The 70,486-nt window shown below is 49.6% G+C and overlaps 3 protein-coding genes across 3 annotated transcripts in view; all 3 read right to left on the minus strand.

Moving 5' to 3' along the window:
• Positions 1-1,356: 1,356 nt before the first annotated feature.
• Positions 1,357-9,658, minus strand: TCF15 (transcription factor 15). The gene is made up of 2 exons (XM_027558917.1): positions 9,038-9,658; positions 1,357-4,105 (listed from the first exon to the last, which is right to left on the minus strand). The coding sequence occupies exons 1-2, from the start codon at positions 9,554-9,556 to the stop codon at positions 4,031-4,033; spliced, it is 594 nt and encodes a 197-aa protein (XP_027414718.1). The 5' UTR covers positions 9,557-9,658; the 3' UTR covers positions 1,357-4,030.
• Positions 9,659-50,579: 40,921 nt separating this feature from the next.
• SRXN1 (sulfiredoxin 1) lies at positions 50,580-57,730 on the minus strand. Its single transcript, XM_027558919.1, has 2 exons — positions 57,261-57,730; positions 50,580-52,916 (listed from the first exon to the last, which is right to left on the minus strand). Exons 1-2 carry the CDS (start codon positions 57,471-57,473, stop codon positions 52,713-52,715), a joined length of 417 nt encoding a protein of 138 aa, XP_027414720.1. The 5' UTR covers positions 57,474-57,730; the 3' UTR covers positions 50,580-52,712.
• Positions 57,731-68,536: 10,806 nt separating this feature from the next.
• SCRT2 (scratch family transcriptional repressor 2) overlaps positions 68,537-70,486 on the minus strand; it is a 14,388-nt gene continuing 12,438 nt past the window's right edge. The window contains exon 2 of the mRNA XM_027558918.1: positions 68,537-70,486. This exon is cut by the window's right edge and continues 730 nt beyond it. Within this exon, the coding sequence (XP_027414719.1) occupies positions 70,432-70,486 (55 nt within the window). The 3' untranslated portion in view covers positions 68,537-70,431.

Genomic DNA, 70,486 nt, shown 5'->3' on the forward strand with positions numbered 1-70,486 from the left:
TCCTTCTCAAGGGGATCTCCCCAACCCAGGTGTTGAACCTGAGTCTCCTGTGTCTCCTACACTGGCAAGCAGATTCTTTACCACTGAGCCACCTGGGAAGCCCCAAGTGTGACACTGATAGGATACCTTAATCTGTTGTTCTTACTCCAGTTTTGTCAACTGCCCAGTAACATCCTCTATAGCATCAACCCCCGGTAGGACAGGACTCAGGCCAGGGGCACATGGCATCTTGCTGTCCCTGTCTAGACTTTAGATATAAAGCCCACAGGATGTAAAATATACAATAGCAAGAGATGCAGACGGGTTGAACAAAGATGGTCAACCTTACATGTGTGTCCTATAGACTGATGATTTTGTAAATCTTCTAAGTTCTCATGATAATTCATCATTCTTGTGATTGTATATGGTTGCTTAATAAGTTAACTTGCTGAATATGCTAGTTTGGGGGATTCCATTCTGTAGTGTGTTTATTTTTTTAAATCTAATGGGAGCATCATAAAATGGAAGTGGTCTGGGCCACTGAGGGGAACTAAAAGTGGTGGAGGAGCCCTGAGCTAGACAGAGGGAGTTTGCATTCTCAGCTCCAGAAGCTGTGCAGCTCTGGCCCTTTGCTGTCCCTCTCTGTTTCTCCATTGCCGTGGGTGGCCTCTGAGGCTTTCCAACTTGCAACTGAGGAATTAGAGAAGAGCGTCCTGAACGGCAGGCAGGAAGACTTGGGCTCCTAGTGGCTCAGCAGAGCCAGGGACTAGCTAGGGGACCTCGGGCAGTTTGCTTCATCTGTATGGGCTCAACTTCTCCTGATGAAACGATGCACTCTGAGATCCTTTTTGTGCTGATGCTCCTTGTGGCTAAGAAGGTTTGGGTGGAGGGTGCGAACTGATATTTAGGTGTCCCCTTCAGGGTCCCAGGTGGCCTGGATGAAGTTGCTCATCCCACCTGCCTCAGCCCTGGGTTTCTCCTCCCTGAACTCCTTTAACTCCTCTAGCCCTGAGTAAGCCCTCACTCAGGCAACATGGAATGGCTGGGCTGTCCCATCCTAAAGGCAGAAAGCGTGTGTGTTGGGGGCAGGGACGTTTGGCAAGCGGCTCCCAGAGATACTGGTCCACAGCCGTGCCTCTCCCAAGTCAGGTGTGTTGTGCTGGCCTTGTAGCTTACATGGGCCCCAAGATGTTAACCGTCCACTACCCAGGAATGAGGCCCAGGGAAGACAACAGCAACAAAATGTGCAGAATGGAGCACTATGCAGCTGCAGAAAAGCATGAGGCAGCAAAAAAGCATGAAGCAGCTCTTTCAACACTGAAGCGTGTCCAAGATGTATTGTTTAGGGAAAAAAAAAAACACGCAAGTGCATATCAGTGTGTGAAATGTCACTTCTCATGTGGAAAAACAAGATACATGTGATATGCCTGTATCTACAAAGACTATTTCTATAAGAATCCCTAAGCTCTGGTTAACAGAATTGCCTCTGAGAACCGGAAGCGAGTGGCTGGGAGAGGAGACTCGTCGGTTTATTCTGTGTCTTCTGAAGTGTGAGCTCTGTAAGTGCATTGTCTATTTCAAGGGGAATACAATGGAAGCAACCCAGTATGAGGAGGTGTGCGTGAGGGGCTCCTAGGATGATGCTAATCGCATTTCTTGCTCTGCATGCTGGGTGCGCAGGTATGCTCAGCCTGTGAAAGTATACTTAATGGCACATGGACCGTCCTGCACTTATGTTACACTTTGATAAAAGTTTTAACTTAGTATGTTGTAAATGATTATTTAAGCGTATGTGTTTTACAAAAACTCTGCAGGATTATTATAGTGTTAACAGTGGTTGTCTTTGGGATGGGTGATATTTCTAAGATCCTGCAGTATTTGAGTATGTGTATATATATATATATATATACACACACACACACAATGAATACATAAGCAGAGACATCTATAAATACTTTTTCAGAACCAGTAATCAGTAAAGAGCATTTCTGGAAGGACACACAGGAAACTGCTAATAGCAGTTGCCTTTGCGGAGGAGCCTGAGGGAGGTACATACTTTTCACTGCATCTACTGGATACAACTGGCTTTGTTTACCCAATGCATAAATGGCATAATAAAAACTATTTAACAAGGCAAAACAAATAATTATTATTCTGTCTCAGCTGTTCTTGCTGGTTAGGGATTAGGCTAGGGAGACTGGGAGGGGTCACGCACCTTCTCTGGGGTCGCCCAGCAAATCTGGTGGCAGAAGTGGGCCGCTAGCCCGGAGCATCCAACTATCTGCTCTGTCCTCACTCCCAGGTTTCCTGCCATTGACAAGGTCACAGTCCTTTTCCCGTGGCTTTGCGAGGGGCTGCCTGGACCTGAGTAGGTGTGGGATGTACAATGTGCTTTCCTAATTAGCTCCCAAAGGGGGACTGTTTGCTGATCTGCAAAATGGGCAGCCCCATTTCAGGCTCTGACTGAGGGCCAAATACAGGGTGTGACAGAGTGGGTACGGCATGGAATCTGGAACCAGGCTTCAGCTGGTAAAAAGTGTCTGTTAAAAAAAAATAAATTTAAAAATAGGCATACGAAAGTACCTGGAGGAAAGGGTGGCTGCCTGGCTCTGCCGTCTCTCCTGGCCCTTCTCCTTGTTCCCTGCCTCCAGCTTCCCCAGCTTCTCTGATCCTGGACCCACAGGGACAGAGCCCCACAGAGAGAGCCAAGAATGGCTGCACTGACCAGCCGTTCCCATCACCCTCTCGGCTGGACCTGTGAGATGGGGAAACACCATATCCCAGGGCTGCTGGGAGGATAACAAGGGTCACAGGGGCTGGCACCCCGACTGGGGCATCTCCAGGGCAGGGGAAGGAGCTCACTTTGGGCTTTACAGGTGGACAGACCTCACATCATTAACCTGCCATGCTCCAGCCATGCGCCTTTGGGTGTCATTATTTCTTCAAATCATCTCAGTTACAACATGGGTAAGAGTACCCTCTGTTAGCACACACTCATTTGCACATGTGGAAAACCACATGCCTTCCCAACCCTGTTTGTAAAGACATGGATAAGGGATGGATTAAAGTATGGTTCGTTCATAAGATGGAACAAACAGCTACTACAGAAAGGAAGAGAACCCTTTACCTTTATGTACTGACTTGGGATAAGAGCCAAACTAGATTAAGAGGAAAAAAAAAAAAATGCACGGAGAAGAAAGAAGGTAACAAGGGGCTACTGTCTGTGTAAAGGGTGGAAGAAAGCATACGTGAGTATTCCTGTATTTGCTTGGTTATTCACACACAATAGAGAAGTCACACAAAGCCAGTGGCTGAGCCTGTCTGCGGCGGGAGAGCTGTGGCCGGAGGACAGGAGGGAGGGAGGCTTTTTTTTACCACATACCCCTCTGTACCTTTTGAATCGTGAACCACATGGATGAATACATGCCTCATTCAAAAATAAATAAAATTAAGATTTTTCTTTTACCAGCCACACCAGATACCCAACAGTTGTTCAAGAAGACAGCGATGAAAGACTGGTTCTCTCGATTTCTGGAGAGGGAGACCCCTATCTTCCTTCAGCCCCACCCCCTCCAGGGCACAGGGCGGCCCCTGTGACACCTGTGTCTCTTCCAAGGTCCAGGAGAAGCGCCACCTCTGACCTCTGATGTCCCTAGGCCCCTCCCTTCTGCAGCTGGGAACATCTTTTACTTAAAAATACCTTTTATTTTAAACCCATCAATTCTCTCTCTCACACATACACCCACACTCATCCATAGACACGCACACATCCTGTCACCAACAGTCTATGTTTTTCCAAAAGATCTGCCTTGTCTCTGACCAGCCAGGGCTGGGGCCGGCTGGACGGGTCCTCACGGCTCTCCAGGGTGGGGCGGAGATGTCCCGGGGGCCTGCTCTGAGGGACGTGGGCCCAGGTCATTGTCCTCTGGTCCCTACACAAAGAAGGGACCCAGGTTTGGCTCCTGGGGTCTTCTCCCCTTTTCACCCAGTGGCTGGCCTCTGGCCTTCTTCTCAGGGTCCTGCTTGGAGCAAATGAAACAGGGATCCGGGCTCATCTCCGTGGCACTCGGAGTGGGGCTACCCCCCTCACCTTCAAGCAGCTGCCCCCCAGGTCACGACGGCTTCCCTGTGGGAAGGGAAAAAAGAGGTATTAGGGGGTTCAACTGGCTCTCCTTGAACACTGGAACTAATCTCTGTGCCCAGCAATAGGGGACTTGATAAACACATCACTTAGCCACACAATCAAGTTCATGAAGCAGAACGCAGAAGACACTATATGGACTAACAGGGGATGATGCTGCAATAACATCATTTAAAGACAAGATCAAGGACTCAGTGCGTGCTCCTGTGTGCTGAGATGTCCAGAGAGAAGGGTACATGGGAAACTGCTAATGGTTTCCTCAGAGAAGAAGAGTGTGATAAGGAGACAGGATGGGAGGGAGGCTTTTTAAAAAACTCTGTATACTTTTTTACCTTTTTCATTTCTTTCCCATGTAATCTGTTGCTTAAAAAAATCCAATATAGGTCAAGTCATACAATTTTACACTCAAAGGCATAACACATTCCACAGTGGTTCTCCTACTGCCCGGGCTGGGGACTCAGTGGCCTCCTCATCAGCCTCAAAAGTAGATTCTGGAATTCTGGCCTCCCTGCCTTCATTCAAGGTGTTCCCAGGAATATGCACTCTGGTCCTGTCCTGGGAAGATTTCTCTGTTCCTGCAATTGCCTGGCAGTCCTTGCCTTTCTGGGGCCAGGATAAAACCCAGAAGGGGAATATGGGATCTCTCTGTTCTCCCATCAGGCTGGGAACTCAGTGGGGTGGCTGGGGAAAGTCCTTCACTCTGTAGCCCCAGTTCCAGCCTGGGAACTGGCATGGAGCAGTTACCAACCAATGCTGCTTGGATCAGGGGTGTCCACTGGAAGATGAGCTAATGGTGGCAGGCCTGGAGGCCACCTGTTTCCCTCACGCGGCAGGGACAGTCTCTCCCCGCTATTCTGAAGTCTGACTCCAGGGTTTCAGCCTCACTGTAAACCAGCGAAGTCACAGACATCAGAGCACCCCCTCTTTTGCGTCCTCCAGCATTGCATGAATGGCTCAGAGGCACCCAGCCAGTTGGTAAAAAGGGCTGGGCTAGAAAATCCATGTTGTCCACAGTCTGTCTGGTTTCCAGGACATGGTGGGGTCTGAAATCCCACTGTAAACGCTCATTCCTGAGCCTGACTAGGGGATGACGGGACCAGCCTTTTTCTCAGCCATCTAGAGAAATAGCTGACCATCTGGGAGCTCTGCCCCTGCCCCCCTCCACTCCTGGGCCCAGGTTGGGGCAGATCCATCCAGATGCGAGCCCAGCCTCCCTTGAGGCTCTCTGGGCCCAGGGACAGCGTGTTCATTCACAGGCAAGGCTATTTTGAGGGCTGAGGCCACAGTCCCAGCAGAGCCTGGGGCTTGGGCTTCTCAGACAAACTCTGGCAGCCGTGGCTGAGAAGGGCGGATGGAGGTGGGGGTGGGGGTCGGGTTGAGGTTGGAGCATAGAAAACCAGCTTCCCACCTTTTCAGGGTCAGGAGAGCTGCCTCTACCCCACATCTGGCAGTCATCGTGAGACTGGCATTCCCCTGAGAATGCTGAGACTGTTCACCTCCCTGAACCTCAATCTCTCCATCTATGAAATGGGGACAAAATGATTCTACTTGCCCCCACAGGGGTGCAATCAAACGCAAGTGCAGCTGCGAAAGAGGCTTATAAACTGCCAAACACATTTAGAAGAGGCCTTGACTAGGCCCCAGATTCTTTGTCCCTTTGCCCCTGAGTGCCAAGGGCTCTGGGAAGCACTGTAGTTAGTAGGTGGTTAGAGCAAAGCAGACCTGGGCTTCAACCCCAGCTCTATCTTGGACTACCTGTCAGACCTTGGGCAAGTGACTTCAGCTAATGAAGCCTTGGTTTCCCCACGTGTAGTTACCATGAGGATTATACACATTAACACAGGTAAAGCCCTTAGCAGAGTCAGGAACATAGCAAGTGTTCAACGAACATTCACAAGTATTAGCATCAGCATCACCTGATGATGGCATCTCCTTGCTCCACGACTCCTGGGCTGGTACCCCAAGTGGGGAAGGCTTTACAAGATGATCTTATGTGACCCCTACCTTCAGGTGACAAAAGGGAAAACAGGGCAGAGAAAAGAACCCCCTACCTCCCCTTGCTATTTCTACCACAGAGGGCCACACCTAACCCTCCTTAAACAAGATGCGGCAGGGAGCTATCTCCATGGTGACCCCAACCCCTGACCAGCCAGCTTGGGGCAAGGCGGTAGCTCGGAGTGAAGGGATAGGGTCCAGGGCTTTAGAGCTCTCCAGAAGGCTCCCATGGTCTCCCCAAGACAGCCAGTTTTCTTCCAGTTGAGTCCTCAAGTCTTTGAGGAGCCAGAGCCGGCCAGGATCGCCCCTTCTGCCTACTCCCAGAGGAGTCTGTGGACTTGAGAGCATGGCTTCTATAGCCAAATTTGGCTGGGTTCTAGGTGCTGTAGACAGATCCCAGGGAAGGAGCCAGATCCAGGCGAGGCCGTGAGACCAGCAGAGAAGCCCCCAGGTTACCTGCTGTTACCAGGCCTTCCCACACTAACCTTTCCTATTTCCCAATCGAGCAGGCCTGAGTTTGAATCCTGGCTTCTTCATGGGCAGTGTCTCTGAACTAGTGATGCTATTTCTAAACAGGTAGGGATAACCAGAGCACCTTCTTCCCCAGCTATTGAGGGTTTTTATCTTTTTTTTTTTCTTTTCTGCACCATGCAACATGTGGGATCTTAGTTCCCCGACCAGGGATGGAACCTGTGTTTCCTGCATTGGAAACTCAGAATCTTAACCACTGGACCTCCAGGGAAGTCCCTGCTGGGGGATTTTAATGGTAACACACGGAGGGCGGTTAGCACGAGAGATCAGTGCTCATCAAGACTGCCGACACTGCTGTCACTGGCCTGTCTTCGCCTCCTCTTTGTGTGGTGCCACTTTCAAGGTCTTCCCTTCTTTAGGTCATGGTTTCTGACGCCAGCTCTAGCTGTGTCTTGCTCCTAGAACACCTTCCCCTACCCTTCAACCTGCCCGCCTCCATCCTCCAACATCATCAGGGACTTAGCCCCTGGGCCAGGGGCTTCCTCTGGCCCTGACAGTCCCTCTGTGCACCCCCATCAGACCATAGCATCCCTCTTTTCACCTCCAGCCCTGCCCTGACACCACACTGGGAGTTTCTGACTGCAGTACATCGGCACCTACAACCTGCTTCTCTGGGAATGTTCTCAGAGCCAACGGAAAGCAGCTGTCAGGTAGCTGAGGTTTGCTGAACTGAGTGAATGGGTGAAAGGCAGTCAGGGAATATCGCTGAGGGCCCAGTCAGCCCTTCACAGCCTGGGCTGGATTGCCCGCAGGCCCACCCTAGCTTCTCAGTCCAGCCTGGAGCACAGACAAGGGCCCACAGCTGGGAGTAACAGGGACCCTGGAGAGAGTTCAAGTCTGAGCCTACCAAGACTGACTTAGGGAAACAGAGGCAGCCATCAGGGTGAGAGGCCAGGGCGGGAGTCTGATGAGCTGGAAGGGGGTGGTCTGAGGCTAGGACACAGGGGCTTTCCTCAAACAGAGTGAAGAGAGGAGCTGGGGCAGCTTTGAGAACCAAAGACTGGGGGACCCAGAGGCCTGGCTCCAATCCCCCATGCTTTTTAAAAAAATTTTTATTTTATATTAGAGTTAATCAACAACATTGTGTTAGCTTCAGGTGTACAGCAAAGTGATTCAGTTATACATATACATGTATCTATCCTTTTTTAGGAGAAGGGGACGACAGAGGACGAGATGGTCAGTTGGCATCAACAACTCAACGGACATGAACTTGAGCAAACTCTGGGAGCTGGTGAAGGACAAGGAAGCCTGGCGCACTGCAGTCCGTTGGGTAGAAAAGAGTCGGACACAACTGAGCGACTGAAGAACAACGATCATTTTTCAAATTCTTTTCCCATTTAAGTTATTACAGAATTCTGAGCAGAGTTCCCTGTGCCCCCAATGCCCTGTCACTTTCCAAAAGGCCATGGGCCGGTCAGGGACTCTCTCAGCCTCAGTTTCTGCAGCTGCAAATGGAAGCTGCTGGGATGCAAAGCTGTCACACAGACAACACTCCTTACACTAAGAAAAGCCCAGGCCAGAAAGGGAAAGGCTAGGGGTAAAGCAGGCTCCCTGGGACTGGTGCAGAGATGGACCAGCTTTCCGCCACAAGTGCCCCTCAGCGACCTCTGCAGCTGCTCACCCTTACCCAGTCCCTACCAGCCTGGTACCCATCCTTACCTAGGGCAGACCACAGAAGCCTACCTCAAGCTCTGCCCCAATGACTCAACAGTGCTTTTCCTGGACACTGCATCTCTTTAAGGGGTGGGTATCCTCAGGGGACCCCCTCATTCATGCTTACTGCTCATGAGCTGGGTACCTCGGGCTCTTGACTGGGGGTGTGCGTCCCCTTTTCTTCTAGCCCCCTGTCCCTGGGTCAGTCTCAGGATGCAGGAAAAATCTTTAACAAAAAGGGCAGTTCAGGTCACACACACCCAGCAGACCCGGAGCCTGCATTCTGGCTTCCGAGCTGGGTGATGAGGGCACCCCTGAGCCTCAGATCCTCATCAGTGATGAAACCAGCAAAGCTACCTGCCTGATGGGGTCCTGCGAAGGTAAAAAGAAAGACCACGAAGGCGCCCCTACGTAGGTAGAGCCCAATAAACGATGCCTTTGTTATGATCTCCCCAAGCGCTCTTCCCAGCAGACCTCTAGTTGGAGGGAGTGTCCCTGGAGGAGCAATCTCCATCCTCTAAAGCACGCCTGAGCGCCGGGCTTCTCTGCACCCCGCGTTTGGGGGACACTGTGAACTGCTGTGCTCCACACCAAACCCTGGGCTTGGAGGGCCGCACCCCCGACGACTCGGTGTTGCTTCCCCTCTCTCTTCACTGGGGTCTCTGCCTCTCTCTTGCTACCTAAGGGGCCAGTTCCCTGACCCCACGGGCGCAGTGCTGGAGCGCGGCGCGCACTCACCCCCTTTCGCTGGTTGCTGAGGCAGAAGGTGCAGATGGAGCGTGGCTGGCGGCCGCCTTCGGGGGCGGCGGAGACCGCGCTCTTGGCACTGCCCGCAGCTCGGAAGCACGGCTGCCCGTCGTCGGCCGCGTCGCCCAGCAGCAGCACGTTGGCCAGATGTGCGATGTAGCTGGACGCCAGGCGCAGCGTCTCGATCTTGGACAGCTTGCGGTCCACCGGCTCGGTGGGGATGAGCGTGCGCAGCGCCGTGAAGGCCGTGTTCACGCTCTGCGTGCGGTCCCGCTCCCGCGCGTTGGCCGCCTGGCGCTGTCGCACCACCACCACCGGGCCCGCGCTGCCCGCCGCCCGCCGCCCGCCCCCGGGGCCCGGGCCGCGCCGTGCCGCCTCCAGGCCCTCGCAGCAGCCGAACGACTGATCGGAGGCGTCGCTCTCGCTCCGGTTCTCCTCGTCCTCGCTCAACAGCCGCACGTCCGGGTACAGCACGTGCGCGCCGACGGGGCGCAGCAGTGCGAACGCCATGGGCACCCGGCCTCGTCCCTGGATGAGCAGCGTTCCCCCTGGATGAGCAGCGTCCTGGCGTCTGCCGCGCCCCGCCGTGCGCTCCCGCGCGCTCCCACGGCCCCTCCGGCCGCAGCCTTATAGCCGAGGGAGGGGCCAGTCCGGAGGCCGCCCCGGCCGGGGCGGGGGGGCACCGCCCCGGCCAATGGGGAGGCTCCCGCCGCCGCCCGGCCAATGGCTAGGCGCCCACCGCCCCCGTCCCCCAGGTTGAAAGCGGCCCGCGAGCTGGTGGCCCGCCCTGAAGGCTCCAGGTCCCCGCTGGCGAGCTGGGTAAACGTGGGGGTCGGCGAGGGTGGGATGGACTGTACCTAGATCCAGGCTCATCTTCAGCCTAGACCGCCCGGAGACTGCGAGCAGATCCCTTCTCTCTTGGCTTCAATTCCTTGTTTGGAAAGAGGGTTGCAGGGAAACCAACTCGGGTTTTTCTGCCCTCAAATTCCGCTGTTTTGATGCTGCAACTCACGTGTTGTCAAATAAGGGAGGGGGGATCTTTTAACTTGATAAATGCCCAGATTCCTCCCAATCTGATTCAGCAGACCCAGGAATCTGCATTCTCTACAGGATGGTGGTGTCCACGGAGAACAATCGGAGAAACACTAATAATCTTTCCAAATAAGGACTCAGTGGTGTCACGTCCCTGACAACAAACTTAGAAGGGAGAGGCGGTGAGAGAGAGAGAGAAAACGAAAACGAAACACACAAACGCCAGTAGCTTTATTCATTATTCATTCAACAAATACTTTCTGGGTCCCGGCTGTGCCAGGCATGGTTTTAGGTGAGAAGAGAAATGTGAACAAAACGAATTCTTGGCTTTCACAGAGTTGGCGTTTTGGTTGAGGTTCTACCACCAAAATGGTTGTGCCAGACACAAGGCTGCGTGCTCTACTGATGGTTACTGTTCTCTGCTGAAGTTGTGGGGGAGTGCCCCTGATTGACAGAAGAGAGCTCTGTCCTTCAGAGTGAGTGAGAGCACTGGCCCTAGCCTGCTTGTCTTCATGATCACCCCTGTTCTGTCTCCACCCCCAATACAAGGAGAACTTCTCTCCCTCACTCTCCACAGTCCCATCCTGTATGGCTGCTGCAGCCCCCCTGGCTCCCAATCCACACCCTCCCCTTTCCTTCTGCTTGAAGTGCCAACACCACCCCCTCAAAACACAGGCGCTTACAGAGAGAGTGGGTGGGAGGAACTATCTTCCCTTGTTGCCTTCCTTCCTTCTGGAAACCTTAGATTGTTCAGCCAGATTTCTGACACGTCCTTTTCCTCAGAGGCTCTGGGAAGAATTACTGAAATGATGATGGTTGCTGGGGTCCCCAGGTTGCTCACGTCCCTTTCCCAGCTCCCTTCTGTGGGGCTGGCCTAACCTGGATTCACTTGGCCTTGACAATAACTTTCTCTTTGGCCCACATGGCAGCCCGTGAAGCAGAGAGAGCCCAGGGAGTGAAGTCAGAGGAGCTCTAGGTACGTTTAGGCTCCATCTTCCTTCTGGGCATCAGTTCTCTGGACGATACCTCTCAGCTCTGCCATGCTGTGCTTTCCTGGCTCTCCAGACCCAGGCCAGAATGGGGGAGAGGCAGGGAGCTGGAGGGTTTTCCTTGGCCGCTGGGAGAGCAGTCCCTGAAGTCTTCAGGCCCTAGGGTCTTCGGGAAGGTCTGTTCCCACACCTGGCTTTCCCCCACCTCATTTGACCATGACCCCAGCCAGGCTGGGCTTTGGAGAGGAGGAGAAGGAGTCTGCTCGGCCCCCTCCCTGCAGGGCCAGCCCCACACACAGCCCCAGGCCAGGCTGCTGCTTCCTGAGCCGATGAATTATTACCGGGAGATTTCCTTCCCTGTCTGCGCCTCCTCACAGGGGCTCCCGCTCCCTTCACTTTCGCTTCCCCCCCCACCTTCTCCCCCTCTCTTCTGCTCTGGACCCTCAGGCAGCTTGAGATTCCTCTGTCCAGCCCCCTCCCCTTCCAGCACGACCCGGAGGAGCCAAATAGGGCGTGAACTGGGCCCGGAAGGCGGGGAGGGGGGCTTCCTTGGAAGGCGTATTCATTCATTCGCTCCTCAGGCAGGTTTTGACACAGGGGACCCTGGGAGTAAAATAAAACCATGAATGAGACTCAAGGCCTTCTGCAGCCCAGAGGGGAAGGCAAGCTGTAAACAAAGAATTCCAGGACAATGTGGACGGTGCAAGCCAGGGCCTGGCATCAGAGAGACCCAGTTCCGGCCCAAGGTTAGCTGCCTCTTGGAGTCTCAGCTTCCTGCTTTGAAAACGGAGGAGTAATAATAGTACTTATTCCTAGGGCTTCCCTGATGGCTCAGTCGGTAAAGAATCTGCATGCACTGCAGAAGATCTGGGTTCGATCCCCGGGTCAGGAAGATCCCCTGGAGAAGGAAACGGCTACCCACTCCAGTACTCTCACCTGGAGGATTCCATGGACAGAGTCTGGCGTGCTACAGTCCACGGGGTGGCAAGAGTTGGACAGGACTGAGCAAGTAAACTACCACCTCCACATTCCTAGAGCTTTTGGTGGTTGTTCCCCGAGTTGATGCCAGTAAAGCTGGGGCCTGGCACACGGAATGCACAGCACCTGAGAGCAGTGGTTGGTGCTAGCCGTTAGCCGTGTCAGGGGCTGGGCCCTGCCAAGGAGCATTCTCCCTAGGAAGTCACTGAGCAGCTTGGACTCTCTTAGGCCTTTTTCCTAGGAGGGGGAGGGGGCTCCTGCCACATTCTCAGCCCACCCACACTAGGCTTTCAGCCCCTCCCCTCTTCTGTTCCTCAACCTGCTCCAGCCACACGGGGCTTCTTGCTATCCCTGGAGCACACTTCCGCCAGGCGCCAACTGTCCCCAAATATTCCCAATGCTAGTTCCGTTCCTTCCTCCCCATCTTCCCTCAAATCTCATCTCCTCAGGTAGGCCTTCCCTACCCGCCAGCACCTCTCTGGCTCTCCCTCTCCCCTTCCCCTGTTTTATTTTTTTCCAGAGTATTTATCATTTCTTTCACTCATTCATTTATTCATTCATCCACAAACATTAATTGAGTACCTACTCTGTGTCAGGCGTGATTCTGGGTACTGGGAATACAGCAGCAAACACACCACATATTTACTTGTCTGCCAGCTGTCTGTCTTCATCAGGAAGATAAGTCCCCTGCTTATGAATGAGTTCCAGCCCTAGAGGGTGTTCAAAAGTCCAATTTGTTCATAAGTCCAACAAAGTTAGCTGAGGTACCTGACTAACACAATTGGCTATATAGTACTGTACTTTAATAGGTTTATAATAATTTTCACACAAATCATACTTTAAAAAATAAATAAAATATTTTTAATCTTACAGTACAGTACCTTGAAAAGTACAGTAGTACGGTACAGCAGCTGGCATACAGAGGCTGGTGTCGAGTGAATGGCAAGAAGAGTTACAGGAGGGAGAGGAGGTGGGAGACGGTAGAGCTGAAGGATTGTCAGCAATAGGAGACGGAAGGCAAGCTGCAGTTTCATTCACACCTGATGTTGATGGAATGCACGTTTGCATCTTTGGAAGTTTGCAGCTTGAAGGTTTGTATATAGGAGACTTACTGAAAGCTTCTTACAGCAGGGACTTTATATTTTGTACTTTGCCCATCACAACCTTCTGAGGTAGGTATTGTTATTCCTACATTACAGGTGAAGAAACTGAAGTTCCAAGAGGGAAAACGGGTCTTGCCAAGGTGGCAGAGTGGTAAAGAATCCACCTGCCAAGCAGGAGACTCTGGTTTTATCTCTGGGTCAAGAAGATCCTCTGGAGAAGGAAATGGTAACCCACTCCACTATTCTTGCCTGGAAAATCTCCTGGACAGAGGAGCCTGGCGGGTAGAGTCCATGGAGTCACAAAGAGTAGGACGCAACTGAGCGACTAAACAACAACGTCTTACAGGGGCCAGCAGGGGAGCTCAGCTCAGTCTTCCTCAACCACACAGCTTAGGCATCCCAGGGGCGTGTGAGGGCTGAGGCCTGCCAGGTTAGAGGAGGAGGGTCTTCCAGGCTGAGAGGACCACAGATGGCCCCTGCCTTCCCAACCACGGCACCCTAACTTTAGTCATCTGAAACACTTGCAGCTCCTCTGCAGCCCCAGCTTTACCCGTCTGACCACCTCTTTTGGAGTGCCCACTCCTTTGGGTCTGACCAGGCAGCTCTCCTGCTCTATCAAAGTTCAGTGGAGCTTCTCAGTGGAGCCCCCTTTGTGGCTCCTTCTCCACCTTGATGCAAAGTCCTGTGTTGATATACCGTGTTTTGACTTCTCTCCCTGATTCCCCACTCCCTTTCCCTCTCCCTACATGGCTCAGTTGTATCCAACTCTTTGCAATCCCATGGACTATACAGTCCATGGAATTCTCCAGGCCAGAATAGTGGAGTGGGTAGCTATTCCTTTCTCCAGGGGATCTTCCCAACTCAGGGATCTAACTCAGGTCTCCCGCATTGCAGATGGATTCTTTACCAGCTGAACCACAAGGGAAGCCCAAGAACACTAGAATGGGTAGCCTAGCCCTTCTCTAGCAGATCTTCCCGACCCAGGAATTGAACTGGGGTCTCCTGCATCGCAGGAAGATTCTTTACCAACTGAGCTATCAGGGAATCCCCCTACATGGCAACCACCCTATTTAAAAATTCTTTTCTTTTAATACATTTATTTATTTTTGGCTGCACTGGGTCTTCATTGCTGCACTCAGGCTTTCTCCAGTGGTGGTGAGCCGGGACTTCTCTTGTTGCAGAGCACAGGTTCTAGGGTGTGTGGGTTTCAGTAGTTGTGGCACACTGGCTTAGTTGCTCCAAGACATGTGGAATCTTCTGGACCAGGGATTGAACCCATGTCTCCTGCATTGACAGGCGGATTCTTAACAACTAGACCAGACAGTAAAGAAGCTGCCTGCAATGCAGGAGACCCAGGTTCGATCCCTGGGTCTGGAAGGTCTCCTGGAGAAGAGAATGGCTACCCACTCCAGTATTCTTGCCTAGAGAATCCCATGGATAGAGGAGCCTGGTGGCTGCAAGAGGAGGCTGGGTCTCAAAGAGTTGGATACAACTGAACGACTAAGCACACACACCAGGAAAGTCCCCACTCTATGTTTTTAAAGACAATTTTTTAAGGGCAATTTTAGGTTTAAACAAACTTGAGAAATTCAGAGATTTCCCATAGACTCCTTGTCCCCACAAGTAAATAGCCTCCCTGTCATCAACACTTCCAGGAGAGTGGTACATCTGTTATAGTTGTTAAACCTCCATTGACATATCATGGTCACCCAGAATCCATAGTTTACCTTAGTTTCCCTCTTGGTGTTGTACATTCTATGGCTTTGGATAAACGTATGCTGACCCATATCCATGATTATAGTAGCATACAGAGTATTTTTACTACCCTAACATTCCTCTGTGTTCTGTTTGTTCATCTACCCACAATGCCTGCAACCACTGATCTTGTTATTGTCTCCATAGTTTTAAACTTTACCAGAATGTCATGTAGTTGGAATTAGATAGTATGTAGCCTTTTCAGATGGAGAAGGCAATGGCACCCCACTCCAGTACTCTTGCCTGGAAAATCCCATGGACAGAGGAGCCTGGTAGGCTGCAGACCATGGGGTCGCTAAGAGTCGGAAACGACTGAGCGACTTCACTTTCATTTTTCACTTTCATGCATTGGAGAAGGAAATGGCAACCCACTCCAGTGTTCTTGCCTGGAGAATCCCAGGGACGGGGGAGCCTGGTGGGCTGCCGTCTATCGGGTCGCACAGAGTCGGACACGACTGAAGCAACTTAGCAGCAGCAGCAGCCTTTTCAGATCTACTTCTTTCACTTAACAGAATGTACTTAATGTTCCTCCATATCATTTCATGGCTTGATAGCTCATTATTTGAAGCACTGAATAATATTCCATTGTCTAGATGGACCATAATTTATTTATCCAGTTACCTACTGAAGGATATCTTGGTTGCTGCCAGGTTTTTGCAATTAACAATCAGGTTGCTATAAACATCTGTGTGCAGGTTTTGGGTGGATATAAATGTTCAGTTCCTTTGGGGAAATACCAAGGAGAACAACTGCTGGATCAGATGATAAGAGTATGTTTAATTTTATGAGAAACCGCCAAATTGTCTTCCAAAGTGGTTGTAGTATTTTGCATTCCCACCAGAAATAGATGAGAGTTCCTATTGCTCCACATTCTCATCAGCATTTGGTGTAGACAGTGTTCCAGGTTTTTGCCACTCTCATAGGTGTGTAGCGATGTCATTTTAATTTACATTCCCTTATGATGTATGATGAAGAGCACCTTTTCATATGCTTATTTGCCATCTGTACATCTTCTTTAGTGAGGTGTTTGCTAAGGTCTTTGGCTCATTTTTTAATAGGGTTGCTTTCTCATTGTTGAGTTTTGAGTTCTTTGTATTATTTTGGGTAACAGTCCTTTATCAGATGTGTCTTTTGCAAAATATTTTCTCCCAGTCTGTTGTTTGTCTTATTCTCATGGCATTGTCTTTTGCATAGCAGAAGTTTATAATCTTTTTTTCCCCCAAAGTTTATAATCTTAGTGACGACTAGCTTCTCAATTATTTCTTACATGGATTGTGTCATATCTAAAAAGTCATTACCATACCTGATGTCATCTAAGTTTTCTCCTCCATTATATTCCAGAAGTTTTATAGTTTTGTGTTTGACTTTTCAGCCTAGGGTCTATTCTGAGTTAATTTTTGCAAGGGGTGAAAGGTCTGTGTCTAGATTCATCTTTCTGCATGTTGATGTCTATTGTTCCAGCACCATTGGTTGAAGAGAATATCTGTGCTCCACACGGTCTTGATTACTGTAGCTTTATTGTAAATCTCCAAGTCGGGTGGTGTCAGTCCTCCAACATCCTTCTCTAATATTGTGTTGGATATTCTGTATTTACTCATGTTTTTGATGCATGTCTTTGAACATGTGGGTGTCCTTATACAAATATATGGTGCTGATTTGTGTGAGTGGGTTATTGCATGTATGCTAAGTGCTTCAGTCTTGTCCCACTCTTTGTGACCCGATGGACTGTAGCCCACCAGGGTCTTCTGACCATGGGTTTATCCAGGCAAGAATCCTGGGGTGGGTTGCCATGCCCTCCTGTTAGTAAACTTACACAGATGTGAAGTTTTCATAGGTCTGTTTCTAGGTTGTTTTGTTTACTTGACCCCAAGCTCCACGTGAAATCTAACTGGAGTCATTGCTTCTTCCTTCTGCTTAGTATTTGTGGCGTGCATGTGTCCACCATGCCTCCTTTCTCCACTCTCTGACTAATGGGCACTGTGGCTAACTCCACTTCCCAACTCCCTGAACAAAGCTATGACAAACTTTGGTGCATGGCTCTCCTGGACTCGGTGCATGTTTCTCTGGCCTGTACACCCAGGGGGAGGATTCCGGAAGTGGAGAGTTTACACATAGCCTAAGTGCTGTCTGACTGCAGTCTAGGATGACTGCTGCCGTCCACATGCCCAACAGGGGCAAAGGGACCACTTTCCCCCATGTCATCCCTGGCACTTGGAATTATCCTACTTGCTGTCTTAATCTGAGTTTCTCTGATGACAGAGAAGTGGGTTGTTTTCTGCCTCACTGTGCTTGCCTCTCCCACTAGACTATGAGTTCTCCAGGCAGGGAAATTACCCCAGAATCTTAGGCCAGAACCCGGACATTGTGGGTAATAGTGAATGCTTATCGTATGAATGAATGAACGAGTTAAAAGGCCAATACACAGCCTCCTAAACCTACTTTATACCAAACCTTGACCTTGATGGTGGTGGTACAAGTGTTTGTGTGCAAACAAGGGGACACACAAACAAGGACAAAGTCCTACAACTCAGTCTACTTGGAAAAAAGATTAATGGTAGTTAGCATTTAATGTGGAGAAGGAAATGGCAGCCCACTCCAGTATTCATGCCTGGAAAATTCCATGGACCCAGAGCCTGGTAGGCTACCGTCCATGGGGTCGCAAAGAGTCAGACACGACTGAGCGACTTCACTTCACATAGTGACTTGGAGAAGGCAATGGCAACCCACTCCAGTACTCTTGCCTGGAAAATCCCATGGATGGAGGAGCCTGGTGGGCTGAGGTCCATGGGGTTTCGAGGAGCCAGACACTACTGAGTGACTTCACTTTCACTTTTCACTTTCATGCATTGGAGAAGGAAGTGGCAACCCACTCCAGTATTCTTGCCTGGAGAATCCCAGGGACAGAGGAGCCTGGTGGGCTGCCTTCTATGGGGTCACACAGAGTCAGACACGACTGAGGTGACTTAGCAGCAGCATTTAATGAGAGCCTGAAAATTGAAAGTGAAACTGTTAGTTGCTCAGTTGTGTCTAACTTTCTGTTACCTCATGGACTGTAGCCCACCAGCCTCCTCTGACCATGGAATTCTCCAGGCAAGAATACTGGAGTGGATAGCCATTCCCTTCTCTGTCCCAACCCAGGGATCAAACCCAGGTCTCCTGCACTGCAGGCGAATTCTTTACCATCTGCGCCACCAGGGAAGCCCAATGAGGACCTACTGTGTGCCAAGAACTCATAGATATATTAATCACAATCTTAATTTCAGTTAGGCAAAATAGAAGTGTATTTCTCTTTGGCATTCAAGGTGTTTGCAGGTAGGGCTGGTCTGACATTCCATAGTGTACATAGCTTCCAGTGATCCTTGTTCCCTGTCACCCCCTTGTGTAGACACCTCCCCCCATTGAATCAGATCTGACTTTGATGGTAGAATCGAGGTGATAAAGATATAGGCAGACCTGGAAATACCGAGGATTCCATTGCAGACCACATCAATAAAATGAGCATTGCAAAAAAAGGTGAATCACACAGATTTTGTGACTTCCCAATGCAGATTAAAGTCATGTTTATACTATATTGTAGTCTATTAAGTGTGCAATAGCAGTATGTCTAGAACATACCTTAGTTTAGAAATAAGGCTTATAGGAAAATGGCTCCAATAGACTTGCTTGAGGAAGGGTTGCCATAAACCTTCAATTCATGAAAAATACATTATCTATGAAGTGCAATAAAATCAGGTGCAATAAAGCAAGGTCTGCCTGTACTTAGTTTCTGCCTTGTTCTCTTGAATCACTAACTGTGGGGATGGCAACCACCAATCAGGAGACATTCAAGTTGTCCTGTGGAGAGATACATATAGAGAGGAACTGAGGCCCCCAGCCTACAGCCAGCACCAACTTGGAGCCATGTGACTGAACCTCCCTTGATGTGGATCCTGGATTCCCAACCTGCAAGAACTGTGAAAAATAACAAAGAAATATAAAGATAATAAATAATGAGTGATGTCGTAAGCCCCTAAGTTTAGAGTATTTTGCTATGTAACATTAATTCACTAAAGCAGATGGTATCAAGGACCCAGGCTCTGCTCGTCTTTTTGCTCCACCATCTATGACTTCCACTCCCTAGGTCGTCTCATAGACCAGCATGGCTGCTGGAGCCATTCTGTCTGTGAAGGAGGCAAAAGCAGAATGAATCAGAAGAAGGAAGGGAACACTTCATCTGTTGAGGACGCTTGTCTGGGAGTTACAACTTCACTTCTGCTCACGTCCCATTGGCCAGACCTTGCCCTTTGAAGGTACTTTCCTGAAAAGGAGACTAAGGAATGTAGTCTTCATTGCTGGGTTTCTTTTCCTATAGAAGAAAGGAAGACTAGATACTGGAACTCCCTAGTGATGCCTGCCATAGAGGTTACCTCTGGAGATGATGCAGTGTCACATGGTTAAATTTGAGATTTGGGAGCCTGCCTGTATTTAGCTCTGCCACTTACCATCCCTGTGATCTTGAAAAATTTACCCAATTTCTCTGTGCCTCAGTTTCCTTGGCTGTAAATCATGGGCTCTAAGAGAGCATGCCTGTATAGGGTTATTGTAAGGATTAAATGACTCAAAATTTGTAGCATTTGTAACAATCCTGGCACTTGGCATAAGTGTTAGCTGTTACCATTATATAATCCTTGAAAGAGGTTTTCTCAAGGTCACACAACTAGTAAGTTGTGGAAGCAGAATTTGGCCTGATAGCAATTTTTCCCACTTGCATCATCCCATTGAAATTCTTAGAGAGCAAGATCAAGACCTAGAGCAGTACCCTGCACATAATATGTATCCAGAAATGTCTGTCGAATAAACACTTAAATTGTCCTTCCATAAAGATGCCAGGTTTTATTTTGTTTTGTTGCTCTATTAATAAGAAGGCATCATTGACCCCATGTGGTTCCTCCGGTGAGGAGCTGGTATCTTTGATTCCATCACAAGAGCTCAGTCCCTCTGAGGTCCCTCCAGGCCATTATTTTTAAGAATGAATTCCTGGGAACTCTTGTTCTGGAAGATGCCCAGAGTTTCATGATAAGAAAAAGTCTGGGTAGCTGTATTTTGCATCTTCTCTCTAGAGAGTGGTAGATATTAGCCTATTAAAATCCCTGAGAAATCCTGCACAAATAACGTCCATAGGCTTTTTTTCAGTCTTCATTTTCTAGGCTTATTTGATCACATACTCTCCCCCCGCAAACCCCCTCACCCCTCCCCACACAGACACTCAGTAAAGACTGCAGAGGACGTTTCTCCAGCTGTTGTCCATGACAGTTATCTTGGTATGAGTGGGTATCCCATTCTTCTTGAAAGTACATTAGATAAGAGTGAGGGGGAGTGAGCAGCTGGCTGCTGGTTACCGGGCAGAGTTGGGTTAAGAAAGGGATTCTGGGCATTTTCCCAGAGCCCCACTCTCTACGGGACACCAAAACATCATTAGAAGTATAGAATGTTAGGGGGTGGGGTGGGGGGGGAAATGTGTTTCCTGGCACTTTCATCAGGGAAAGAGCAATGAAAATAGGAAGAATACTATTTGAGAGATTACTCTTTGCCAGGCACTCTTATAAACATTTGTAGGCATCTTCTCAATTAATCCTCAGAACAGCCCCATGAGCTAAGTACTACTAATATTCCCATTTAACAGATGAGTAGAGTAAGGAGCAGAGAGATTTAAGTAACTTGCCTAAGGTCATACAGCTAGGGAGTGACAGGAATTCTTTGATAAATTGTTTGTGACCGGGATGAGGAGGGAAGAGACCCACTTTAGGGTATTTCAAACTCAGATGCTCACAAAACTCCACCCCAGAGAGAAAAGGCCTTTTAACTGCAGTGTTCTGATTTTGTGGGGTTGGGGATGCAAATTTGAGGCCAAGGTGAAATTGCTCACTAATAGAGAGGAGGTTGCTCCTGCTATGGCTGTTTGCCTTCAGTTCCATCCCTCCAAAGGAGTATCAGTCTCATGCTTAGAGGCCATCAAGCTGTATGATGGCCTCTAGAAAGTACTAAGTAATTTAGCCTGCCCAGATACCCACCTGGCTCAGGCTGGCACTCATACCAGTGCCAGGTGACACAGTCACTAAGATGATACAGAAGTTCAAAACTTGTTAAATGAAACCACCATTGAAGGAGTCCTTTGAAAAGTCAGAGTCCTATTAAAAATACTCAAGGCTGAGTGTCAGGGGCAGACACCTCTTTCCCAGCTCAGCTGCTGACTGTGCCTGTGGACAGCTCTACTCCGCTTTGTACTCTGCATGGTGGAGGGGGTGCAAGTCGGGGAGTGGGCCCCTGAGAACTCTGGCATAGACAGATCATCTATCCCCAGCTCCAGGTTTGGTAGCCCAGACCAGACAACAGGATTTCAGAGAAGAGTGACACCAGATACCTTGTGCAGACTGGAAAGGCTTTCTGAGGGAGGTGGTCTGGATCCAGATTACAGCGTCTCAGTTACCTTAAATAAGGGAGTCCCATGATGAAGTTGTGGGCTTCCCTTGTGGCCCAGCTGGTAAAGAATCCACCAGCAATGTGGGAGACCTGGGTTCTATCCCTGCGTTGGGAAGATCTCCTGGAGAAGGGAAAGGATACCCACTCCAGTATTCTGCCCTGGAGAATTCCATGGACTGCATAGTCTATGGGGTCATAAGGAGTTGGACATGACTGAGGGACTTTCACTCACTCGCTCATGATTAAGTTGTATTTCCGTCTAACCTCAGTTGTCAGTGGTGATGCTGGCACAACAGGTACATTTGTGAGTCGTCCTCCTGGATTGGCATGTAGACTTCTCTATCTGCTTACACAATATCTACGCCTTCCCTAGCAACAGAACCTCAGTTTGTCTAGGGTGGCAATGGCTCCCTGTTAATAATCCCCTTCTCAGGTTTCACTGCAGCTAGGGGTGGCCATGTGCCTCATTCTGGCCCATGAGATGAAGACAGAAGTTCCTAGGGAGGGCCTACTTCTGTAAGTGAAATGACAGAGTCTCCTAAGGAGTTTTTGTCCCTTCCCCTTCAACTTCTTCCTGCTTGGAATGGAGATGCAGTTCCTGGAGGTGTAGCAGCTAACTTGCTGCCGTGAGGACAAAGGTCACATGCTGAGGTCGGCAGAGTGGAAAGCCACAATAGCTGGGTCCTGGATAATTTCCTTGAGCAGCCACAGTAGTTCCTAATCTCTTGGGGGGAGAAAAAAAAAAAGACAAAACAAAACTCCTATTTGGTGAAGCTACTCTATGGGATTTTTCTTCCATGCAGTCAAATACAAGCCGTTATCAGTCCATCCAGGTCTCATACGAATAACGTTCATACTGTCACCATCTGTGCTGCACTGCGTGTCAGGCACTGAGTAACAGTCTCGTATCCACTGTCTCATTTCATCCTCACCATCCTAGAAGTGGGGGCCTGTAATTACCATCATGTAACAGAAAGGGAAATGAGGGGTTAAGAGGGGGTTAAGGAACTTGCCCACAATTGCCCAACTAGGAGAAGGGAAGAGTCAAAGATTTGGACCTGGGTCTCTAATTTTATTAAGTTGGTGTTAATGGCTGTGGTGGTTTGAAAACATACCCTTCCCCCAACTCTTTCTATTAATAACGAGGGGCTATGTCCCCTGTCCTTGAGTCTGGACAGGTTGGTGGCTGCTTGATTAGTTGAATTTTAAAAATTATTTATTTATTTTTGGCTGTGTTGGGTCTTCGTTGCTGCATGCAGGCTTTCTCTGTGCTGCTGCTAAGTCGCTTTAGTCGTGTCCGACTCTGTGAGACCCCGTAGACGGCAGCCCACCAGGCTCCTCTGTCCCTGGGATTCTCCAGGCAAGAACACTGGAGTGGGTTGCCATTTCCTTCTCCAATGCATTAAAGTGAAAAGTGAAAGTGAAGTCGCTCAGTTGTGTCCGACTCTTCGTGACCACTTGGACTGCAGCCTACCAGGCTCCTCCGTCCATGGGATTTTCCAGGCAAGAGTAAGGGAGTGGGGTGCCATTGCCTTCTCTGGGGCTTTCTTTAGTTGCATTAATTGGTGGCGGGGGTGGGGGGAGTGGTGGGAGAGGTGGGGCGGTGGCTGTTCTTTGTTGTGATGCTCAAGCTTCTCATTAAGGTGGTTTCTCTTGCCGTGGAGCACAGGCTCTAGGCGAGAGGACTCAGTAGTTTGTCACACAGCCTTAGTTGCCCTGCAGCTTGTGGGATCTTCCCGGACCAGGGATCAAATCAGTGTCCCCTGCATTGGCAGGTGGATTCTTAACAACTGGACCACCAGGGAAGGTCCTGACCAGTTGAATTTGACAGAAGTGACCCTCTGTGACTTCTGAAGCAGGGTCTTAGAGGTGACGCATCTTCTGCCTTGTTCACTGGAACCCTCTTTACTTAGAGCTCAGAGTTGCCATGTAACAGGTTCAAATTCCCCAAGACTGCTGTTCTGTGAGGAAGCCCAGGCCACATGATGGTGCTTCTAATCGATTATACTATCTTTCCCATCCTCCCAGCCCAGGGGACAGATGGGTGAATGAAAATGCCTTTGTATGATTCCATCCCTAGCTGTTGAAACATCTTCACTTTTTTTTTAATTGGAGGATAATTGCTTTAAACGTTGTGCTGGTTTCTGCAGTATAACAATGCAGAGCAGTTATAGCTATGTGTATATCCCTTCCCTCTTGAGCCTCCCTCTTCCCTCACCCCTACTTTTGGGTCTTCCCAGTTGAAGCCTCAGATATCAGGGAGCAGCGGCAAGCATTTCCCTGCTGTGTCGATTATTATGAATCCTGAACCATAGACTCTGTGAACATAAGAAAATGGGTATTTTAAGACACTAACTTGTAGGGTAATTTGTCCCATAGCAATGCTAATTGTCACTGCAGCTCACTGCAATGCCTCCTAAGTATTATCTTCACACCTGAAAGTACCAAACCCCTGAAAATTTAATTGATTTTTTTATTATTTGCTGTAATTATAGTCTGTAAAGTTACCACCAACACTGAATTAGCAAATACAGAACACATCACTCCTAGGGAAAAATATAGAGGTAGTCTACTGTGAGACTCTAGTCACATTTTCATCAACTGATCAATAAATAGCCTTGTTTTAGGTGTGCTTTAGATTAGATAACGGAGAAGGAAGGCAATGGCACCCCACTCCAGTACTCCTGCCTGGAAAATCCCATGGATGGAGGAGGCTGGTAGGCTGCAGTCCATAGGGTTGCTGAGGGTCGGACACAACTTGAGCAACTTTACTTTCACTTTTCACTTTAATGCATTGGAGAAGGAAATGGCAACCCACTCCAGTGTTCTTGCCTGGAGAATCCCAGGGACGGGGGAGCCTAGTGGGCTGCCGTCTATGGGGTCACACAGAGTCGGGCACGACTGAAGTGACTTAGCAGCAGCAGCAGCAGCAGCAGATTAGATAAGGATGCCTTATCTATTATATATGATGCTTCCCCTTGATGGCTCAAGTGGTAAAGCATCTGCCTGCAATGCAGGAGACACAGGAGACTCAGGTTTGATCCCTGCATTGGGAAGATCCCCTGGAGAAGAAAATGGCAGCCCACTCCAGTATTCTTGCTTGGAGAATCCCACGGACAGAGGAGCCTGGTGGGCTCTAGTCCATGGGGTCACAAAGAATAGAACATGACTGAGCATGTACACATGCACTAGCTAATGTATCCTGTTGATTCATTCACATTAAAATTATGGACGACAGCATTATAACTCACACTTGAACAAAGCTCATCTAACACACATTGTTTTCTCTGTAAGACACCTCACAGCCCTCTTGAGTTTGGTGACATCAGACAGCACTTTAGTACTATGCTTGAGATCATTTTAAACAGAGAAATCACCAACAAAAAGCATGAAAATGTGCAAAGAGTGGTGCTAAATAGACCACAAGCAAGACACTTGTTTACAGCATAAGATGGAGAGAGAAGGCAGAGTTAGTATGATCCATTTCAGCTGGAAAAGTGGGTGGGTGTTGGTGACTCAAATTTTTCTTCACTCTGCACACATCCGTGAATGACCATAAAGCCACTAGAAAGTATTCATTTTGGTGTTACAAATAAATTTTAGGGAGCAGGCCAATTCACGAATACGGAATCTCCAAATAATAAGGATTGACTGTATTATTTGACAAGCTCAGGGTTTGCAGTCCTGATTGATAATTGTAGAAAGTAAGGCATTGAGCAAGTGAAGACGAGTCCCAAGAGCCTTGATTTTGTCATGTAGTCAAGTGTGGGTGATGATACCTACCCTGTCGGGCTTGTGGAGGGGAGGAGGTAGTCATAATAACAACTATCATTTATTGAAGGCTACATGCTAAACACTTTACATATCTGATCTCACTGATTCCTCACAACACTCCTATGAGACAGATCCTATCATGAAGCCCATTTTACAGATGAGGAAACTCTGACCTAGCAAGGTGAAGGGACTTAGTCCAAGATCTTGCAAACTGGAACAGGCAAAGCTTGATCTCAAACCCATTTCTGTTCACATCCAATGCCCATGTACTCAACCACCTCACTCCAGACTTCTCATGAGCCTGTGTTTACAACATGCTGGCATGTGGCATGCTCATGGCAAGTGGTTGCTTTGCGGATGATCCTAAAGGGGCTTTGGGGTCTTTGAGGCTGTTCTGCAAAGGGAGGAGGGGAAGCTGAGCCCCAGGGCAGGGTGGGGGCCAGAGTAAGAGCCGCTGAGGAAGGAAGGGAGCCAATGGGGTGGGCAGGCAGGGCAGTCAGCTAGGAAGATCGTGAATCAGACCCTGTGGTCCCCTCCCACAGAGGGTTAAAGCAGCCCAAGCTCCTTCCAGCAGAGCGGAAATCACATTTTGAGAGCTGAGCAGAGCTCCAGAGGGAAGTTTTCTTCTCCATTTGTCTGTTGCGGCTGGCCCATAAAATCTGCCGGAACTCTGTGCTGGACTGAGGAATTCCTGCTGAATGGAGATGCAGAGAAAGGAGCAGAGGGGAGCCCTTACCAGGCCAGCAGTCACGCCCCCTCTTCAAGGCCTCACCTCTAGATCAGGTGATCCCCTTTGGAGGCCTCACAAGATTTCTTGGATGGGGCACATACAGGGAAGAAGTGACACCCTCTGTCTCAAGTGAACTTGTGGGGTCGGGGGGATGTGAGGAGTAAGAGCAGACAGGGAGGGGTCATAGGTCAGGCTGTGGTAAGTCAGTGGGGGTGTGGTCCATGTCCTCCTCTTGGACGCTGGGTGGCACTGGGCAAATCTCTGCCCATTTCCTCTTCTGATCCCCAGACAGCCTAAGCCGCTCACCTTTACCTGTGGCTTCCCAGTCAGAGCTGACAGTTTGAGGGTTGTTGTTGTTGTTTTCCATCTAGAAGGCTCCTTGCTGCATTTTCTCCCTTGAAGATAGCACAATTATTATCACACCTATTTTACAATAAACGGAGGCTCAGAGAGGCAAGGTGTTCTGCCCAATGTCACCGACTAGGAACGGCAACCGGGAACTCAAACCCAGACTCCATCTCTCAAACATTCACGCTCCTGCCTCTCAATGTGAGCATCCCTAATTCTCCCTGTCCTGGGATGCCCGATGTCATTTCTCTTGGTTGATCCTCTCACTTTTTAAGACTCAGCTCATCCATTGCATCCTCCAGGAAGCCTGCCCTGATTTGCCAAGCTGGACTGGAGCTCCTCTGGCTGCCTCTACCCCGAGAGGTAACTGTTTTGGTCACAGGGCTATGAACCCTGGGTGAGGAAAACCACTTCTGATATGGCTGTCCTCTGTGCCTTCTGCATCAGCCAACAAAAGAAACTTTCAATTTGCATGCAGATGCTAAGTGTTCATGGTGGTTTTAACACATGGCCCCATTGAGAGGTCGGGTCCACGTCCTTTCTTCTTGAGTCTGGGTGGGTTTGTGACTGCTTTAAACAATAGATCATGGCAGAAGTGACTCTATGTGACTGTGGAGGCTAGGTCATGAAAGGCAAGGCAGCTTCAGCTTGTTTACTGGAACACCCTGAGCTGTTGAGTAAGAAGTCCAAATGCTCTGAGACCTCCATACTGTGAGGAAGCCCAGGCCACATGGGGAGGTCACATGTAGGTATTCCTGCTGGCAGTCCTGGTCTTCAAGTCATTCCAGTCCAGGGACCTCCAGATGATTCCAGCCCTCAGTTGTTAATTCCTATTGATCTCTGAGTCTACCCAGTTGAGGCTCAAGATACCACTTCACAGAGACAAGCTATCCCCACCACACCAGCTCTGAATTCATAAGTATCACCAAATAGTAGTTGCTTTAAGCAGTTTGGGGGGAGTTTGTTCTGTAGCGGTGGTAACTGGAATAGTGCTTTCATTTCTTGCCAGGATTACTGCAACAGTCTCACGAGCAGCCTGGTTCCTTCCTCTCCCCTCTGCCATGTGCCCTCACATAACAGCCAGACAAGTCCTATAAAGCACAGATGAGACCCTTCTCACCCCACCCCTCACCCCTGCTCAAAACCCTTGCTTGGCTCCCAGCTCGCTCAGAGCAAAAGCTGAACGCATACAATGACCCACCGGCCCCAGGTGATCTGTTCCCTCTCCTACCCTCTCACCCCTCTGTCCTAACTCCTACCCTCTTCCTTCACTGACTCCTCTGCAGCCACACTGGCCTCTTGCCTTATACACAAGACACTCCACCTCAGGGCCCTTGCACATGCTGTGGACAGTGCTCCACTGCCTGGAACACCTGGAACACTTCCTCCAGGTGTTGCCTGGTTCAGGTCTCTGTTCAGATGTCACCTTCTTGGCGCTGCTGAGCTGCTAAGTCACTTCAGTCGTGTCCGACTCTGTGCGACCCCATAGATGGCAGTCCACCAGGCTCTGCCGTCCCTGGGATTCTCCAGGCAAGAACACTGGAGTAGGTTGCCATTTCCTTCTCCAGTGCATGAAAGTGAAAAGTAAAAGTGAAGTCAGTCAATCGTGTCTGACTCTTCGCGACCCCATGGACTGCAGCCTACCAGGCTCCTCCGTCCATGGGATTTTCCAGGTGAGAGTACTGGAGTGGGGTGCCATTGCCTTCTCCAACCTTCTTGGTGAGGCCTGCCTTATTTAACACCATGACCCTCCCTCCCCACTCCCAAACCACTTGCCTTGCTCTCTTTTTTATTTTGCCATGATCCTTATAATTACCAAACATGTTACATCTATAATATTCTTTAATTTAATTTAATTAATTAATTTTTTTAACACCAAAACATTTGTATTGGGGTATAGCTGATTAACAATGTTAAGATAGTTTCGGGTGAAAAGCAAAGGGACTCAGCCATACATAAACACATATCCATTCTCCTCCAACACCACTGACCCCCCCACGCCATCCAGGCTGGCACATAACATTGAGCAGAGTTCCATGTGCTATAAAATAGGTTTCTGTTGGTTATCCTCTCTAAATATAGCAAACATGCTATATATTTTACTTAGTGTGTTTTGTATTTACCATATTTTCTCCACCCCAGAATATTAACACTACAGAGCAGGGATCACTGTTTATTCATGAATGTATCTATCCCCCTTGCATAAAATAGTAGTTGCCACTTAAGAGTGGTTTGCTGAGTGAATGAATGCGCTGCCAAAGCCCAGATAGGGGGCTGTCTGGGTGGGGAGGCAGACGGGTCTCAGGAAAGCACAGGGGTGGAGAGGCCAGCCTGAGTCAGTGCGGTCAGGCAGGGGATGTACCATGGAAGTGACAGCTTGCTGCTCCTCTGGGGAGTCCTGAGGATGGGCAAGGCTTTGAAGATGCACACATGGGCCGTCTCCTGGGCCTCCCTCCTTCCTGGTCTGGTGTGTCTCCGGTCCTGCCAGTAAACAGGATTTCTGGGCAACTGCCTGAGAACCCTGCCCCACACCCCAGAGGCCTTGAGTTGCTCCTTCCTGCGCTATAAATCGGGTCCCTTCCAGCTGTGACATCCTGGATGCTGCTGGGGGAGGTGAGGCAGGCAGATTGGTTGGAAAGAGCTGTGCGTGGCCTTGAGCAAGGGCACTGCCCCTCAACATTCTTATCAGCAAAATGGGAACGAGAGGAGGAGGATGGACTTCAGGGCACGACTGTGATGTCCAATGAGATGAAGGCGTGAAAGTCCCTGCTAAACTGAGGTGCTCCAAGGACTCATGGTGGGCAGTGGCACAGGGGCCAAATCCCAGCTCCGCTGCTGAGCTCAGTCTCTTCACCCGTAAAATGGGGTTAAGTGAGTCATTAACTTCTAGGGTTGTTGAGAGATTCAAAATGCAGAGGAAATTCTTAGCACTTAGGAGACGTGTAATAGTTGTTAGCTGTTATTGATGGTAATTATTCTAATAATGATAGAGATTGGACAGTTATTGAAAAGCCATCTGGGAGTCCAGAAGCCTTGTTTCACACCCCAGAGAGGACCATGGACTTGACACAGCATAACTTCAGTCATGCAACCTTGTGTCCATCCTGGGTATAGGGTGTGGGGGGTTCATATCCAAGCCTCACTACTCCCCAGCTATGGACGTATAGACATGTTATTTAATTGCTTTAGGCCTCAGTTTCCTCATCTGAGAAAGGAGAATAATTATAGTACGTGCCTCTTATAGTGACCATGAGGATCAAGTGAGTTAAAATGTGCCCAGTATCTGGCCCTGCACGGGGCAAGCAGCAAGCAGACCATATGCAACAGTGCTGTTCTGTTCACTCCACCGATGGGTAAACTGAGGCTCAGCCAGGAGAGCACACTTGGTCCAAGACGTCAGTTGTGATGTTCACTGGGGCTGAGATGGGACCAGCTTCAGTAGAGCGTTAGAAACCACAACCAGTGAACTCATTGTTTGTGAGCTGTCCCCTTTTATCTCAAGGATTTTTCTGGCTAAGTGGGAGTCTATGCCAATAATGTTAGAAGAATGGATAAGGGAAAAACTCAACACCGAGAAAAATCTCATCCATGCACTTCTTTCCAGAGAGCTGGGGAAACACTTAGGACTGGTATTAAAAGGTCTTGGGTTCCAGTCTGAGATGTGCCAAGCAAGGTAATGGGCGGTCCTTGAAGGTTCTTGAGCAAGGGAGGATTTAATTGAAAGACTATGTATCTGGGGGGCTTTCCAGGTGACTCAGTGGTAAATAATCCTCCTGCCAATGCAGGAAACACAGGTTCCATCCCTGGGTTGGGAATATCCCCTGGAGAATGAAATAGCAACCCACTCCAGTACTCTTGCCTGGGAGATCTCATGGACAGAGGAAAGTGGTGGGCTACAGTCCATAGGGTCACAAAAGATTCAGACATGACTTAGCGACTAAACACCAACAATGTGTATCTGGGAATACATTTGGGTTGATTCCAGTTCCTGAGGTCTGTACATTGCTGGTGGTGAGTGAATTGGCACAAATCTCTGTGGAGGATGGTTGAACTCCACAAATATCCCAGATATGTTTGTAGAGCTCTTCCTCAATGCCAGGTACTGAGCAGAGCTGATGATCTGCCACTGCCCCGTGCTTGTGATCTGGAGAGGAGACAGACAATAAAGGAACATACAACTCCCCATACTACATGTTGAAGGAAGAACTGCTATGAAGAAACCAACACAGGATAAAGAGAAGAGCTTGACTGGGAGGGGTGGTGTTCGAGGCACAGATTGAGTAGGGAGGAGCCATGGAGACCTGCAGGGAGAGAGCATTTTGGGTAGAGGGAACATTGACTGCAAAGGCCCTAGGATGGGAGCATGCCTGGGAAGTTCAAACTCCTGCCAGGAGCCAGGGGTGCGAACATGCCAGGTGGGTTAAAAACCCGGTGGGGCAGAGAAGGAGAACATGGAAGGCACCAGGTGAGAGAGATCACCGGGGCGGACACACAGCATGTCAGAGTCATCGAGAGAATGTATTACTCTGAGTAATATGCGAGATCAGCAGAGGCTTCTGAGCAGAGGAGGGGCAGGATCTGACTCAGGTTTTAAGGGAATGCGTCTGGCTGCCTGTGGAGAATGCACTGTGGGGGCTGGAATGGAAGCTGGAGCCCAGGGTCACCAGGAGGGTGACTGGTACCCGGGTGGTGAGGGCAGAGGTGGTGAGAAGTGCCCTGGATTTGTTATGAAGAAATGGAGCTCAGAGTTGATTGAAGGATTGGCAATATCTGTCAAAATTGCAAATGCACATATCCTTTGACTAGCACGTCTGCCTCTGGGACTTTTTCCTAGATTCACACTTGCTTATGGGGAAATGACCCATATGCAAGAATGTTAGCTGCATGTAAAGGAAGAACTGAACAGGCTGGATTCAGCCAAGTGTGGGTGGGGATGTGGAGATAGTGCTGGGGAAGTGGGGGCTGGAGCTGCCATCTGGAGAACAATCTGTTGTGTTAAATATATATATCAGAATGTGTAAAAGATGGCCACCACTTCTCTGACACTGTTCCCATAGAGAGGTGAGGTCTATGCACCTGCTCTCTGAATCTGGGCTGGCGCACGGCTGTCTCGACCAACAACTATGGCAGAAGGGATGCTGTGTCAGTTTCTAGGCCCAGATCTTAAAAGACTAGCAGCTTCCAATCATTCTTGGAATGATTGCTTGGGGAGAAATCAGCTGCCAAGAAAGAAATCCAACCACTGTGAGACTGCCATGCTGCAAGGAAGTTCAGGTAGCTATGGAGAAGTGTCCTTTAGGGTGAGATGCCAAGGGTGGGGAAGCAGAGAAAAAGAAAGACAGAGAGAGCGCAGCCAGGCACATCAAGGCTGCAGACACGAGTGAAGATGCCATCTTGGAAGGGAACCTTCAGCCCCAGCTGTCTCAGCTGACACTACATGGTTCAGAGCTGAGCTCCCTAGCCAAGCCCTTTGTGAATTCTTGACCTGCAAAATCACAGACAAAACAGTCTTGTTTTACGCCTCTCAGTTGAGGGCAAATTTTTGTCGTACAAAAGATAACCAGAATACATATAACCAATGAACCAGTAATTATACACCTATTTGTCCACACAAAATTCTCATGCCAGCCCATCCAAGGACATAGCAGTGCTGTTATGGTGGTAGACTTAGAGACTACCCAGTGCTCATCACTGGAAAAGTAAGAGAGAAGAATGAGTGTGGTGGATGCAAACCAAGGAGTCTTGGTCAGCAATTAGAAGTCACAGGTCAAGTCACAAACTATACCAGTATTAAACAGGGAATCAGTACTGGAGCACAAATAAATTAACAATGCAGAAAACACAGTAACACAGAAAGCAACATCACACATACAAGCACACTGTGTTCATTATGTTCTACAAGGAGACTTACACCCCAAAGAACACACATGGAACCCAACAGAAAGGGTCTATGGAGGTCCCAAAAGTGGGAAGGGGAGGTAGGATAAAAAGGAATAGAGGGAGAGAAATAAAACACAGGAGGGTCATGCAGGGGCCAACACTGACCATCAGCCATGAACTGAGGAGTGGTTTTCTTTGTTGTTTGTTTAACTTAGGTCTCTACATTTGAAGCTTAAAATGTAGTAATAAAGGTAAACAAACTAAATGTCTATAAATAGGAGTTGGTTGAATAAGTTACAGCACCTTCACGTGACAACAAAATCATGAAAAAGAATGGAGAAGCTTGCTATGTATTAGTTAAATTTGTAAGAATCGCCAACATACCCTGGCAAGGGGAAAAAGTGATGTAGAAGGGTGTGTATAATACACCTCCATTGGCGGGGGCAGGGGCGGGGGGGAGGAATAAAAATGTATGTATTTGTGTTTATGTTTACAAACAAATGGGGTCTCTGTGTAAGAATGTCACAAAAACTAATACTAGTGGATGCTTCTGGGGAAAAGAGCCAGGTGTCAGGGGACAAAAGTGAATGGGAGACTTCAGAAGAGCTGGTACCCAGGAGGTGTGTTCAGAGAAAGAATCATTGCCTGCACTGGAGTCATCTTCTCCAGGCAGGCTTGCCTGGTGCAGGGGCTCAGAGGGAAAGCAGACCCCATCCTGACCTGCTCAGGGTTCTGACTCTGCCGCATCCATGACAGGACCTTGGCCAACAAGACTCTGCATGGTTGGGGGCACTGCTCACCGGTTGCCGGCCTTGCCTTCCTTACCACTCACCCATCACAGCTCCCCTTCTCTACTCCCCATCTCCTGCTGTGTTTTTAAACACTTAAATAAATACAAAGGCTGATATAACAAAGCTCCACGTTCTTATCACCCAGTTGAAGGAAGAAAATATCCAACATAATTGAAGAGTATAGTGGTTTTTTGTTTTTTGGGTTTTTTGCACGTGGTGTGTAGAACCTATAATTCCCTGAGCAGGGTTCAAACCCATGCCCCCAGCAGTGAAAGCGCTGTGTCTTAACCACTGAACCACCAAAGGAAGCCCTAAGAGAGTGTAGTGGTTTTAAAATACATCCACAAATCCTTTGAAACAGCTTCCTTCAAAGGGGGGCCCTAGTTTCCCTTACCTTTGAGTATTGGGTGGGACTTAGTGACTCCCTTCTGATGAAGAGAATGGGGTGGAAGTAATATTTAAGGCCAGGTCCTAAAAAGGATATGGCTTCAACCCAGATGTCTATCAGTGCTCACTTTTGGAGTCCAGTCCCCATGCTGTGATGGGGTTCAGGTCACATGGAGAGGAACTGAGTCCCTCTGCTCTCCCTTCCCTGCATGCCCAGCAAACAAGCAGCACCAACCTGCCAGCCATGTGCACGAGCCACTTTGTCAGCAGCTTCTCCAGCCCCAGTCAGGTCTTCAGATGACTGCGGCTCCGCTTGACACCCGAATGCCAACTCTTGAGGACCAAAACCACCAGCTAAACCACCCCTGACCTGCAAAAGCTGTAAGAAATAATGATAAATGAAATAATAGATGACTATTGTAGCTTTAAAACATCATGTTGTGGGGTTATTTGTTACGCAGAATAGATTGCTAGTACAGAAGGCCCCTGATATCCTTTCCCAACAACAGTCTCCCTCTCCAACCAAAAGAAACTCCTCTGTTGGTATTTATTATTCTCAGGAATGTTTTAACTTTTACTGTGTCGATATAAATCATTATACAATGTATAGGACTGTATTTCATTCTCAAAAGTGTATAGACGTGCCCATGATGTAAAACATACATTTGTACTTATGATATGTATCCTGTCTCACTTGCCTTCTTCTCTTCCATGGCATGTTTTGGGGCTTCCCAGGAGGTGCAGTGGTAAAGAATCTGCCTGCCAATGCAGGAGACACAGAAGACGCAAGTTTGATCCATGGGTCAGGAAGATCTCCTGGAGTAGGAAACGGCAACTCATGCCAGTATTCTTGCTAGATTTTTCCCATGGACAGAGGAGCCTGGCAGGTGGAGTCCATGGGGTTGAAAAGAGTCAGACGTGACTAAGCACCCCAGGCACGCTTTCGGGATGCATCTGTGTTGAGGCAGGCAGCTGCAGGTCCTTGTGGCTGCTGTACAGCGTCCCAGTGTATTAATAAACCACAGTGTATTATCCAGAACTCCTTGTTGGTGGACATTCAGGTCATTTCTGGGTTTTGCTATTACAAACAACATTCTCGGTAACATCTAGTTACCCTCTACTCTTCTTCATGTGGGAACTTCTTGTTTGAAATCTCAGCTGTGATGTCACCTTGCTGATCACCCCTCCTAGCTGTTGGGTTCTTTAGGGCTCCCCAAAGCTGGTCTCTATTAGTGCTCCCTTGACTTTTCCTTCCAGTATCTAGTGTGCTTGGTCAGCTGTCAGGCCTTTGGTCTTTTCCCTGAACTGGATAGTAGCTCCATGAGGAGGGCTTTCCTCCCAGTTTCCCCTCTTTCTGCCCACCCCCACCACACACCCAGCATAGGGCCTGAAGCACAGTAGATCATCAACAAAAATGTGCTATAGTAGAAATGGCTGAGAATAGCTTCCTCACTTCGGGCCTCAATTTCTCCGTCTGCATGGTAAAAACGTTAGATCAATTTTGGGGCGACTTTCATTCAGCTTTTGAGAGGGGCCTCTGTGGCCACCGCAAGGTAGAGAGGAGAGAGCTTCAGCTTTCGCAGAGCCCCCATTCTTTCCTCATGTCCTAGCTTGGTCTCCACGGGAGATTTGGTTTGCAAGGGAATAGCTACCATTTACTGAGCCCCTGCTATTTATCTGTGACAGGCATGTTCTAAGCCGGCACAGGATTTTTCTCATTTCAGCTACTCATTAGCCGTTGGAAGTAGACACTATTACTCTCCCCTTGCTACAGAGGAAAACTGAGGCAAAGAGAGGCTAACTAACTTGTCATGGGATTAGCAAATGAGGGATTGAGATTTGGGCCAGAAGAGACTAGCTCCAGAGCCGATTGTCTAACCACTAACCCACCCTGCCAGCTTTAGAGAAGGGTAGGGACAGAAGAGGAAGAAGGAGAAGGGCAGGGCGGAGAGGAAGGTAAACAGAAGGCTGACAGTCACCCTTTTGAAGCCTCCGCCACCGAGAGCATCCTGGTGTCCCCAGTCATTTCCCCAGCCCCCTGTCTCTCAGCCCTGATGGCTTTAAAACATCCTGCCTCCCCCCATTTGGCTCCCTGGCCCAGATCCAAGCCTCAGCAGGGTCCTGCTGTGCTTCAGCAGCTCATAGCTCTTCCCCCGCATCTCCTTCCAGGTGTCTGGACACTAAACCCCAGAAGTTGGGGTCTGGAGTCACAGCCCAGCTCCAGCAACAGGACAGGGGGGTCTTTCCATATCAGTTCCTATTCAGTTGGTCAGTCGTTTCCAACTCTGCGACCCCATGGACTGCAACATGCCAGGCTTCCTTGTCCTTCACCATTTCCCAGAGCTTGCTCAAATTCATGTCCATTGAGTCCATGATGCCATCCAACCATCTCATCCTTTGTCGTCCCTTTCTCCTCCTGCCCTCAATCTTCCCCAGCATCAGGGTCTTTTCTAATGAGTCAGTATCTTGTACTTTCCCAGGAATGTCAGAGGAGGGAAGTATGGTGAAATTGAAAGGGCATCTGACTTCCCTGATAGCTCAGACAGTAAAGCATCTGCCTACAATACGGGAGACTCAGGTTCGATCCCTGGGTCGGGAAGATTCTCTGGAGAAGGAAATGGCAACCCACTCCAGTAGTCTTGACTGGAAAATGTCATGGACAGAGGAGCGTGGTAGACTACAGTCCATAGGGTTGCAAAGAGTCAGACACAACTGAGCAACTTCATTTTCTTTCTTTCTGTCTCTCTGGACACCTGGGCTCCAGGGTGAGTTGTGGAGTTGGGGTGAGGCAGCTCATAGCTGTCTCAGTCTCAAGGGATTCTGGTCCAGAATTGGCTGCAGGGTGGGGGGGCGGGCCCTGGATCTGGATGGTACCTGCTCCCTGGCAGCCAGCATCCCCAGGGACTAGGACAGAGGCGCCTGAATGTGAGTCCTGAAGGGTCCCTGGCAACTTAGGATTCTGGTGTTCTTTTGCAGGACTTCTGAGCTTGTCAGCCTAGCTGTCTTCCATCTCTTTCTCCCTTCTTCAATTTATTTTCAAACTGTATGTGGTTCCAGGCATCGACCCTTCCTTTTATTCATTCAACAAATCTTTACCAAGGACCTACTGTGTGCCAAGCACTGGGGAAACAGCCATAAGTGAGCAAAACTGACAAATATTCTGACCCCTATGGAATGTGCTCTCTCTTTGCAACAGAAAATAGAAAAAATAAGTAAGTCAGGAGAAAAATTAAGAAGAGAAGAAGGTAGCAACTTTTGGGAAGGGAAATAAGAGGGAGAGGTAGTGGCAGGGGAGAAAGAGGAGGAAGAAGAAGGGGAAAGTACTTTATTTTTCCTTTTTTAATTAAAATTTTTTAATTTTATTAAAATTTAAAAAATGTAATGCAATTTTTAAGGGTTACACTCCATTTACAGTTATTACAAAATATTGGCTATGTCCCCATGTTGTACAATACATCTTTGTAGTTTATCTTATACCCATTGTTCTGTGTCTCCCACTCCTCCCTGCCTATATTGGTGCTCCCACCCCTCCCCCACCCTGGGAAAAAGTCTTTAGCTGGCCTCCTGAGGTATAATCATAGTCACGCCAGGCACCCTCTTGTCCTGGCTTAGGTTGCCGGTGTGCCACAAATACTGAGCCTGAGCCTTAGAGGCTGTGAGCTGCAACTACTGAAGGCTGTGTGCCCGAGAGCCTGTGCTCTGCAACAAGAGGAGCCACTGCAATGAGAACCTGTGAGCCGCAACTGGAGAGGAGCCCCTTCGCGCCACAACTAGAGAAAAAGTCAGCAACAAACGCCCAGTGCAACCAACCATCCAGACAAATCCACTAAAGCCTCTCTCCTCAGTGAAATTTCTTCCTGCCTTCCACTCCTTTGGGCTCCCACAGCCCTTTGCAGCTCTCTTTTCTGGTTTGGTTGGCTTCCCTGCAAGTCTCCCTCAATGGCCAGTGAGCCTCTGAAGGGCAAAAGCTGGATGTGGCTCATCTCTTCTAGTCCTCATGCCAAACCCGGAGTCTGGTACGTGGTGGGCATTCCACAAGGGCAGGGATCATCCCATTTCACCTTTATAGCTTCAGGGGCTGGTTGAGAGGAAGTGCTTGATACATGCTGTTGGACAGATAAATGAATCAATGAATGCCTGATTGAAAGCTTGAGTAATGATATCAAGGCTACTTTTCCAATAGCAACAAAATCTCAGTGCTGGGAAAACAATCCAAAGCCTAGAATCCTGATTTCTAGGCCCTTCATTCCTAGATCTTTAGAATGTTGTTGAAGAAGAGTCCTTGTCATCACTTCTTCCAACTGGGTGAACTTGGGCAAATTGCTTCCCCCTGTGCCTGGGTGCCTTCATTTGCTCAAAAGAGGAAACAGTTACATCTTTCTCATGGGGTTGTTATGAGGATGAAATCTGACTGTGTGCGCCAAGCACTAAGCACAGCCTCTGGACACCCATGAGATGTTGGTTCTTCAAGTCTACACTTGACTTTTTATTTTGAAACAATTTCAGATTTACAGAAAGTTTGCAAAAATAGTACAAAGAATTCCTGTATGCCCTGCATTCAGATTCCTCAAGTGTTAACATTTTACTACCCTTGCTTTATCCTTCTGTCTCTGCATATATTTTGTCTAAACTGCTGGGAATGAATTGCAGACAGGACACCCTTTTATCTCTAAATGGTTTTATGTACATTTTCTAAAAAACAGATGCAAAAATTAGGAAATTAACATTGTAGGTAACTATTATCTACATTTAGACCTATTGAAATGTTGCCAATTATTCCACTCTTGCCCTTTAAAGCAAACAAACAAAAAACTTTTTTTCCTGACCCAACATCCAATCCAGGATATATGTTCTATTTAGTTTTTGTGCCTCTTTACTCTTTTTTTAAAATCTGGAACAGCTCCTTTTTCTTTGACTTTTACGACCTTGACATTTTTGAATCTGTATAGGCTAATTGTCCCTTTATTTGGAATCTTTTTGATCTTTCCTTATGAATAGATTCAGATCAGGTGCTTCAGGCAAGAAGACCACAGAAGTGATGCTGCTTACATCTCTTATGGAGGGGCACACAATTTCACTTTGCCCAATTACTACTGATGTCCTCTTTGATCACTTGGTTAAGGTGGGGTCCGCCAGTGAGCCCACAGTAAGGTTACTCTTTTTCTCTTTGTCATTATCTGTGCGTGTGTGCTAAGTCGCTTCAGTCGTGTCTGACTCGCTCTGTCCATAGGATTCTCCAGGCAAGAATACTGGAGTGGGTTGCCATTTCCGTCTCCAGGGGATCTTCCCGATAGGGAGATACATTAAGACAATGAAGATATTCTGCTTCTCTTCATACTTCCTACCCACATACATTTTTTGCATTAAATGTAGTTTCTATTCAACTACAGAATACATAAACATGGACCAAGAATTCAACAGGACAAAGGAGTATAAGGATGAGTCTCTCTCCCACCCCATCTCCAGACACCACCAGATCTCCTTCATGAGCCATCCCTACTTCTGCTGCTTTTTGTGTCCTTCCAGAAGTGTTCTAGCAGGTTATACACTAGGCAGACTAATACACACATGTCCCTCTTTGAGAGCTATATGCGCCCAGAATGTAGCTGAATACACCATTACTCTGCGTCTTGCTTTATTTCACTTGACGTTTTGGAGATATATTTGCACATAAAGATCTCCTGCTGATTTTAGAACCTTATTTCCACCTGAGATACAATCCCTTCCCTTTCACAAATAAGGAAACCGAGGCTCAGAGTGGGGAAGGAACAGGTCCCCAAAGTTAGGAGGAGAAGGAGCCTTGGAAAGCAACCTGGGTCCCAGGCACGAAAGAGTGGCTGGGTCTCCCCACTGGGGAACCAGGCCTTCCAGGGGCTGCCCCAGATGAGACGCCAGGGCCAGGCTCAGGCCCCTGTTCTCCTCCTGAGCTCTCGTTCGGGACTTCCCTGTAGCTCCCTGCTGGGCCGGGCCTTGGGAGCCCCACTGATCCTCTGACAGCCCAAGACAGATCGTCGGCGAGTGTGTGTTCAGGTGCAGGCCGAGCACATGGAGGCCAGATGAGAATGGGTTGGGGGGGTCAGGGGCCCACTTGGGTGGGGGAGAGGCCTGGGAGGAGAGGAGAGAAGGTCCCACAGACACCTGCCTCCTCTCTCCCTCCCCCATCATCCTGCCCTCCTTGGGGCTACTGCTCCCCCAGCCTCTTCTGGCCAGGCAGGGCCATCCGGCAGGGACAGGGACAGGCCTCACCCAAGTCCTCTCCCCTCCTTCTGGCCTGGGAGGCTTGGCTGTAGTGAAGTGGGATATGGAGTGAGCCCGGTTTGGTCCAATCGCAGCTCAGGCTCCTCTATGACAGACAATAGCACCTCCTGAGCTTCAGTTTCCTTGGGACAAGGAGGAGCAAACATGCTTCACATGGTCCAGTAGGCAGTGAAGCAGGCTTGTGACTGTCTCCACGACCTCCCATCAGCCTCTCAAAACTCCCACTGCTCGTCCCTCTCTAGTTATGGAAGCCCCCACCCATCTTCCCCAACTCGCCTTCCTTCCCCAGAAGGAATGTAGAACTGAGCTGGGCCTGCTGACCCAAGAAGGCTCCTGGCCTTCAAGTCCCCTGGGGTCGCTGTGTCTTTGCACTGTGAGGAGCCCAGTCATAGCTGTGAACAGGTCTCTGTCTCTGGGCTCGGGTGATGGGCACTCACTCCGTGGTGAGGTGGCTCCTCAGCCCTGCCTGCTCTCCCTTCTTCATAGAAATCTGCCCCCCTGTGGCTACCAGATGACAGTGTGGACCCTAGAGTGGAGGGGCCTGTCTAGCTGACCTGTGACCGCCCTGTCCAGAAGCCCTGTAGATGGCACATGCAGCCCAAGTGGGTACCTGGTAGTGTGCAGTGTGCAAGGAGGTGGGGGGCTCGGGAGGCCAGACTAGGGGTAGAAATGGGCTCAGAGAGAGGGATCGGGGAAGAGGAGTGGGGCTTAGTGAGAAAAGAGGGTCTTCAAGGGAGATGTGAGAGCAGAGACAGGAACAAGGATTCAGTGAAATAGACCGGGACTTGGTGAGAGGGGCTCTTGGTGACAGGGACTCAGAGAGAGGCCTGGGGCACAGAGAAGAGGCTGGTGGGACAGAAGGAGAGGGTGCTGTAGACTCAGAGAGGAGAATGGGCCTAGGGCGAAGAAGACTCAGGCAGGAGGCCAGGGGACATAGGGGAGCATCAGTCTGGGGAGGAGTGGGTGCCCACCGTCCCCCTGAAGCTCAGGGAGGAGGAGGCTGGGTCCATGGAGCACAGCCCCAGAACAAAGCCCGTGGGAGCAGTCAACTGAAGCTTCTTCCCAGCTGACAGACCCTGAGCTAATTGTCTTTAATGAGCAGCTGGGCCTGGTTTCCTGGGATTTGCATTTGCAGATATTCGGGGCAGCAGCACCTCTGTGGATGGCAGCCAGACTGGCCTTCCAGGGGGTGATTATTCCGGCAGCTGAGGTAAGATCTCAGGAAGGGCCTCCCCTGCCTTGTGCAGGGCTGGGGAAGGCGTTGATTTGCCCCCCTCTCATCCCCTGCAGATTAGGGGATATTGGAGGGCAAAGTCCACTGGAGGCAGGGGGCTGGCATCAATTATCCATCTTGGCCAGGGCCAGGGGTGTGGGTCCTGGGGAGGGGACCAGGGTTTTAGCGCTTGCAAATCTCAGGACATTAGGCTTGGAACCCCTTAGATCCTGAAGTAGCCACCATTGCAGAAACAAGAGAAAGAGCCAGAGAGGGTAGGGTGCTGTGTAAGGTCACACAGTACAACAGAAACACTTGGGAGCCTGTCTGTGCCAGACCCTATCTGAAGTACGTTCCTGAATCTCACTAGCAACTCCATGAAGTGCTGGTAAAACCAGTGGTTGCTATTAGTAACCCCATTTTACAGATGAGGAGACAGAGGCACTGAGCCCTCACACAGCCCAGAGGCCCCACAGCTGGGATCTGAACCCAGTCATCTGGCTGGTCCCTGCAGGGTAGGGTAGTGGGGCTCGGTCCTTGGCTCCCCCTGGCCATGGGGCTGACAGCGTCTCTCTCCCCCTCATTCCCCTCTCGGCAGGGATGCCAGTATGTTTTGTGCCCCCGGCAGGGTTGGGAGGTGAGACTTAAGTATAAATAAATAAACAGGGAGCAGATGGTGGGGGGGGGGGGGGTGGGCAGGGGTAGGGCCAGGGCCTCCTACTCTTCCCTGGGAAAACACTACTGGGCCAGAGCAAATGGATTCCAGACTTAGGGCCTAGGGGCCCCCTCCCCAGCCCTGCTCTCTGGTCTCCCAGTCTGGGACCTGGCTGAGCCCTTGGGATAAACGGTGGGCTGGGGCTCCGAGTTCTAGGCTCTGCCCATCCCTCATTTCCTCTCTTCTTCCTATGTGACCTTGAGAAAGTTACCTGTCTGTGTCCCTGTTTCCTGACCTGTCAAATGAATGGAAGATGGTGGTCAAGTTTCTGCTCAAGGGCCACCTTCTCAGGGCAGCCTTCCTTGATTGCCCTAGGAAGACATTGTTGGAGCAACAGCTTAGAGAATCTAGGAGAATGTGACTGTTTGTGTCTTTTAACCCACAATGATCCATGCAACAGGTATTTGCTCACAGTCCACAAGGTGTTGGCCACTACGCTATCCTCAAGGCTGAGAGTGTCTCTCCTAGCCCCAGTAGCTGGCTCAGTATGGCTGCTAACACTTGTTTTGTAAATAAATGAATGAGTGGGTGGATGAAAGGGGAGATAAGGAGCTGCCATGTTTCCCGAATATGGAATCTGTATCAGCGGGGTCATTGTGGGAGTGGACCAAAGATGATGTGGGTGAATAACAAGGTATTAAAAAAACAAATACACCGTGAAAAAGTCATTCTTTTTTCAGTATCTTCCAGATTTTCCAATAGGCCAAAGAGAAAGTCTCCAACGATGCTGTTAACATCTTTTGAACACCCGTGGATCACGTGTGTGCTCTCCCAGTCTCTTTTGCTCTCTCTCTCACCTGGACAAAGCTGATCTTGGACCCAGAACTTCTACAGACAATGGTATCCAGCTAGAATTTGAGAATATTGTTTTGTTTCCATTTTGCTCATTTTGGTCAGTTACTTTTTATTTGTGGTAAGGGATTCTGATTTTTTTTTTTTTTTTTCTGTTTGGATATTACTGGTGGGAGTACAAAGTGGCCCTGGAGAAGCTATGGAGAAGTGTTGGCATTTTCTGATAAAGTGATTGTCTGGGACCAGGCTGGTGCTGGGGGCCTGATGTTACAAGGGAACTTGTGACGGTAATGGAATGTTCTGTTTTGACTGAGGTAGTGGTTATGTGGGTGTGTATATTTGTTAAAATATGTTGCACTGTGCACCTAAATAGATGCATTTTATTCTGTATAGATTTTACCTCAATAAAGTTGATTTTAAAACACATATTTAAATTTTAGTCAGCCTCCCAAGGCTGACTGAAGACATTATGTACATAACATATATATTAAGATATTAAACACAGATGCCCTGTGGGTGTGGCCAAGTCATGAAGGTTGTCCATCACACAGCAGTTTGGGAAACATGGAAAGCAAGACACGTGTAAGTCAAAGTCGCTCAGTCGTGTCTGACTCTTTGCGACCCCATGGACTATACAATCCATGGAATTCTCCAGGCCAGAATACTGAAATGGGTAGCTGTTACCTTCTCCAGGGGATCTTCCGAAGCCAGGTCTCCCGCATTGCAGGTGGCTTCTTTACTAGCTGAGCCACAAGGGAAACCCAAGAATACTGGAGTGGATGGCCTATTCCTTCTCCAGCAGATCTTCCCAACCCAGGAATTGAACCAGGGTCTCCTGCATTGCAGGTGGATCCTTTACCAACTGAGTGGAGTCAATGAATAAATGGATAGATAAAAGAGAATAAATGAATGGGTAAATGAGAAAGTAAATGAATAGCTACCCCATTGATAGTAATCCTACACAGCCCCAACATACCAGGGGCTATCCTATCTCAACTTGCATAGCCCCTGTGATGGGGAGCTCACTACCCAATGACATAGCCTTTTCTAATGTCCAAATGTTAGGACTATGTGAAAGACTTTTCCTCACATTAAATTGGTCTTCCTGGTGACCCCTTGCCCTCTATGGCTCCACAAACACATCTGCTTCCCTATCTGGGGACAATACAAATGCCCCTCCCCCAGTCTGCTCTTCTCTGGGCTCTTCACCCCAGATGCTTAGTTGCTCTAAGCTGAACCACTAGGTTCAGCTTAAAGAGCTTACATCATAGTAGTGCAGCAAGATACAGAACAAGTACACAGGTAAATAAAACAATTACAAGCCATGAAGGAAAAAAAATGGTGAGAATATTGGGGAATCTACGGGGGAGATGAAGCAGCAAGGGAAGCCTCTCTAAGGATTTGATATTTGAACTGAGTCCTAGAGAATGTGCGGGAGCCAGAAGAACCAGAGGAAGAGCATTCCAAACAGAGTCCAGAACAAGTGCAAAGGCCCTGAGGTCAGAAAGCAATTGGAAACTGTGAGGCAGCCAGCCTGGCTGGAGTGGGATGAGGTGAGGAAGGGCAGGTCATTCATGGCATTGATGGCGAGGAACCTGGAATTGTTTTCTAGATTCGATCCTCAAATACTGTTAAGCAAAGGTGTTACGATATGACTTTCACTTTAGTAGACACTCAATAAATATGTCGGAGAAGGCAATGGCACCCCACTCCAGTACTCTTGCCTGGAAAATCCCATGGACGGAGGAGCCTGGTAGGCTGCAGTCCATGGGGTCGCAAAGAGTCGGACATGACTGAGTGACTTCACTTTCACTTTTCACTTTCATACATTGGAGAAGGAAATGGCAACCCACTCCAGTGTTCTTGCCTGGAGAGTCCCAGGGACGGCGGAGCCGGGTGGGCTGCCATCTATGGGGTCGCACAGAGTCAGACACGACTGAAGTGACTTAGCAGCAGCAGCAGCAGCAATAAATGTGTACTGACTTAAAATTAACAGAAGACTCTTGTAGTTCCAGTAGTTCAGCACGTTCATAGTGATAATCATATGCCTTCACGTGACAAGGAGTGGCCTTCAGAATGGGCCTGACTAGGTTTGCCTCTAGGCTCTGCCTCAGCCCTGCTGTGTGACTGTGGGCAAGGGGCCTCATCCCTTCGAGCCTCAGCTTCCTCATCTGCAAAGTGGGAATCATAAGTGTGTCCACTGCATGTGGTGGTTGTGAGGATTCAATGCCTTTATACTCGGGAAGTATTTAAATAACGTAAGTGCTTTTGTCTGTTAAATAAAACAAAAAAAGGTGAGGACACAGAGAGCAAGATGACTAATCTTTTTTCAGTATCTTTGAGTCCAGGAGAAAGTCCTGAATTGGTGGGGGTGGGAGAGAGAGGGAAGGAAAGAGGGGAAGGAGGGTGGAGAGGAAGGCGGGGAGGGGGAGAGAGAAGTTGGACAAAGTAACAGTGTTATGTTTACACTGTTCACATTGATCATCACATAGTTTTATGTCACCTGCTACTGATTTTCCATTTGGTCCAACTATCTCCAGTTTCTTAAAAAATTTTTTTGTTGTTTAAGTAAAACAAAAGCAAATAGATTTAACAATTCAAAAACAGTGGTTCCTATAGGTGATACTGAGCCCTCCTGTCCCAAGTGGCCCAAATTGTGGAGGAGGCTCTTGATGGGATTTTAGGAAACATGTTTCTAACTTCACCTCCTCTTTGCACTCTTGAGGAACTGGAAGCCCTAATGTGTGTTTCATGCTTGGCTGAGTCCTCCAGGGCACTGGGGACAGAGTGGTTTCACCCCAGGGATTCTGTCTACATTCTGGCCTGCAGTGAAGTTTCTGAAAAGGGCTGGTGGACTCTTAAATCTGGGGGTCACTAGAGTCCTCTCTCCTACCCTCATCCCTCAGATCCAGTTCCATCCATTGGAAAATTCTTGGGCTCTATCTTCAAATTACATCCGGATTCTGGTCACTTCTCTCCACCCTGATCCAACCCACTGACCAGAACCTGGGGCCCTGGTGACAGCAACAGGCTCCCCTTCACCCCCTTTCCAACCCTGCTTGACTCAGCAGCCAGAGACACCAGGTCCCTCCTCTGCTCCAAGCCTCACATGGCTCCCAGTCAAAGTGCCAGGCTGACAGTGCCCACCTCTCCCACCTCATCAGCTGCCCAGCCCAGTCTTGTCCCATCCAGGCTGCCCCTCCCACACTGGCCACCCTGCTGTTTCCTGGACAATCCAAGGGGCTCTCGCCTCAGGGCTTTTGCACGTGCTGTTCCTTCTGACAGCCATAGGGCTTCTTTCCTCTCTGTTCAGGTTGATGTCCCCTCCTTGGAGAAGCCTAACGCCTTAATGAAACTGACGTTTCCCATCTCCTTCTTTCTCCTTCCCCTGCTTTTCCCTCGCAGCACTTAACACTATCAGATACTGCAGTTTACATGTCATACATGTTCCACGTGTGTTTCTTGCTCATCTCCTGCGAGTGGACTTCAAGAGGATGAGAGTTTCCATCTGTTTTGTACTCTAATATTCTCAGCACCTGGAGCAGTGTCTGGTGCCCCATAGGTCCCCGGAAGAAGGAACATCCAGGGAGTGTGTGAGGGCTGGGGCAGCCACTCCCAGCCCCCTCCTGGCTCCTTGGTCCCCTCTCTGGACATGGCATCCCCACCTCCCTGCCCTCACCTCCTCAGCCCTCAAGGGCAGCACAAGATACGGAAGCTTATCTCTCAGGGGAAAGGTTTCCAGCTGCAGGCAGACACTCCTCCCTCCCCCACGAGCCCAGCAGTAACCAGCAAGAGCATTGCCCTCTTTGAAAAGTCCTCTAAAGACAGAGGGTTTGGGGACAGACCCATGTGGTGCTCCTGAGCAAGCCAGGGAGCAAGCCATTCCCAGCCCTGCGTCCTCAGTTGGAAGGAGGTAAGACCAATAAGAGTGAACAGCTCTTGGGGAGCTATTTTGCAGACAGAGAAACTGAGGCACAGGAGTTGAATGCGTCTTCAGGAAAGCTGGGGCCAGGGTTCCTTTCTCTGTGAAAGAGGGGTGATAATCATCCCTCCTAAATTTGTGGTGAGGATTAAATGAGTTCATTGGCTCAGACAGTGAAGAATCCACTTGCAATGTGGGAGACCTGGGTTCCATCCCCTGAAGAAGGAAATGACAACTCACTCCAGTATTCTTGCCTGGAGAATCCCAAGGACAGAGGAGTCCGGTGGGTTACAGTCCATGAGGTCGCACAGAGTCAGACACGACTGAGCGACTAAGCGCAGCACAAAGCCTTTGCACTTAGGGTCTGGCACAAAATAGGTGTTCAAGAAATGCTGGCTACTGTTGCTGTTGTTCTGAGAGGTGACCGTGCTCACGAAGGTTCCATGGCCAGCAGGTGGCAAAGCCAAGATGCAAACCTATGTCTGTGAAAGCGACTCCCCCTCACAATCACAAAATACTTAACAATAATAGTAATGGCAACAATAACAATAATAGTAACGCAGTCACCTATACTTTCCACCCGGTGTGGCAGCACTCAGCTTGTCAGCGGGCAGCACCTGCCTGGAGCCTACAGCCGGGCCCACTGGAGCTGGTGCCTCGCCCTCCCGCTCCCTTCTCGGGGACAGGTGGGCGGCCCTCGCGACCTCCCGCTGGGGGCGCCCCCGCCCATCCCGCCGCCCGGGGAGCCCCACCAGGCGGGCGGGGGAGGCGAGAGCAGCTCCGGGGGCTCTGCGAGGAGCCGCGCGGGCCTGGAAGACATTACACGGCTGTCGGCCGGGGGGCGTCGCGCGGAGTTCCGGAGGGGGTCCCGGCGGCGGCGCGCCGGGGGAGGGGACGGCCCCACCACAAAGCGCGCTTTGTTCTGCGCTCCCCCCGGGAGCTGGAACCAATGGATTGGCGGCAGCTGAGGTCATCTGTCAGGCAGCGCCGGGGGTCAGGCCCGGGGAAGGGGCCGCCGGGGAGGGCGGGGCGGATGGGCGGGCAGGGATGGGGCGGGGGTCCCTGTGTGCGGTCGTAACCCGGCTTCCCCCGCTTCGGGTCTCAGTTTACCCCTCTGTCCAACAGGGAAGATCATTCCCTCTCTGTCCAGTTCTTGGGATGGCTGCATCAAGTATGGAGGTGCTGACGGTGGAGCCTTTCTGTAATGAGCATCCGCTATGTTCCTGCTCTGTGGAAGAGCTAGAGGTGGGATTCGAAACCCAAAGGCTGCCTGCGAACACTGGAGCAAATATGGTTTGGGTGGGAGGCAGGGAGGAACGCCTTGCGGTGTCCTTATCTGGCCCAAGGGACTCAAGGCCTCTCTCTGGTTCCCAGCTTTGACCCTGGATGCCAGACTTGGCCTACTTCTCACCCTGGCTGACAAGTGGAGCTACCCAGACCTACTCTAGAGAGCCTTTGGATCTGGTTCTCAGGGGACCCCAGGGTCCAAGATAGAGCAGGGCTGGACGCCCCCACGCCTCCAACATAGCTGTTTTTTTCTGACTGGAGACAGATCAGGGTCTGAGCACTTTTATCTACCCTCACAAAGCTGCTGCTGCTGCTAAGTCACTTCAGTCGTGTCCGACTCTGTGCGACCCCAGAGATGGCAGCCCACCAGGCTCCCCCGTCCCTGGGATTCTCCAGGCAAGAACACTGGAGTGGGTTGCCATTGCCTCACAAAACTAGAGCCCATTTATTCATTTGTTCACACCCCTACCTGTGTGTGCCTCATTCATTCCTGGCCATGCAATGAAACAACTAGGATTCTAAACACTGGATCCAGGACCTGGGGGATAAGACCTTTAAATCCAGGCATCCTCAGAAATCCTCAGATTTGTGTGTGTTTCTGGAGAAGGAGCTCATGGCTGTTTTTCAGATTCTCAACTGTGTTCATCATCCAGAGCAGGTTAAGAAACACTGGCTGGAGTGCAGGGACAGAAAGCTGACCCCCACCCCTACTCCAAAGTCAGGTAAAGGCACTTGGAACAGCCACTCTGGAGAGCAATTGGCCAACACCCATGCACAGGCCAGGCTGTGCCACTCCTGTGTACAAAGCTGACTGAGCACAGAGCGCGATGGCAGAAAGCGTTTATAGTAGCAAATAACAGTAACCCCTCAGTCATTAACAGAATGACTAATACATGGTTATATGAAGACCCTGGAACACCAGGCAGTAATGAAAAGAATAAGCTAGACCTATATGGACTTTACTCATTTAGCATTTTTATTGAACATTTATGTGTCAGGCAGCTTTTAAAAAATATTTATTTATTTTTGGCTCTGTCAGTTCTTGGTTGCGGCATCTCTAGTTGTGGCGAGGGGGCTTAGTTGCCTGTGGCATAGGGATTATAGTTCCATGACCAGGAATTGAACCTCAGTCCTCCACATTGTACTCCCAACCACTGGACCACCAGGGAAGCCCCTGTCAGGCAGTTCTCGGCATTGGGCTTACAGTCAAAGGACAGATCAAGTCCTGCCTCAAGAACTTACATTCTAGTGGATGAGACAGTCATAAACAGATGCAAAAGATAATTTTGGGAAGTGTGACAAATGCCATGAAGAAAATAAAACCGAGTGCGGTGACAGAATGATGGGAGAGGTGACACCTTAAACGGTGATAAGAAAGGCCCCTCTGAGAATCAACCAGGGGGTTTCTCTGGTGGCTCAGATGGTGAAGAATCTGCCTTCAATATGAGAGACCCAGGTTCAAACCCTGGAGCGGGAAGATCCCTCTTAGAAGGGAATAGCTACCCACTCCAGTATTCTTGCCTGGAGAATTCCATGGACAGAGAAGCCTGGTGGGTTACAGTCCATAAGGTTGCAAAGAGTCAGACACGACTGAGCGACTAACATTTTCACTTTGCTTTTTTCACTTTCAAGAAGCAACTAGAATGAGGGAGACTCTGGGAGAAGAATAAAGGCACTCATGGGGTGGAGGACTAAGGCACATCACTAGCAAAGAAATGTGACCTGCAAAATTAAGTAAAAAAGAAAAACATTGTATATTCACACACATACACCTTCTAAGTTAGAAAAAGGTCTGGAAGGGTATATGCCAAATTCATGAAGGTGTTTAACCCTACAAACAGAGAGGGCAAAGGGACAACCAGGACTAGGAGTCATGGTGGATATCAGCTTGTCTCTCATATTTTACTTTGTTAATATTAATTATTTAGCATTTTGCTATCTTAATGTTTAAAAGGTAAATATACACACATTTACCTTGTGAAAATAAAACATTTAAAAAGTCTACCATGGTGAAAGGGGTTCATCCCAGGGCAGTAAGGGAAATAGGAGGTCCCAAGTTCCCTGGAGCAGTGGTTTGTTTTGGGAGGGGACACATTTTTGGATCAGGGGGAGCCCAGAAGAGGTAGGGAGCTCAGCCTGGAGGATCTGGAAGCTTCTTGCAGGAGGTGAGTTTAGGATAAATTGGCCCAGCACACCCCGTGTAGAGACCCTAGTCTCCTATGACAGGCCTGGAGATGCCATGATGTGTGTGGGGCCAGAGAGCAAGATCCGACAAGGGTAAGTAAACCTGAAACTCCAAACTCCCAGCCAGGTCTCCTTCTCCTGCCTGAAGCCCTGGCTTCCCTGGGCAATCTATGGGCATCCCTCACAGTCAGACCCCTCCATCTTTCCCTCTTCCCACAGCAGTTAATCTGTAGGTCGGAGGCCCAACCCCGCTCGGGCAGCCAGAAAGCAGCGCCATCTGCTGGCCCAAGCGGGAAATGCAGCTTAGTCTCCACTGACGCTTCAAAACCCAGCACCTCTTCTTAAGAACCACCAGTCCCTCCCGCACCAAGTCTGCTCTGCAGCTTCCTCTCAGTGCCCAGTAGTACCCCTAGCGCTGCCTGCTTGGGCCTTATCTGTAGGAAGGGAAATCGTTCCAAGAAGGAGTAACCGCTCTGCTACTCAGTGGGTGCAGGTGTCTCACATGAGAAGCAGCAAGTCATGACAGCAGCTTATAAAGCATGTCCTCAGTTACCCTCCGCCCTGCCCCCAAGCGCCTCTACAAACCTCAGGGGTAGACAGTCCATTAGACAACTTGGAAGAAGCCCCAGGAACGGGCTTGTCCAATGTCATATGGAGTGGGTGCACAAGCTAGTTCCAAACATGGATCTCCTGGGACCCAACTCTTTCTTCTCCACTGGAGGTGCAGGGCTGTCACCATACTTGGAAAGAAGCAACACAGTCTAGATCAGTGGTTCTCAGCTTGCGGTCCCTGATCAGCAGCGTCAACATCAGCTGGGAACTTGTTGGAAAAGCAAATTCTTAGGCTCCACCCTAGACCTTCTGAATTAGCAACTCTGGGGTGCAGTCTGATCATCTGTGATTCAGCAAACCCATTTTGTGAACCAGAACCATTGGTTTATCTCAATTACCCCTCTCTTTTTATTAAATAAACTTTTATTTGGCAGTGATTTTTGATTAACAGAAAAGTTGTGAATACAGTACAGTGTTCCCATATCCTCTGTACCCAGCCCACCCCAATATCAACATTTGGATAAATTAACTAACATCCAGACCTTCTTCAGATTTTCAGTTTTTCCATTAATGTCCTTTTGTTACTGTTGTTTCAAGTTCCAATCCAGGATATCACACTACATTTAGGACTATGTCCTTTTAAATTCCATTGGTCACCTCAGTCATCAATCCCTGGGACAGAGAATGGGTGGGAAAGCGGTTGTCTTCATTACTGAGCTGGAGAAAATGAAGTTTGAAAATGCCAAGTGGTGGAGTTCCCTCAGCAGTGCAGTAAGAGGAAGGTCCACCTCACTCTGCACCCTTCCTCTGCCTCTTTGCTTCCCCGCAGGACTACAGGATTTCAGAAGCTCCTTTGGAGTGTCCTACCTGGCCTACCCACCCACCCTAACCCACTAGAGTACAGATGTTGAGGGCCCTCCCAGAGTGGGCCCAGCCCTAGGAGAGCCCCATCCACCGCCCCTCACTTCTTCCCCTCGGCAGGGCCAGGACAGTGTTTAGTGACTTCAGCCTGGACAGAGCAAGGCCCCATGCACGAGAGAAAGAAACAAAGAAACACTGTTATTTGCTATCCAAAGTCATTTGTGATAGATAGAAAAAATGCCACAAATCATTTGTAGTTTCTCCACGAGGTATAGTCTGTTTCCCCAGCCCTTGAATATGAGCCAAACTTTTGATTTGCTTTGACCAAAAGGACTTAGCAGAAGTGACGTTACACCAATTCTGGCCTAGAACTCAAAAAAGCCTTGCAACTTCTCCTCTCTCTCCATCTTTCTCTCTCTTCCTGTCCCCCATGCACGCCCCACTTCTCTCTCTCTCTCTCTCTTCCTCTCTCTCAGCCCTGATGCCATCATGTGAATAAGCCTGAACTAACTGGTGGAGTGGCCACCTGGAGGAGAACCAAGTCACCCAGGCAACAGCCCACCTACTGCCCAGACAAGGGAGTCAGGCTATTTGAAACCATCCAGGCCATTTTGGGTGACAATTGATTTGCATACAACCCCATGAGTGACCTCAGGCAAGGTCAGCAGAACTGCCCAGATGAGTCCAGCCCAAATTGCTAACCCACAGAATTGTAGACAAATAAACAACTTGTATTTAGCTGCCAAGTTCAGGAATTGTTGGTTTCTCAGCAAAGGCTAACTGATACACAATTTCTCATCTCTCTCTCGGCAATGGGATTCCAGTATTTTTTAGGAGGCTGTGTGACAGTTCTAGGAGATGGGATATGATTGATCTACTCAACTGTGACAATTGTGTTCCTGCTGTTTTAGTTTTCGTTGCAGCTAGGGGTGGCTTCTGTACCTGGTTTGGGCCAAGGAGATCTAAGTAGAAATACACGGGGGAAGACAGCAGGAAACAGCCCTCTGAAAAAGTCCTGAATTTATGATAGAAGCTGATCGGTCCAGGTGGCTGGGCCCTTTCTCCTCCCTGACTCCCTTCTTCCTTGGACATAGCCACGATTGCTGGAGGTACAGCAGCCATCTTGTGACTGTGAAGTGATAAGCAATGAGGGAAAGGCTGAAAGGATCAGAGATGTGTGCCCTAACTTTGCTGAGTGGTTTAACCAGTACCATTAGTCAACAGTCTCCAGAATTCATGCTATGTGGAAAAGCAAACTTCTCTTTGTTTAAGTCACTGTAACCTAGGTTTTCCTTCACTTGCAGATGAATGAATTCACATGATACAAGGACAGAAATGCAGAAGGATCTTTGTCCTTGGGAATCTGGAGCCAGTAGCATATGACTCTCCAAATCCGTCTCCTTTCCCATTTCAGCCTCTCAATAATCTCTCAAGAGCAAACACAGGACCCCATTTTCCCCAAGGTGGGAAGTGGGACCCCACACTGTTCAGTCATGAGTCCAAGGTCTTGAAGCTAGCTAAGAGGGTGCTTCACGCCAGACCCACCTGCCACGCACAAATGGAACGCACTCCTGCTACACCTTTGCACGGCCTAGTCCACTGGAGGCCAGGTGTCTTCCAGCTTCCTGGTAGTGGTGGCAAGTGCCAAAGAGGCTGCTACTGCAAGTCCGGCGTGGAAGCGCCCAGGTACACCCTTAGGTCCGAGAGGGTGGACTGGACAAGCTTGGCGGGGATGGTCTCTCGCTGCAGCTGCTGGTAGGCTGCATACCGGTGGCAGCCCCCAAAGGAGTAGAAGTAGTCACCGCCCTGGGCCCCTTTGATCCAGAGGACATCGATCGGGGGAACGCTGTCTGGATTCTCCTGGCGGCAAGAGGACACAGGGTGAATGAGCGTGGCATGGTGTTGGACAGTTTGCAAAGCAGACTTTGTTAACCTGGGCTGAACTCCTCCAGGTGCTCACGCTGGTTTGTGAAAGGCAACAGTTACATGGTCAGTTTTGTGAGCTGGCTGACCTTGGTAGCATGAAAATCAGTCATGGTAAGAGTATTTACACCAAGGAAATTGGCAGATACTACAAATCAGGGCTTCTTCCCACCCCCAGGTTGTTAACCATTTATCACACCACATGTATATTACCTGGCACTGTTCTAGACTCTGGGAATAAGGTACAGACACAGCCCCTGCCACCATGGGGCACATGGATGCTAGAGTGATAAATGCTAAGAAGACAATAACACAGGTTGTCATGACAAGGATGGGAGTGACAATGAAGCAGAGACCTGAACACAGAGAACTCCCCTGGGGAAGACAGAGAGGTAGAATCTTTAGAGAAAGAGTCTGACTGCCAAGTTCAAATCTCAGCTCTGCTACTTAATTGCTCTGTGACCTTTGGCAATTCATATTTGTGCCTCAGTTGCCCCAGATGGGGATGAAGATGACACAACCACCTCATAGAACTGTTGGGTTTAATGAGTTAACAGACATACAGTGCTTCAAACAGCACTTGGCACATGGACTAGGCTCAGTAATGCACAGTGTGTATTACCCGTGGGAAGGGCGTTCCAGGTAGAGGGAATAGCAAATGCAAAATGCCTGAGGCGAGAACAAGCTCGCTGTATTGCAGGCACGGCAAAGAGGCCAGTGTAGCCAGAAGAGACTCAGGGGTCTGTGGAGCAGAAGAGGCCAGAAAGGTTTTATTGAGATAGAACTGATGTACAGCACGGTATAAGCTGAAGGTATAAATACAATGATTTGACTTAAAACATCATGAAATGATGACTACAATAAGTTCCGTGAACATCCATCATCTCATATACATACAAAATTAAAGAAATAAAAAACTTTTTTCCCTTGTGACTAAAGTATTCGTCTCTCAGTTGTGTTAGTCTCTCTCTTTGCAACCCCATGGACTGTAGCCCGCCAGGCTCCTCTGTCCATGGAATTCTCCAGGCAAGAATACTGGGTTACCATTCCCTTCTCCAGGGGATCTTCCCAACCAAGGGGTTGAACTCAGGCCTCCTGCATTGCAGGCAGATTCTTTACCATCTGAGCCACCAGGGAAGCCTCCTTGTGATGAAAGCTCTTAGGACTTACTCTCTAAACAACTTTCATACATAATGCACAACAGTGTTTACTATATTTATCATGTTGTACTTTACATCCCTGGTACTTACTTATCTTATAATAGAAGTTAGTGCCTTGTGACCGCCTGAGTACAATTTTCCTTCTCTTTACTCTCCCCCTCCCACCCCTACCTCTGGTAATCCCAAATCTGGCCTTTTTTCTATGAGTTTGTTTGTTTTTGAAGTATAATTGATGTACACCACTATGTTAGTTCCTGGTACACAACGCAGTGATTGGATATTTCTATACATTTCAAAATGATCATCATGATTGAGTCTAGTTACCATCCATCAACATACAAAGATATTACGTAGTTTTTGACTATCTTTCCCACACTGCACATTTCATACACGACTCATTTATTTTATAAATGCAAGTTTATACCTCTTAGGTCCTGGAGTGTTTTAAACAGGAGAGGGTGACATGATATGAGGGACATTCTAGAAAGGTGTGACGAGAAAGCAGCCTTGGTGAGGTGGACAAAGACAAAAGCAGGGAGGACAGAGGCGAGTCCCCAGCAGGTACGCAGCAGAGGAGGCTGTCCTGGGTTAGGGCGTTCAGAGGACAGGGAGAGATGGACAGGTTAGCGACATGTTCAGGGGGCAGATCCCAGGGGAGGGGCGAATGTGAGGAGAAGAGGAAGAAGAAAATCTAAGCTGACTTCCTGTTCAGGGCCTTAGTAGCCAGATGGAGAGTGGGTGGACCTCTACATAGGGAGAGTCTGGGGCAGGGTGGGATGGAGTAGGGGGAGATGGAATTAAGTGAGTTGCTAGAAAGCCTTCCACACTGGCCCTAAAGCGGTCTCTTCTTAGGCTGCATTGATGGATTCGTTTTTCCATTTATCCCAGAAGTTATTATTAAGCAGTAAGGCCCAGCAGTTATGAGCTGGGGTTCTTGCACAAGGCAAACCTGAATTTAAATCCCAGCTACTCCACAGAGCAGCAGGAGCGGGGAGGGAGGTGGCTGGGTAGGGAGGGAGGTGTAAGCAAGGGGCCTTGCCACTGGGCATTGTTCCTTATCTGTAAGATGGGAATAGATACCCTATAGGCTGTTGATGAAGTTGGGAAGCTGATATAAGTTAGGCGTGGAGCACAGCCTGCCTGACAGTTCAGCAGCAAAGAGAGGCAGTTGTGCCAGGCAAGCCTTGTGCTGGGTGTCAGGGCTGTGATGATGGGTGGGCAGGATAACAGCCCCCAAAGATGTCCACATCCTAATCCCCGGAACCTGTGAATATGTTACTCCCAAGGGATAGGAACTTTCCAGATGGAATTAAGTTAAAGATCTTGAGATGGGGATATTATCCTGGGTTGTCCAGATGGGCCAAAAGTAATCACCAGAGACCTTAAACGTGGAACAGAGAGGAGCAAGAGGAGATCTAATATTGCTGGCTTCTGAGGTGGAGGAAAGAGGTCATGAGCCAAAATGTGGGTGGCCTCTAGAAGCTGGGAAAAACAAGGAAATGAATTCTCCCCCAGAGACTCCAGAAAAGAATGCAGCCCGGCTGATACCTTGACTTTAGCCCAGTGAGACTCATTCTGGACTTCTGAACTATAGAACTATAAAGTAATAAAATCTTGGCTTTAAGTCACTAAGTTTCTGGAATTTGTTACAGTAGCCATAGAAAACTAATACATGCCATAAGCAAAGACAGGCCTGGTTTTTGCCTCCCAGAAGGTATGGTGCTGGTGTGGAAGACAGGTGTCTGAGGCCATTACACCCCAGTTGTACCGGATCAGAGGTGTGCTGACAGGTATGGAGGCGGCTGGGGGCCATCAGGAGGCCCCTAACCTTACAGGGGCTGTCAAGGAAGACACTGACACTGACAGAAGACTAAGAAGGAGTTAGAAACAGTAAAGAAGAGATGAAGGAGTGTCTCTGGCAGGGGGGAAGCTTGTGCAAAGGCCCAGGGGTAGGAGAGAGTATCCCTGGACAGATCTATCACAAACAGCCAGGCACCGTGCTCGTGCTATGACCAGACAAAACCCCAGCTCCTTGGAGTTCAAATGAGATGGGGGAAGGGAGACAATAAAACACAAACACACAGATAACATAACTCAGGTGTTATCCTGAATTATGCTTTCAAGGTGAACTACTCAGGTTAATGGGAGACCTAGAGAAGCCAGGGCTGCTGGGAGGCAGGCACCTGACCCAAGCGAGGGACCAGTCCCTGCGGCTCTCTGGGAAGCAGTTCCAGACAGTGGAAGCAGCAGTGTAAACTCTAGGACTGAAAGACAACAGGCAAGCAGTAGAGAGGTTTTGTGGGGCCTCGGGGTCTCCTGTGGCCACTTCTGAGGGTCTGGGCTGGGGATACGATGCTGCACAGGCCTAACCTGACACTCATGTCCCCTCCCTCCAGGATCACCCCGACCTTCCTGAGCTCTCTCTGAGATGTGGCTGACCCCATTCTCTCCCAATTCCAGTTCAAACAAGGTCTTCCCAGCACAGGACACCCCCAGTCCCACTGCCACAGCCAGAAGTGACCACACAGGTTATGTGGTGGCCATGCAGCTGGGCACTGGGGCCAGGCTGTGCCACTTTCTAAAATGCCTGACCTTGGACAAGCTGCTTGGATCCTCCTGGGCCTCATTTCCTTGTCTGTAAGAGGAACAACAGTAGTATCTACCTTACAGGGTTGGTATGAAGAAGCTGCTGCTGCTTAGTCGCTTTAGTCATGTCGGGCTCTGTGTGACCCTATGGGGTGCAGCCTGCCAGGCTCCCCTGTCCATGGGATTCTCCAGGCAAGAATACTGGAACGGGTTGCCATGCCCTCCTCCAGGGGGTCTTCCCAACCCAGGGATGGAACCCGGGTCTCCTGCATTGCAGGCAGATTCCTTACTGGGAGCCACCAGGGAAGCCCATATCAAGTGCTATCTTTATAGGAGTCAGAGAGAGTTATTTTAATGACCTCCTCCAGTCTCCTTGCTCCATGACTAAATAGAGACCCAGAGAGGCCCAAACTCTTGCTCAAGGTCACAGAGCAAAGGCTAAACTCCGGCTGAAACTGAACTAGTCCCTTCTCGCGTCCAGCGCGACTTCCCTCCTCCGAAGCCTTCCCAGCAGCCGGCTTCCCCGGGGCCTCACCCGGATCGTGTCCACGAGGCTTTGCACCTTGGCTTGGTCCAGCACAGACGGCAGAGGACGGATGAGCACGCTCAGCGGCACGTTGTGCACGGCGGTGATGCAGCCCGAGTGGATGCTGCCGCCCTGCGCGCCGCCGCTCGGCCCAGGTACCTCGGGCGCCCCCCGGCCCGCCCCCGCTCTGCTCAGCGCTCCTCCCGCGCGGAGACCCATCATTCCGCCGCCGCCGCCGCCTGGGCCGTCGCGGGACGCGGCACCTCCACCCCCGGGCTTTAACCTCGGCCGGGCCGTACCATTCCGCGCGGGCGGAGGGGGGCGCAGCCGGGCAGCGCGGAGCGTCTCTCTCCCCTGGCCCCAGGGTGGTCCCGCCCACCAGCGAGCGCCCCTTCGGGACCTCTGCTCCGCTCGCCCCCGGCTGCCCGACGCGCGCGGGGCTTCGGCCCTCCGCTGGGGGGCGCCTCGCCGCCTGCCCTCCGCCGCGCGGCGTCCCGGGAGTGGAAGCGGCCGGGCAGGCTGACTCAGGGTGAGTCTGCAGGTCGTGGAGTGGGAGGGGCGCGGGTGACGCACATTCCGGGGTGACTCAGGCCCATGGCGGGGGCACAGGGTAGAGGGGGCCGGACGTGCCCAGCGAGGGTGAGTCGGCAAAACTCGCCGCTTGGCCGCCCGGCCCTTGGATTGCTAGTGGTGATAGCTGCAGAGGTGGTACTAATACCAAAGACAGTAATACTAGGAATCTGCTGAATGTGGTGCTGTGTCAGGCACTGTTCTAAACACTTAGCATGTACATCACCTATTTAAACCTCAAACAACCCTACCAGCTAGGTATGATTATTATTTCCATTTTACAGATGAGGAAACTGAGGCACAGCGAGGTTTAAGTGGTTTTCCCCCAAGGTCATGGGCTTAGTAAGTGGCTGAACCAGGGTTCCAAGGAACATTTTGTAAGTATTTATTTGGCTACTTTGGGTGTTAGTTGCAGCATGCGGAATTTAGTTCCTCAACCAGGGATGGCCCAACCAGGCCCCTTGCATTGTGCCCGCGGAGTCCTAGCCACTGAATCACCAGGGAAGTCCCAGGGAGCCTTTTGGAAGGGTGCTGACAGTGTGTGGGCACTGCCCTGAACCTCCACAATAACTGCTTTCATCCTCACAGCGCCTTGAGGAAGTTGACATGGTTGTTGAAGCACTTGTCCAAGGTAGGGCCCTGGAAATGAAATGCTGAGCTCAGAGTCTCAGGCCACTAAACACCTGCTTACAGATGAGGACACCAGGGCTGCAAGGGGTGGTGGTGATGTGAAGTGAAGTGAAAGTCGCCCAGTCATGTCCAACTCTTTGTGACCCCATGGACTATAGAGTCCATGGGATTCTCCAGGCCAGAATACTGGAGTGGGTAGCTGTTCCCTTCTCCAGGGGATCTTCCCAACCCAGGGATAGAACCCAGGTCTCCTGCATTGCAGATGGATTTTTTACCAGCTGAGCTATCAGGGAAGCCCATGACTTAGGTCCAAACATGCCGACTGGTATCCCCACTCTCTTCTGTTTAAAGCTCTCTATTTCCTTGATCCCAGATTCAGCACCCAGTGTCCTCTGGAGCCAGAGGGAGGCAGGCAGAGGCTCCCGGTTTTAATCTCTGGTGTTTATAGCATCTGTGGCAACAGTAAGACTTTGGCACAGACTGGCCTGGGTTCAGATCCCAAATGGCCACTCCCTGGCTGTGTGGTCTCAGGGAAGATGCAAGAGCATCAGCCTTCTCTTTTGTAAAATGATAGTGAGGGAACTGTGAAAACATTTGGAGATAATGGGTGTTAGAGGGTGATGTGCGTGCTAAGTCGATACAGTTGTGGTTGACTCTTTGCGACCCTGTGGACTGTAGCTCGCCAGGCTCTCTGTCCATGGGATTCTCCAGGCAAGAATAATGGAGTGGGTTGCCATCCCCTCCTCCAGGGGATCTTCCTGACCCAGGGTTCAAACCTGCATCTCCTGCATTACAGGGGGATTCTTTACCACTGAGCCACCAGGGAAGCCCAAATCAGTGCTTACATAGTGATAATCAAGGAAGGTGACTGGTTTCATCATGACACCCAGAGTGCTGAAGGAGAGCCAGGAAAGGCTTCCTGGAGGAGGGGTTATTCACACTGGAAAGTGGCTTGGTTCTGGAGAGGGAAAACAGGGAAGAAGCAGGTGATGGTTTAGGGTATAGGATCTGCAGTTACTTGAATGGGATGGATTTAAGTCCTGGCTCCGCCACCGACTAGCCAGTGTGATGTGTGTGTGTGTGTGTGTGTGTGTGTGGTGGGATACCCAACTTCTCTGTGTCTTGGTTTCCTTTCTCAATTGCCAGGGAGAGTAAATGAAAATAACATATAGTGTTTAGAAAGGAATCTGGCACGTGTGTGTGTGTTCAGTCACTCAGTCATGTCTGACTCTTTGGGACCCCCATGGACTGTAGCCTGTTGCCATTTCCTTCTCCAGGGTGTCTTCCCAACCCAGGGATCAAACCCAAGTCTCTTGTGTCTCCTACGCTGGCAAGTGGATTCTTTACTGCTGAGCCACCTGGGCTTCCTCTCAGCCCCCAAATTACTGGTAATTAGAGAATTTCATCAAGAGGGAAGTTGTTCCTTTAGAACCACTTCCTTCTTTCAGAAAGTAAGAAGAAATGAGGGAACAGCTTCTGGGATGGAAAAATGGAGAATTGTCCTGAATCTTTCATCATAGTTTGCCCAGTGAGAACCCCCCACTCCTGGTAACAAATTCTGTATGTTGAGACACCTGTAGTTCAACTCAAAATTGAATTTTAAGCCTTAAGAAGACTTGTATTTCCACATAATTAAGATTTCTGGAGGCAGGTATATCCATGATTGGTAAAGAGGTAATTGAACAATGTCAGGTTCTTTCCAGCTTTTTGTGCCATCATCCTCCGTGTTCTTGTTTTTATCCTCATGCTTGCCCCTCATGGTCCCAAGATGTTTTGCTGTAGCTTCAAGCATCGTATATAACGGCTTTCAAAGGTGGAAGTTAGGACATTGACATCCCTTTGCCCCTCTTTTTAAGACTGAAGAAACCTTTAGTAACCATGCTCTGCCTGCCCACCCTTCTGCCCAGGAGTGTTTTCCTCATGTCTCATCGTACTTCCATGCCTAAACCAGTCCCAGGCAAGGAGACTGGAACTACCCTGATTGTGTGCATGCATGCTCAGTTGCTCAGTCGTGTCCAACCCTTTGCAATCCTGTGGACTGTAGCCCACCAGGCTCCTCTGTCCATGGGATTTCCCAAGCAAGAATACTGGAGTGGGTTGCCATTTCCTCCTCCAGGGGATGGCAGGAGAAGGGATCTTCCCAACCCAGGGATTGAACCTGAGTCTCCTGCATTGGATTATTTACCCCTGGATTCTTTACACCTCGGAAGCTTTACACTGATTGGTTTAGCTTAATTGGTGTTCACCTCTGGGCTCAAGAAGGTTTACCCTCCCCTGAAGTTCATGGCCTCTGATCCCTGAACAGAACTGGCAAAGCCTGGTACTTCAACCTTGTTTTCCTGTGTGGTTTTGGGGAAGATTCCATGAGAAAGGAGGATTGATGGGGGAAGAGGACCTGGCTAGTCAGCAGTTCTATTATTTTGGCCCATCTATCCCTAAACTATCCATGGCATCACCAATGCAATGGACATGAACTTGGGCAAACTTTGGGTGATGGTGAGGGACAGGGAAGCCTGGCGTGCTGCAGTCCTTGGGGTCACAAAGAGTCAGACACGACCCAGTGACTGAACAACACCACCCATAAACTAATGACATGAAGACCTGACCCTTGTGTTGGGATTAAGATGAGGTACCTTCCACTGAGGCTAATGTAAGCGTGCGACTGGAAGCTGGAGAAATTCTGGGATCTAACAATATTCTTTTGTTTTAGTTTGGGTTCTTCCAAAAGTAGACTCTGAGACTGGGACTTGTGTGCAGGCACTTTCTTGGGGAGCTGCTCTAGTTATTATATCACTGTAACACAAACCACTGAAAAATGCAGTGGCACAGTTCAGTTCAGTCGTGTCCGACTCTTTGTGACCCCATGAATCGCAGCACGCCAGGCCTCCCTGTCCATCACCAACTCCCGGAGTTCACTCAGACTCAACGTCCATCGAGTCAGTGATGCCATCCAGCCATCTCATCCTCTGTCGTCCCCTTCTCCTCTTGCCCCCAATCCCTCCCAGCATCAGAGTCTTTTCCAATGAGTTAACTCTTCTCATGAGGTGGCCAAAGTACTGGAGTTTCAGCTTTAGCATCATTCCTTCCAAAGAAATCCCAGGGCTGATCTCCTTCAGAATGGACTGGTTGGATCTCCTTGCAGTCCAAGGGACTCTCAAGAGTCTTCTCCAACACCACAGTTCAAAAGCATCAATTCTTCGGCGCTCAGCCTTCTTCACAGTCCAACTCTCACATCCATACATGACCACAGGAAAAACCATAGCCTTGACTAGACGGACCTTTGTGGGCAAAGTAATGTCTCTGCTTTTGAATATGCTGTCTAGGTTGGTCATAACTTTCCTTCCAAGGAGTAAGCGTCTTTTACTTTCATGGCTGCAGTCACCATCTGCAGTGGTTTTAGAGCCCCCCAAAATAAAGTCTGACACTGTTTCCACTGTTTCCCCATCTATTTCCCATGAAGTGATGGGACTGGATGCCATGATCTTCGTTTTCTGAATGTTGAGCTTTAAGCCAACTTTTTCACTCTCCTCTTTCACTTTCATCAAGAGGCTTTTTAGTTCTTCTTCACTTTCTGCCATAAGGGTGGTGTCATCTGCATATCTGAGGTTATTGAGATTTCTCCCGGCAATCTTGATTCCAGCTTGTGCTTCTCCCAGCCCAGTGTTTCTCATGATGTACTCTGCATATAAGTTAAATAAGCAGGGTGACAATATACAGCCTTGATGTACTCCTTTTCCTATTTGGAACCAGTCTGTTGTTCCATGTCCTGTTCTAACTGTTGCTTCCTGACCTGCATACAGATTTCTCAAGAGTCAGGTCAGGTGGTCTGGTATTCCCATCTCTTTCAGAATTTTCCACAGTTTATTGTGATCCACACAGTCAAAGGCTTTGGCATAGTCAATAACAAACGACCATTTTTATTATCCTCACAGATTCTGTGGGTCAAGAATTCAGGCAGGGCACCGTGGGCACTGGTTGTCTCTTCTCTGCAATGTCTGGGCCATCAGCTGAGAGGTGATTCAATGGCTGGGGGTGACTTGATGGCTGGGGCTAGAATCATCTCGAGGTGTCTTCACTTACACATGCACTGGACCATCCTGCTTGTCAGCCGGAACACCTCCACGGGGCCTTTCCATGTGGCCTGGGCGTCCTCATAGCATGGCAGCTGGCTTTCAAGAATGAGTGTCCCAAGAGAACTTGGCAGAAGCTTCATGGCCTTTTCCAGTCTAGTCTTGGAAGTCCCATGGCATCATTTCTGTGGTGTTCTATTTGTAGGAGCTGTCACACCACCACCCTGCCCCCAACCAGGCTCAAGGGAAGGTATGGAGATTCCATGTCTTGATGGAAAGAGAAGCAAGGTCCTAAAAGAGCTTGTTCCCACAAACGAGATATTGTTGGGACCATCTTTGGAAGACAATCTGCTGTAGGAAGTGAGGCCAGGAAGGACTGGGGAAGGGAGAAATGCCAGTATAGAGGACACTGATGAGCAGTTAACATGATGGTTAACTGGGGTCACTTCTGCTGGAGACCCTGTGAGGAAACATCATGCATCAGAATCATCCCACCCTCATGACCTAATCACCTCCCCAAAGTCCTACCACCAACTACCAGCACGCTAGGGATTAAGCTTCAACATATGGACTTTTGGGGGATATAAACATTGAGTCAGGAAGCAACAGTTAGAACTGGACATAGAACAACAGAATGGTTCCAAATTAGGAAAGGCTTACGTCAAGGCTGTATATTGTCACTTTGCTTATTTAACTTATATGCAGAGTACATCATGCAAAACGCTGGGCTGGGTGAAGCACAAGCTGGTATCAAGACTGCCGGGAGAAATCTCAATAACCTCAGATATGCAGATGACACCACCCTAATGGCAAGAAGCGAAGAGGAACTAAAGAGCCTCTTGATGAAAGTGGAAGAGGAGAGTGAAAAAAAGTGGGCTTATAACTCAACGTTCAAAAAACTAAGATTATGGCATCCAGTCCCATCACTTCATGGCAAATAGATGGGGAAACAGTGGAAACAGTGAGAGATTTTATTTTGGGGGGGCCTCCAAAATCTCTGCAGATGGTGACTGCAGCCATGAAAGTAAAAGACACTTACTCCTTGGAAGAAAAGCTAATGCCAACCTAGACAGCATATTAAAAAAAAAAAAAAAGCAGAGACATGACTTTACCAACAAAGGTGCATGTAGTCAAAGCAATGGTTTTTCAGTAGTCATGTATCGATGTGAGAGTTGGACTATAAAGAAAGCTGAGTGCCCAATAATTGATGCTTTTGAACTGTGGTGTTGGGAGAAGACTCTTTGAGAGTCCCTTGGACAGTAAGGAGATCAAACCAGTCAATCCTAAAGGAAATCAACCCTGAATATTCATTGGAAGAACTGATGCCGAAGCTCCAGTACTTTGGCCATCTGATGCAAAGAGCTGACTGAATGGAAAACACTCTGATGCTGGGAAAGATTGAGGGCAAAAGGAGAAGAGGATGAGATGGTTGGATGGCAGACTCGGTGGGCATGAATCTGAGCAAACTCCAGGAGATAGTGAAGGACGAGAAAGCCTGGTGTGGTGTGTAGTCCATGGGGTCACAAAGAGTCAGACACGACTGAGTGACTGAACAACAACCACCCGGACGTACCATGTGCTGAGTTGCTTACGTATGGGTGCTGGAACCTGTCACCCACTGGGATGACTCTGATTGGGTTGGAGGAGACCAATCAGCCACACCCATGGGGTCAGCCCCCTTTGAGCCCCCTCGATGGGTTAAGTGATGAATACATGTCTGAACAAATGTGAGCTTTGTCGGCAAGGAAAGGGTAGACCAAAGACCTGGATATCAGTGGGATGTCCCCTTGGCCTACTTTTGATCTCAGCTAAAACTGTGGTGGGAAGTACTGTGCAAACCCAGACTCACTAGCACCCTGGCTTCCCAGCCAAGGCTTCCGGTGTCTTCCATATTTTCCATCCCTGTGGGAGCCTCCTAGAAGTGTTGAGGTGTTCACCAGTGGCAACCAGAGCTGGTGAGTAAAAGTGTGTTACGTTGTCACAGGTGGAGAATTGTGAGAAACATCCCAGACCGTTTGGACCTTTTTAGGATCCTTCTCAGAAAATAGCAGTACCAGACCCATTGCTACAGCCACAACCCCACTAACACACCCTCTGTCTCATTCTTCTTGTCCCTGCACTCCTGCTTCCTGAAATCAACTCCCAAATAAACTACCTGCACTCAAGACTTTGCTACTGGGAAGTCAAAACTAAGGCAAGGGGGGAGTTTCATGGATCATCCTCAATAGTTCTGAGCCTTGCCTGTGTTAAAATTATACATGTCTTGTTAGACGGCCGTGGACCAGGCACCTGTCTGTGCCTTGTTTTCCTAACTTTCAAAATGGCCTTCATAATGGTGCCTAACTTGTAGAGTTGTTGAGAGAATAAAGAGATGATGTAAGTAAGGTTCTTAGAACGGTGCCCAACGCACTGTAAGTGCTCAATAAATATGATAATATGTCGATATCATATTGTCAAATATCAAATCAAATATGTTTGGTAACATTTTAAATTTATAATAGATCTCAAAGGTCTCTCTGTGTTTGCACTTTTAGACTAGTCCCAACATATTAGCCCAGGCTCCTGTTTGCAGGTGTAGAAAGCCAGTGTGAATCAGCTTAATGAAAATGGAACACTTGGCCACTCCCTTGACTGCAGGGTGGAACTAGGCCTTAGAGAAAAGTGGGTTCAGAGACTTTTTTCTGTCCCTCCCTTGGCAGAGGGATTACCTCTGTGTGATAGGAACGCGGCTATCAGCAGGGGTTATCTTTGGCTTTTAGTAATAGAAACCTGACAAGCGAGGCTTAAAATGCCCCAACACGTTTCCTCTCAGGAAAGAGAATCTGGAAGTGGGCAGTCCAGGACTGGGGTGGCTGCTCCACCGTCACTAGGGGCACAGGCCCTTTCTATCGTCAACTCCATCCTTTTAGAGTAGGGTCACCTCCTAGTTCAAGGGTGTTGCTGAAGTGCCTGCCTGGAAGAAGGTGGAGAAATGGAAAGGCAAAGGATATGACCCCCTCCTTTTTCGGGTGTTGTCTCAGAATTCCATGTAACACTCTCCTTGTGTGTCATTGACCAGAATTTGATCACATGGCCACCGCTGGTGGCAAGGGCAGCTGGGATATGTAATATTCCACAATATGCAATGTGGCAATGTGCTTGGCAAACAATGGAGTTCTCTTACTAAGGAAGGAGAGGGTGGATATTGATAAGTAGCTAGCAATCTGAGCCACAGCTCTCAAGTTACAGGTCTTATGATTTGGAGAGAAGGAGAGAGGAAATTTCCAAGTTCTAGTCAGATGCACAAATCTGAACCAGTCATCTATGGCCATGAGGGAACAAGACTCTTTTTTTTTTTTTTAAAGCATGCTGCTGCTGCTGCCAAGTCGCTTCAGTCGTGTCCGACTCTGTGTGACCCCATAGACAGCAGCCCACCAGGCTCCCCCGTCCCTGGGATTCTCCAGGCAAGAACACTGGAGTGGGTTGCCATTTCCTTCTTCAATGCATGAAAGTGAAAAGTGAAAGTGAAGTCACTCAGTTGTGTCCGACTCTTAGCGACCCCATGGACTGCAGCCCACCAGGCTCCTCCGTCCATGGGATTTTCCAGGCAAGAGTACTGGAGTGGGGTGCCATTTATTGATTATGACTTCAAAGTGTGTAGTTTATTAAAAAAAATTACTGGTTATCTGCTTTGGCTAGGTACTGTGGTAGACCCAGGAAATTTAATGACAAGCAAAAAGACTGTCAGTCCCTTTCTCATAAAGCTTATAATCTAATGGGGGAGACAGAGAATAACCAGATAGCACAGTAATTAATGGAAAAGTGTACGTTATTGGTAAGTGCTGTGAACCAAGATCGTGTGGTCCTTGAGGAAGTGATCATCAAGCTGGGAGATGAAGACTGAAAAGAAATAACTAGTCAACAGTGGCGCTATTGGCTTTGCAAATGAAGTCTGTTACTGGTGGTCAGAACAGCTTATGCAAAGGCCCTGTGGCAGTGGGGAAAGCAAAACTGCTAAACAGAGGTGGCTGTAACTCAAACAGCAAAGGGGCTTATGTCTGAAGATTCAGCTAGAGTGATGGAAAGAGTCAGACTGGGTAGGTTTTTGAAAACAGCTCCCTCTCCCCATCCCCCACAGTGAGAAATCATTGAGGCATTTAAACACAGAAGAGGAACAGGAGTGACATAATCAGATCCGCATTTTAAACAAGATCCCTGTGGTCACTATGGAGAGAGGAAGGGAGGTGGTGGAGGCAGAATGGATCCAGGGTCACCAGTAAGAAGGTAAGAGATGATGGTAGCTATGGTCTAGGGTGGAGACTGAGAAGGCAAAGAGAAAAAAATAAACAGAACCTGATGGATTAGATGGAAGGGTAAAGGAGACAGATGCAGGAGAGAACCACATCATGGCTTCAGACTTGGGCTGGTCTGTGGTACTTTGGGGATATCCATGTGGAGGTGGTTTGCAGGGAGATGTGGATTTGCAGCTCAGAGAGGAGGTCAGAATTGAAAATGTAAATTTGCAAGTCATCTTCATGTGGGTGAAAATTGAAGCCGTGGGTGTGATGAGATTGCTTCATGAGAATACACAGTGAGAAGAGGAGTCTAGGAGAGACCTTGAGGAGCACAGACCAGGACAGAAGAGGGAACAGGAAGTAGGTTCCTTACTTAGGCACAGGAAGATGAGTCTGCAAAGTCACTAAGTGGAGCAGCCAGACAGGGCAGAGGAGAGCCAGAGTTGCATCCCAGAGGCCTTCTTTTGAGAGGACTGTGAAAAGCAGACTGGATATATGCTAATTGAGGTGCTCTGGGATGCAGGTAATGGGGACATGGGCTTTCCCATGTCTGCTCTGCCATCCAGGCTATGGGCTTCATGTAAGGCTGGTTCCCTTTAAGGTCACAAGATGATACATGAGATGTTTATTAATATAAGATGATATCTAGAGTGGGTTCTGGTCCCTGGTCCTGAAACAAATGTAACGGATGCAGTAACCAAACAGGAGCAGTGTGGATGGCCAGGGAAGGCATCAGGTGCCTGGGCCAGTCAGACTCCCTCTGCAGACTTTGTGGGGGATTTCCACACTGCTGTCATTGCTGGAGACACCTAGCACATAGCTCAGGATGCAGTCAGCCTGTCCAGAGGTATATGAAAGGAAAGGTGGACAGACACCAGGTTAAGGGTATAAAATTTGAGTGCCCTGTCTATAAAGGGAAGAAAACTGAAAGGTGACTCAAAGGGAGATGCAGTTCCAGCTATACTCCCAAGCCCCCAGCCTGGCATTGGGTCCTCGGAGCACACCCACACCCTGTGAGTCTGTGCTGGGGGTTGGAGTTAAATGGCACGATGCTAGTGGTTCCCAGTGAAGTCGTTTAATAAGGCGAGGAGAGATTTGCATTTTGAAAGCTCACCAAGCCAGCTGGCAAGTGGAATGGACTGGTGCTCCACTGGCTTACTGAACACTTTTGGTGACAGCCCACAGGCTCTAGGGGCAGCTCCTAGTTTTGGGACAACGTTGCTGAGCCAAAGTCAACCTTTCTGCATGCCTGCATTTACCACTTGTATGACCAGTAAGACTGGCCAGAACCCCTCCTCCCCTCCCCCCTAGAGAGAAGCGTGAAAGTGGGGAAGAATATAGGGGTTGTAAACTGGCTGTCAAGGGACAAATCTGGCCCACAGTTGTATTTGTTTGAGAGGTGCAGTTAATTTGAATTGCAATGCTTTAAGGTGAAACATGCTGTTTTCAGTTGCCAGCATCCCCTAATGTCTTAGGGCAGCCTGCCTCATTCACTTATGTTATTAATCTGGGTCTTGAACCCTTTCAGTTTGCAATCCCAGTAGATGAGGACCATTTAGGACTGAGGATGCCTGGAACCTTGTGGATGTCAAGGGAATCCTTGAGCTGTGTGACTGCTGGGGACAGCTACAGGCTGGTCAGGCTGGTGGGGCAGGGAGGGATTGAGTGGAACAAAAATCTGGCTGCTTCTTAGATGTCCCCCCACCCCACCTATCCCCATCAGAAGGTCTAGAGGCACTGATGAGTGGCCAAAGTCCCTTTAATATCCCTGAATTGCCTTACAAGTAATACTGCTGAAGGTGAGGAAGGGATGGGAGTCTGGGGTGGAAGATGGGGGAGGAGAAGGGAGGGAGAGCGCCAAGCGCTCATACAAAATATGGCCAAAAGGCTTAGCATGCATGGAAAATTATTGCTGTCGGAAGTTCCTATTTACAGGATCAACACCCTCCGTAGTTGCTTCTGCACCCCCTCTCCCTCCCCTCATCCCTGCCGCCTCCCTTCCCAGGTTGGCCTGGAGCTGGGAAGCCCTAGAGAAGTGCACCTGCTCCCAGTGGGGGGCCCCCTCCAGGCTCCACCCTCATTTGCGGCTTAGGGAAGAGGGGGGAGGGTCAGAGATTCTGGGACTCCTGCCCCCAGCTGGGCGCCTAGAGATGGGGCAGAGGCGTGTGCTTAAAGCAGAGGGGGCCAGGGCCCACGAGCATGGAGGTGTGTGCTTCGGTCCTCGCCCGGGCATGCAAAAGCGCGGCGGGGGAGGTAGTGGCGGCCAATGGGGGCGCTGCTGGGAGCCCCGGCCCCTCTGCCCGGGGAGTTGCATAGACGTGGCGGGAGGGAGAGCTCCTCCCGGGAGCGGAGCGGAGCGGGCCGGAAGCCCCAACGGATCCGGGGCTCAGTCGGTCCCTGGAACTTGGGGTTCCTCAAGAAGAGGAATGAATAGGAAACATATCGGGGAGGCTCCTCTCTCGGGTCTCCCTGCAGTGGGAATAGAAGGCTCAGGAGGGCGGGGACCTGCCCCAAGACTGACCTCCTGATGTCTCCCCACCCCCCCAGTTGAGGGTCAGCAGGCTATCCCTCGCATTCTCACGCCCCCTTCCCCAGCAAGTTCAGGCTCTGATGAGGGTAGGGCTTCTCCCCACTCCCCGAAATGGGGTGTGTTGGGGTGGGGGACAGCCCTCTATGGCCTTTGCTGTCCCTCTCCTTGCCTGGCTCCCTGACCTCCCAGTCCAGCTGGGGAAGCCAGACCATTACTGGGTGAGGGCAAGAGATTAATTAGAATAATAAATAAATAAATACACAAATAAATACATTGGAGAGGCCCAGCCGGATGGGGAGAAGGGCATTTGTGAGGTGCCCCAGACCTCTCCCCAATACATAAAGAGGGTACCTGTAGTCCTGTGGGTAGGGAAAGTGCTCAGAGAATCTGCAGGAGAGGCTGGAAGCCCAAGGAGGGGCTGTCCCAGAGTGAGAGAGGGGCTACATTAGGTGGCCGAGCCCTGAACTGGCCCTTATGTCTGCCCCAGGTCAGGTGAACTCAGAGGGTTGAGAGCTGCTAAGTGGGATGAGGGGTCTGGAGAGAGTAGGGGTGGGAATGAGTGAGAAGGTCCCCCAGAGGATGAGGAAGGTGGTGTGTGAATGGCTAGACTAAGGCCAAGGTAAGGGCAGGGGGATCTGGGACAGGTTGGGGCCTCCGAGAGTGAAGATTAGATTCCTAAGGCCTGCGTCCTGGTGTGGATGGGGAATCCATGGCAGGCGTGAGAGTCAAGGGGAGGTTTAGGCCTTAAGAGTGAGGGGCTCCAGTAGAGAACCGGCCTGAAATGCAGTTGGGAAGTGAGAGGAAAGGTCTGCAAGTTAGGGAGACTGCAGGGTCTGGATGGGAGAAAATTCCGGCTAGGGGGCCCGGCAAACGTGCGGGCCTGGTGCCTGAGTTGGGAGCCTTGAGGGCGCGGACAGCGGGTCAAGGTCCGAATCTTGGTAGCCGGTAAGGACGAGGCGGGTCGGGATGTACTTGGGGAAGACAGTGGCAGAAGCGAGTTCTGGGTTTGGGGGTCGGAGAGAAAAGTTCCGGTCTGGGAGCAGGGTCCCCAGGAGGGCCGTGGGCAGGGGGACGCAGCTGGGGGACCGGGGAGCGCGGTGGGAGGCTCAGCTGGTGGGGCCGGCGGGCGGCGGCGGCGGGGGTGGCTCGGCCCCCTTGACG

The sequence above is a fragment of the Bos indicus x Bos taurus genome, chromosome 13, assembly GCF_003369695.1.
Source record: "Bos indicus x Bos taurus breed Angus x Brahman F1 hybrid chromosome 13, Bos_hybrid_MaternalHap_v2.0, whole genome shotgun sequence".
Classification (NCBI taxonomy): domain Eukaryota; kingdom Metazoa; phylum Chordata; class Mammalia; order Artiodactyla; family Bovidae; genus Bos; species Bos indicus x Bos taurus.

Excerpts from the sequence above, each read along its gene's own strand:
- TCF15 (XM_027558917.1), bottom strand. The coding sequence starts at position 9,556 with ATGGCGTTCGCACTGCTGCGCCCCGTCGGCGCGCACGTGCTGTACCCG. Across the intron at positions 4,106-9,037 it reads TCAGCAACCAGCGAAAGGGG|GGAAGCCGTCGTGACCTGGG; the intron begins GTGAGTGCGCGC and ends CCCTTCCCACAG.
- SRXN1 (XM_027558919.1), bottom strand. The coding sequence starts at position 57,473 with ATGATGGGTCTCCGCGCGGGAGGAGCGCTGAGCAGAGCGGGGGCGGGC. Across the intron at positions 52,917-57,260 it reads GCCTCGTGGACACGATCCGG|GAGAATCCAGACAGCGTTCC; the intron begins GTGAGGCCCCGG and ends TCTTGCCGCCAG.